The sequence below is a fragment of the Apostichopus japonicus genome, chromosome 1 (genome assembly GCF_037975245.1).
Source record: "Apostichopus japonicus isolate 1M-3 chromosome 1, ASM3797524v1, whole genome shotgun sequence".
NCBI classification, from domain to species: Eukaryota; Metazoa; Echinodermata; class Holothuroidea; order Aspidochirotida; family Stichopodidae; genus Apostichopus; species Apostichopus japonicus.
The window spans coordinates 10884324-10940279 of NC_092561.1; the positions used below are offsets into that span (position 1 = coordinate 10884324).

At 37.3% G+C, this 55956-nt stretch overlaps 2 protein-coding genes and 1 long non-coding RNA gene across 3 annotated transcripts; 2 read left to right on the forward strand and 1 right to left on the reverse strand.

Moving 5' to 3' along the window:
* Positions 1–6360: 6360 nt before the first annotated feature.
* LOC139967257 (uncharacterized) lies at positions 6361–40310 on the forward strand. The gene is made up of 3 exons (XR_011792931.1): positions 6361–6434; positions 36268–38482; positions 38680–40310. It is a non-coding gene; the product is annotated as an uncharacterized lncRNA (long non-coding RNA).
* LOC139967216 (uncharacterized) lies at positions 7854–16666 on the forward strand. Its single transcript, XM_071970847.1, has 2 exons — positions 7854–9243; positions 9438–16666. Exons 1-2 carry the CDS (start codon positions 7906–7908, stop codon positions 9447–9449), a joined length of 1350 nt encoding a protein of 449 aa, XP_071826948.1. The 5' UTR covers positions 7854–7905; the 3' UTR covers positions 9450–16666.
* On the reverse strand, positions 23123–33582 carry LOC139967248 (echinoidin-like). Its single transcript, XM_071970852.1, has 4 exons — positions 33367–33582; positions 28429–28657; positions 26726–26897; positions 23123–23985 (listed from the first exon to the last, which is right to left on the reverse strand). The coding sequence occupies exons 2-4, from the start codon at positions 28548–28550 to the stop codon at positions 23764–23766; spliced, it is 516 nt and encodes a 171-aa protein (XP_071826953.1). The 5' UTR covers positions 28551–28657; positions 33367–33582; the 3' UTR covers positions 23123–23763.
* Positions 40311–55956: the final 15646 nt, after the last annotated feature.

Genomic DNA, 55956 nt, shown 5'->3' on the forward strand with positions numbered 1-55956 from the left:
TCCAGTAATTCTGATATTTCAACTATAACTACAAAGAGGCCTTAATACTTCATCGATTAAAAGCAAAAAGCACAAGGTTAGTAACTGCTTCTGTTCCGCGATAGGTCTCTGTGTTCAATGTCTGAAGGAAGGTGCACGGCCATTTTAACCCGGAAGTATTGAATGGTGCATGGTTGGTTATAAAATTGAAGTACAGTAGATAATTACCAGGGGCGGATCCAGGGGGGGGGGGCCCGGGGGGCCCGGGCCCCCCCTTTTTGAAAATCCTGATTTTTTTTTTTTTTTTTTTTTTACCGCGTTCGAGGGAAAGAGCCCCATGCGTGATCAGTGGCGTAGCTACGGGGGACCTGGGGGACCGAGGCCCCCCATGAAATAGGCTGGCCCCCACTGGCCCCCCACTGGGAATGGGGTAAAAAAAATGTTGTAAACAAATAAAAAAATAAAAATAAGTGCGATTCACTTATATTTTTTGTTCAATAATTTGGGAAATAGAGTTACACAATTATCGTCTGCATCTGGCAGAATAAGAAAATACAATATCTGTAGTAATCATGAGAATGGTCACACAGCATGGCATGGCAATGGTCGATGCGACGATTGCGACCATATACCACGAACCTTGTTGTGCTGCGCGATATCGATATCTGCTGAAAATATGTTCAGTGCTTCCACCTAGCGCAACAATCTATCAAAAGATTGGCTCCGTTTGTACAGAGCCGAGGTATCAGGTTTTCATATATTGCCTCGAGTCAAATGAATATATGCAGGCGCGGATCCAGGGGGTCCAGGGGGTCCAGACCCCCTGCTCTTGGCCAAAAAAAAGAGGAAAAAAAAGAGAGAGAAAAAATAATTAATTTAAACGCCAATTTAAAACATGTAGGACGTCAGAAAAGCGGTTATCCTCACAAGTCATCCAGGTGTGTCTTTCTGTCAAATGAACTATAGTGTGCACGCGTGCTACACGTGCCAAAAATGCCTAACGATCTCAATTTTCAGACCGAACAGTTTCAAAACAGAGCGGTAGGCTGCTAGGATGCGCTAACGATTTTTTCATGAGCAAACCCGTCACCCTTCCAGAATCCTGGATCCGGCCCTGCATCAAACAATGGCGACGGAACGGGAGGGGATTGGGGGCTAAAGGCATTATGATTTTTGTATCATCTCAACTCATCTGATATGTAATACCATATTTCATAGATTGTTTTTTCTCATCAATTGAGAAATTGCAGACATGAGATCCATATTTTCAGGCTAGGTACATGCTGCTTAGAATACTCGGGAAGTGCCGTTTCCGGCCATCTGGGGGGTTTGTAAAGCCAAAAATTTTCTTGTACGCTCCGCGCCAACCGATGATGGCGCTCCGATTAGATAGTCTTACGTTCAGGCGCGGCTGGACCAGTCAGACCCCCCCCCCCCTGTCACAAATCTTGCATCCGCCCCTGAATATGTCATTGAATATTCCACAAAACAACTTTTTTATGCCCACGAAACTGTCGAAACATGATTTTCACTACTGGTAGAGATATAAAATATCGGGAATTCTGAAATTCCTGCAAACATGCGGCTGTGCCTGTTCAATACTCACTACTGTATCGCCTTAAAAAATGATGAGTGGAAATAGTTTCTCCAGGACCGTATCGTAACGTGGGTATCGAGTGCGTCTGATATACGAACGTACGTAGTACGTACGTCTATGATGATATGCACTGTACTGTACTGATAAAAACATAGGTGAATTTCATTCCATGGGAGTGATCACTGAGCACATTCCGGTATAAGAGTGAATTTCCACTCCATTGGAGTAAATCTTGACTCGTAATAGAGTTATATTCACTCATATTAGGAGTGAGGGTTAACTCCAATAGAGTTAAATTTCACTCTTAATTTGAAGTGCGCCGAGTGATCACTCCAATGGAATGAAATCCACTCATTTGTTTTTAGAGTGTTGCTAGATATATGAAGAAGAAATTTACATACCAATACATGTTATCGGTCATCGATTGGCACAAAAACCCAGATTCTGATGACAGCTGCCTCAAGAAACCCAATAAATGGCCTAATTAGCACCGAGCCACCAATGTGGACCATTACCGAAACATCGATGCGTGTTAGTCTTCCATCCCCTTCCTCTAATGCTATTTAAGTCCACATGTGGGCATATCCTGCAAACCTACCGGTAGCCCACAGGGGGTTTGAGTTGGGAGAAAGGCCTTGACAGCTTGAAACGACAAATGATGTCAACTTCCCTCAAATTAAAAGTCTGGCTGAGTTGGCAAGGCCAGTCAGCATGAAAGAGAAAAAACTTTTTTTGCATTTTCTGTCACCAAAGTTGAACATCTTTTTGGTTGCTATTTTGCCTCACAGGTGCCATCTCCTGCGATCTGGAGGGTGCTGAAATCTCAAATTTTCTCTGTACGCTCCGCGCCAACCAAGGTGGCGCTCCGCTTAGATAGTAACCTCCGCTCCCCCCCCCCCCCCACAAGAAAGAACAGCCCCCAATGGCCCCCACAAAAAATCCTAGCTACGCCACTGTGCGTGTAATTTTTTGTAAAATAAATTTGCAAAAAGAGTACACCATCATTCTGATAAAGTGAAGGTGAGAGGGGCACTCTGACTGCGTCAATAGTCTCCATCTGGAAGAGGGCATCCAAGATGAAATGGCCTGGAGTAGCCTGGTAAAAAAGTAGTTTGCATCACCACCTACTCCCCAAAGACGTAAATCCCAGCTCATTGCTCGAAATTGCAAATATATGCCCGGCAAACCATGAATACATGATTTATTGGAAATACATTTTACTCCAAACTTTCACGAAAAGTAGCACCAGATTGCACCGAGGACCTCCATATTTTGTGAAATTTTCCAAAGGGGAGGGGGCACCCACTCCCCTTACACCCCTCCCCCAGGACGACGATTAGGCATTTCCCATCTGGGCCCCCCCCCCCCTTCGGCGAAATCCTGGATCCGCCACTGATTACGGTGTTAAACAGCGAGCTTTGAATCGAGTACAGTAATAATGTTCTATGGTGGGTATTTAACAAATTAATGGAATAGTTTAGAAGTACAGTCAACACTATGTCCATGATAATAAACACCATATTACAGTAGGGAATTACACTATCATATAAAATGTGTGTATCGTTCCTGTCATTGATAGTACTATGCATAAGACCTTCCTAATAAAAGTCAGATCAAATGACATATGAGACCATAACGTTTAAGAGCCGCCACATGAAGGTAGTGATGGAATGACTATAACTATCTGCCCTGTTTTAGGTAGGGGCATCAAGCGTCATGGAATAGCTACAGGCATGGGCGGCGATCATGTGGGGGGGGGGGGACGGGGGGACGTGCCCTCTCAATATTTTAGGTGGGGGATATAGTATCTAATATCCCCCCAATATTTGATGGCATAGTTTTTTTGTGGCTATAAATAGAAAGTAATGCATGAGATAATTTATCCATCATACTTGGCGGTGGCTAAAACTTCATCCAACACATGCTGCATGCGGTAAATGACACTTCGTGGTCGTTTCTGTGACCTGTGACCGTATAGCAAGTTGTCACTCATGATGATTATCATAATGTATGTACTCTTGTTTATGAGTGTAAGTACGTACAAACATATATATATGATCCACATCGATATGTGTTCACTGGGTGTCCATTTTGTCTGTTTCCTACCAGATTTCTAACCACAGGCGCGTAGCCAAGAGGGGGGGGCGAAGGGGGAGACCACCCCCCTGAGCATACGGTTTGTATTTTTTTTATGATATCGCTAGTAATTTCAAAATAGAAAATGCTTAGATGCAACTTAAAAGGCCTGGGAAGTGCCTTTTCCAGCGATCTGGGAGGAATTTTCGGCCAAAATTTTCTTTTACGCTTCGCGCCAACACATAGTGGCGCTACGCTTAGTTAGTTTGCCTACAAGCTTAGCCCCTCGCTCGGCAAATGTCTTTTTACGCGCCTGTCTAACCGTGTCATAATTGGTTACATATTATCACCACAGCGGGACACGTCCCCACCAACTATTTCAGCGGTGGGGACATGAGATACTGTGTTCCCACCAATTTGTCTTGACCAAACGCTGCATTTCAAATTCCCCTGTATTGAACTTTGGCTCAGTTTGATCCAGCATTGTGCAAATGACATGCAGCAGTTCTCATTTTATTATATTTATCCACAGTTGTTAATTTCCCTTTGGGATCAATACAGTTTTACTTACTTACTTACTTAAATATAGGACAGAAATCGCATTTGCGGCAGTCTATATTTGTTTTCTGGGCGGCGACATCGTAAACAAAAGTCTGCTAGTATTATTTGTGCCCTGATTTTTTTTTCTGCAGACGCCTATGTATATTCCCCTAACTAAATTTCTAAGCCATGAGAACTTAAGGAGGTTTGGGAGCATCATTGGGTCTGGGAAAGTGTTATTTCCGGCGATCTGGGAGGTATATTTGCCCAAAAACCGCGAACCCATGGTCGCGCTCCGCTTAGATATTATCAGAGAACACACACGCGTCCCCACCATTATCCAAGACTGATCTGCGCCCATGCCTGCACCAAAGCAAATGTCCCCCCCCCCCCAATGTTTGAAACAAATCCCCCATCCCTGGCTAAAGGTAAATTTAAAGAACTTGTAAAAGAGTGAATATGGTCCTGAGGTCATTGTAGCTGACTCCCGTGTAGGGAATCTGTGAGTTTTTTTTTCCCAGCAAAAAAATAGACGTTTGGACGTCACTTGGTGAGTTCTAGAAATATATATAGAAATATAAAAATCTGCGACTGAACCATTTCAATTTCTCATCAAGGTTCAGCCATTTATCTTCAACAGTGCACGGAATGTTGATTTGATTTTTGTTTATTAGCACAACCTTCCGTCTAGAGATACTTATAATATAATAAATTATACCCAACATGCCTGAGAATGCACCATATGACCTCTTGAGTTTACTTACTATAGGACCGCCAGCTCACCCCTCCCATACAGGGCGGGAGCGGGGGAGGAGTTAGCTTCGTTGACCTAACGACAGCACACCCTCTTTTATATAGTCCTTCATTCACATCTGGCCCTGCCAAAAAGATTCACGACCCAAATCAGTTGGGGTAAGTTTGGAGTTATGTTATTAGCACAAAATTGTGTTCAGAGCTACTTTTACACAGGGGCATCAATCCCAATTAAAAAGTTGTGGTGGGGTGGGGGAGGACACAAATGACTGAACATGGATAAAACTGAAGGAGTGAGCGTCTTGGCGCAAAGACTGTATCGGGTGGGGTGCAGGGGCCCGCCTTGGGCCCCCAACGGGTTCAAGGACCGGAGTCACACCTATAAATCTTCAAATGTGATTCTGTTTGGTCCCTGAATTGATATGCCAGTCATAAATCTATTGTAACTAACGTCACATCTGACAAGTGACTAGACATAAATTAAGAAAGACTTATCTATTCAACATCCAGGTGTCACGCAAGAATAAAATCACCTTGTTATATAGATGTCTACAACATGCTCACATTTGGTATCATAAGTGCTTCATTCTTTACGTGCGAATACTTGAATTTTGTTCAAGTAAAACGAATTACTTGTCACTTATAAGTTCCCCTATTGGGAGCGATTAAATATTCATATTATATATGTAGAGACTCAACGTTGCGTTCTCTCATATATATATATATATATATATATATATATATATATATATATATATATATATATATATATATATATATATATATATATATATATATATATATATATATATATATATAACTATATATATATATATATATATATACTAATATACTACTATAATACTACTATATATAACTATATATATATAACTATATATATATATATATTTATATATATATATATATATAAATATATATATATATAATATATATATATATATATATATATATATATATATATATATATATATATGATCCAGAGTAATATATATACGTACTATATGTACCTTAGGTCGACAATTTATGATAAAAGTGTACCTATAAACGTTAACGTAAACGTTTATATATATATATATATATATGTGTGTGTGTGTGTGTGTGTGGGTGTGTGTGTGTGTGTGTATATATATATATATATATATATATATTTATAAATGAAAACGTAAACGTAATATATATATATATATATATATACATATATATATATATATATGTATATATATATATATTAATAGTTAACGCAATGTTTAAATTTGATATAAAATACTCACCATATCAGTTTAGCTTGGGTGTTCTCGTGATATCAAATTCCAAACTCAGTTGTATAAAAGTTCCGTGCGTTATATCCATTGTACTTATATATTCAATGCACTGCGTATCTTCTCATGTATTTCCGTAACAACGTAAGAAAGATAAAATCCAGCTAGGTTGATACAAAACTAAGGGAATAGGTCAACATTAAAGTAAGGTAAGGGTTGAAATGTAAAACGGTGGTAATTCCAAACATGTTTCCTTAGTTCATCTGTTTTTTGGTATACCATTAACTTGGGAAATAATATAACCAAATTACAATGGTGATTAGTATTATCGTTAAATTTTGTAAATCTATTGGCCATCGGTAGTACTAGGACTAAAAAAGTCCCAACAGAACTTATATCGAGATCATTACCATGATACCAAATTCACTAAACCCTGGAGTTACTGACTGTTTGAGTGAACTTCAAATCATCATGTATTGTCATTACAAGTCAACTGGTTTTTGTATCAAGGTAAAGGGCATTAATGCATAGTGCGCTGTTGGTGGTATCGTTCCAGCACCATAAACGTCTATGGGGTCGTATTTGTCATCAGCTACGCCCGAACAGTTCCATTATGCCAGTGATCGAGTTGCACCAATATCTCGACTTCTGTGTCTATATGCGGCAAGAAATACCCGTCATACCGTAGGTTATACATGCATTCAGTTCATTAAAAGTTTTCTACTTAATTTTCTTACTCTCAATTTGTTAATCCAAAGTATGATATTCATAAACAGTGATCTTAATAACTTTCTCTTACAGCTTAAATTTTGAGACAGATATGGCCTGCCCATCGCCTTGGAAAGACATCGCAGATATATTCTTCGAATGTTCAATTTGTTTGGATCCTTTTAAAGAACCGAAACTATTACCATGTCTGCATAGATTTTGTAAGCAATGTCTGGAACCTTTACTAGAAGGACAGGTTGGGACATTTGAATGTCCTCTTTGTAAAGATGTCTGTAAAATACCAAACAATAGAAGCGATGGATTCAAGACTGACTTCCATATGAAAAGTATGCTGCAGTTTATTCAGCTACAGAAAACATTTGAAAACAAAGAAGAGAGAGAATGTATTGGCTGTGAAGAGAAGTTAAAGGTTACAGCGTACTGTTTTATGTGTAACGGATTTCTTTGTGTTCAGTGTTATCAATTTCATTTGACCAAGAAGATGTTTGTCAAACATCAGAATCACTTATTAGCTCTGAATGATCTTGAGGGGAAAAGTCTCACACAAGAAAAACTTGCATCATTGATGGAAGCTCCTAGGTGCCATATTCACCCGGAACACAAGGCTCAGTTGTGTTGTTGTACATGCGGAAACCTCCCCGTTTGTGTGACATGTACTTATGATGAACACAAAGGTCATGAACTTTGTGACGTCAGGAAAGTGGCGAACGACGAAAGGGAACATTTGAAGGAGATATTGGAAGAACTTGTTAAACGTAAAGATACTGTATTCAACTTTACTGATAAAATCAACAGAGTGATAATGACGTTCTGTCCATTGTCGCTGAAACTAAAGCAAAATGGAAAAAGCAGTACGAAGATCAGACCAGGGAGTTACAGAATCAGAAAGAGAAAGAAATGAGAGAATTCACCATATTCAAAACAGTTCTTGAAGAGAGTACTCGAAACAAAATGAAAGAATTAAAAACAGAAATGGAAGAGAAAATTAGAGCAATAAAAGACGAGTACGACAGAATGATTAAAATCAAAATTAGGGAATCAAAAGAGAAAGAGGACACCGAACGAAATGAAACAGAAAACAGAGAATTAAAGATTGTCGAAAAAATGAACCGACTTGATGCGGTAATGAATGAGAGAAATAAATCAATAGACGAACAACAGCAACGCAAGCTTAGAGAAACACAAAACTTATCAGATCTTTGTAATCGATGGGTCAATAAGTTTGAAAATTTGTCGACGATATCTTCGAGTGTCCTTGACTTACATAACCACTGGACAGACGCACAGTGTATTCCTGATATAAGAGCAGCGAGTGAACCTCTGGTTGAAGATATAATGAAAGATTTTCCAGAAATTGAATCTATATCTGATATAACAATGGATGATTTACCAATATTGTGTATTGATAGAGTAAATATATCGCATAATGTAGAATCTGTTGTTGATATTGATGTGATCAAAGGTAATGAGTTCGCATTAACTAGTATAGCAAGTACCGGCTCTGGTAACATCGTCGTCTCTGGGAGGTTATCACAAGACCATTCATTTATCACAGTCATAAAGAGAGAGGGACGTCAGATTCGTCAAAACAATATAGAAAAAGTCAAAGGGAGCTCCCTTCGACCCTTTTGTTACTGTGCTGCTTTATCACGTGATAAGATAGCTTCGGTTTGTGGATTCAATCAGGTTGGTGTTTATAATATTCAAGATGGGTCCTTTACTCAAAATAGCATCACGTCCCTCTTTGATGACATCAAAACGGTGGGTACGAAATATGCGAGTTGTATAACTACTGATTCTATACGTGGCCACATTATTGTAGGTACACTAAATACTGGATTGCTATTCATATTTGATGAAGAATTGAATTTCATTCGAGCTCTGAAGCTGCCGGAGGTTATGAAATGGTCAAGAGATATCCTTTATAATGAAGGCGTTCTGCTGATATGCGATCGAGAGAGTGGATGTGCCTGCGCTACAACCATAGATACATCTAAAACAGAAGCAGAGGTACTATACGAGTTTCCGAAACCAGATATTGACGGACCGACTTGGTATCCTTTGAGTATATCTAAAGACAGGGCAGGTTTAGTATACATCTTATGGTCAGATAACAAGTATCGTACTGGAAAATGTATCATCACACAGTACAGTCAAGATGGTCAGCAGTTGTTGACAACCAAACGGACAGAAGATGGAGCACGGTGTATGACAACATTGATGACAGAGGAGGGAGAGAAGCTACTTGTAGCAACATATCGGTCAGGAAAGATGCTTTGTTATGGTCTGGTGAGTATATCTCAGTGTTTCTTACTTTAATATTACTAGTCATTACAGGATACTCTGAAAAGGAAAGGAGAAAAGAACAGAAAAAAGGGATTTGTTTTGCTGTAAAAACAGTTTGTTTGAGCACTCTAAATGTGCTTCAAAACTATAGAGAACTGGATCAACGTTTGTAACTTTATCAATATTATTTCCAACAGATGCAAGAATGAAGTCAACCACGAAAATTTACATCAAAGAAACGAATATCCAGAGCATACACCACACTGAATCAAATATTAATGGGCAGCTGACGAAGAGAGAATAATCAATATTTGCAGAAACAACTAGAAACTTTAAGATGGAAGGATCCTTTATCTGTATCTAATGAGATGAAGATACAGTTACTGATGATAATCAACAGCCCCGACGAACAATAGTAAGAAGAAATAAGTCTGGAAATTTATTCAAGATGGTAAGATGAATTTATTGAAAGTATCATAATTATTTGTTTTATTGCAAGACCATGTTTATTTTGTGTGTTTGCATGTGACGCCTTGCTTGAGGCTTGGACAAGCTCATATTTCGTGTGTAGGAGAACCAAATTTAGGAGTAAGAGCCAATTAGTTTTGGTGGAGGTCATAAGTCATTTGGGGTCAAAATGGGTCAAATAGGGAAACCCTGTAAACATGGTATCTCAAGAAGAAAAGCTTGTACCAATCTCATTTATAGTGTGAAGGAGGAGTAACACAATTGATTAGAAGCAGCCTATTGTTTAGAGTGGCAGTCAAAGTTCGTTTCGGATCACTAGGGGTAAAATTGTGAAAAGCCTGTAAACACGATATCTCAAGAAGGAGAGCTTGGACCAATCTCATATTTCGTGTGTAGTACAACATTGAGTAGTAGAAGAAGCCAATTGTTTTTTTGTGGCGGTCAAAGGTAATTTGGAGTCACAAGAGGTCAAATTTTGGAAAACCGTGTTTCATAATCTACCGTATCACCAACCGACCAGCCTATTACATAGCATGTGCGTTACGCCTCATAATAATAGAGGTCGTTTGCAATTGGAAATAAGCTAATGGGCATCCGTAGATAGTACCAGAGAAAGTCGAATCAATCGCCATTTACTTGACCGTGTCGCTAACTGCATACGTCATTCCATTAAAAAGGTGTGATGTTTGTACATACAACGTTCATTGGAAAGAACTATACAGTTGTGAATTAGAAACCTGTATTAAATATTTGTTTTCCCGTCGTATTTTGCAATTGTCGAGATTCAGTGCCAAATAAAAACTTCAGGTTTGGATGTAGTTACGTTGAGGAAACGATCATGCGCCATTTACGAAACTGAACTGTCGCCTAGTTAGATTTTTATCAATGACCAATCTCAATTCGAATTAACTGTGTTAAATCGTTCGCTAGCTGCTAGTGCATTATGTACGAGAAGTTTTCATGTGCGGAGATTGATCACAAACTTCACGGAGCATTCATAAATATGTTGGGTTCATATGTTAAATTCTCAACCACTTAAAAAAAGTTATTAAATATCATTACGGCTTGGTTATGCACAGGCAACCCCTATACAGTAGAGTGTAGTACTAGCCGCCCCGGTATAGACTAACAATAAACATTGGTCATCCCCATCTGAGTAAGGTAAAATTGGGTTCGTTAACATAAACACGTGAAGGACAAAAGGCTTCATGTCAGAATGCTAATACACTTAAGGTGGCCAAACGTCTCCTACATGATTTCTTAAGGCATTTCTTACATGCCATCAGTCATAATTCGAAAAATATACAACAAGTAAAGGAGTTTTGAGACAAGTTTACTGTCACCGCTGCCATGTTTTTTGCAAAGATTTTTAGTTGCGTGTGAAAGATAGATGCTCTTTCAACCTTAGATTTTCATTGCATCGCTTTGATTAAGGCAGTGTAATGGTGTAATAGCAATATTTTTCGCACACCAATCTGTAGCTATAAGACAAGATAAATAATTGGGAATATTCGAGTAGCGGCTCAAAGTAGCAGTGAGGTACTGTATAGGCTTAGGACTCGCGGACACCTATAGCTACTGGATAGTATATGCCTAGTACTAAAGGAGCCCTTCTGTAACAGAAGCCAAGCTATCTTCGTAGGTAGTTTTGCAGATGTTTGACTTTTAATTGTTTGAGACACTTCCGTAGGCTCAGGTGCTTATTTATGATTCTGCGACATGTTTAACTTTGTTCAACACCTAATTTTGGTGGAATTGAATTGTTTAAAGTTCACACTGCACAGAAACATAATTTTCCAATGTGCAATTACGAAACACCATGTATCTGCATAAGTGCCTAATCTGTAGTTCATAGAAAGCATTAATGTTGTAGATCTGTACTATGGAGACTTGAACAGCAGTCATAGTGGCGAGTGAATTTTGCACTTTTGCGAGTAGTGTTTTAGTTACGGTCGCCAAATAGCGAGTACTTTAAAAAAATCAGTGTCGAGGCCTCAAAACCTTTAAAAGATGATACATACTGCAAAGAAACATGACTTTCCAATGCGCAATTACGTAGCACCTTGTATCTGCCTAACTGCCTTACCTTTGTTCATAGAAAGTATTGATGTTGCAGATCTGTACTTTGGAGACTTGAACAACAATATTAGGCCTAAAGTGGCGTGTGAAATTTGGCGAGTAGATGTTTAGCCACAGTCGCCAAATAGCGAGTACTTTTAAAACTATATGTCGAGGCCTGAAAACCTTCAAAACATGATTTCTCATGGTAGAAATCATGGATACTTTTCATACATGGTAAATGGATTTGCCATATTGAGTACAATACTGTTGCTTGCGAGGTCCAGTCTCACTTGAGGTCACTAGAGGTCAAACTCTGAAAATCCTTTTGCATGATATCTAACGATGGAATCGTGGATACTTCTCATACTTGGTGTGTTGATGCGTCACATTGAGTACAAGACCATCCTATTGTTTTTGTTGGAGGCGTGTATTGCCACGCACAGTAGACTGACCTGCGTTTACCATGCCATAGTGTAATTGTAACATCAAAGTAGTAGATCTGGCAATTTATATTGCAACAGCTATTTCTGGTTAACAAGCAAAGTCTAGTGCAATGAAGTCATCGAAACCTCGATGCGTCTTTTGCATTATGGTTTTATATACTGAGTCAGATCAAACAGTTGTTATAGGGAGGAGATGAAGCGCTCATAAACCTTGTGAAGCAGCATCCGATAATCATGGCTTGTACAGTAACTATTGTTCAAGTCCTGTAACACATGTTACACATGTTACGAACACAAAGTACTGATGATGGTTGTGGAACATGGACAGACTACAGTAGTTGCTGTACCAACCATTTAGTGCGAGTTCTTTAATACGCGATTCTAAATGATGTCGTATCTGGTCGTTTTAATGTATACCGTTCATTTCCCCACAACCGTGCATTAGTAATTACTACTTTGTGTTCGTAACATGGTAACATGTGTTACAGTTGGCACCAGTAGTTACTGTACTAGCCATGAGTATCGGCTGGAAGCAGGGCCCTATCAACTCCCCGGCCTGGTCAGTTGCCCCTTTCCCAGATACTGGTAACTACTTTTCAAATGAATGTATTAAATACTCTGAAATTGTGTTATGCTTCCTTCACTACACCGTACTCCTTGTTTTATACTAAACTAGACAATTCATCCGTTTTATTCAATGAGTTCAGATAACTTGTCAAATATGGGACAAGTTCAAATTTGACCGGCACTGATAAAAACATAGAATTACGATCATCCGTACAATTAAAGATTTTACTTTTTATGTTTAAAGGAACGGTTTTGTTTAGAGCTTATAGACTTATAATGATTAACGTCACATATGTTCATTTCAATAACTGGGAAGTATGCCTATCCAATATTCGTTTATCTTTGATCAAATATATGAATTAGGGTTGAAAACGAAAACGAATTGTAAATTGTTTCATTTCCTTTATATAATTTTTTTTTTTTGTAACATGTTTTGTAATTTTGTAATCCAATTTTGTATGAAGTTTACATAATCTCTCGGAATCTGCAACAATGGACGGGTGTTAACATTTTTAATGTAGATAATCATAATAGCATAACTAACATTCTCTGACCTTCGTTTGCATACTTATTCAACACGGAAGTCAACAATTCTTTAAAAAGCTTGAAATCTCATCGATTTACGTACAACATGTGTCATAATCTCACGAAGGTAAATAAAACTGCTTTAGCCGTGGAGAGATTTCAGTTAGCAATAACCTAGATATTTTATAGTCATACTTTGATGGTTGTTTTAGTGCCGATTGGGATATATTTGTTCTTTGAAAGAGGACGTACTGCAGGCGCGTATCCAGGATTTTCTAACCCGGGGGCGCGAATTACTATCTAAGCGGAGCGCCACCATCGGTTGGCGCGCAGCGTACAAGAAAATTTCTGGTTTTGATACCCCCCAGATCACCAGAAATAGCACTTCTCGGGCTTGAAATGACCAACCAGATGTACACTTTTGCCTGAGAACCAAGTATTGCCCAAAAGTTTTTTCCATCCATAACCTTTTTGAAGATCGTCACCAGTCACACATCATGTTCGACCTCATTGCATGTCCTATGGATCATTGCTTTTGTAGGTGATTCTACGTCACGGCCCACAATATCCGAAAGCCCCACTTTTCAAGGTTTTAAGCCCATTATTTGTTGAGAATTTGAAAATTCACATTTCTCGTGAATAAAATCACTTCAAAACATACCCATAATGTTGCACAAAATTCAATCTATGGACAAGCAATATAGAAAAACCTCCTTGAACCCCTAACAGATAGGTCAAAGTTGCACGAGTAGAGGAAAGTATGATGAAGAATGTTGGTCAGGAAATTTTCGAAAATTCAGACACAGTTAATTTATTGGTGTATAAATATTAAAACCTCTTATAATGGCTATTATAAAACTTCGTTGAAGGAAATGAAAAATAGCAGATATTTCCAATATCAGGTATATCGAAACCGAACACTACACACATAGGCGTAGGTCCCGTAGGAGGCGGTGGCTGCAGCCCCCCCCCCCCCCCCCGCAACCAAAGTTTTCCCCATCTTTTTCGGGCACCTACTGAAAGAAAAATAAATAGCAATGAATAGCTTAAAAATTATCTCCTTGGTAATTAAAATAAAGTTCTGAGCTTGCCCGACATTACTACTGTAAAAGAGAGTTTTGACATAAATGGATCTGTATGGTTTTTCTCCATCCACATAAGACATTTCGTTGTTTACATAGCATCCAGCGGTATACTGTGCAACTTTCACGGACCGTAAGGTACACGATGCCATGCACTGTAATGACCGATGCTTGCTTATACGATATTGGCATTGATATGTTGAACGCGCGCTAAGCGCGCGAAAAATGTTGGCTTTTTTTCGGGCAAGTCATTACTGCCCCCAAATCCAATTGGGCTCCTTCCCCCATTAATTACACACAGACAGTTTTTGAGGCTGTTCATCCTGGAACATGCATTTCAATGCTCACTGATATGATGTTATATCTGCTCTTTGCTTTACAAATTCGAACAGGCGTGTAGCGAGTAATTGCCAAGGGAGGGGCGAAGCCTGTAGGCAAACTATCTAGGCGAAGCGCCACCATGAGTTGGCGCGAAGCGTACAAGAAAAAGATCGCTGGAAATGACTCTTCCCAGGCCTTGTAAGTTGCATCTAAGCATTGTCTATTTTGAAATTACTAGCGATGTCATAAAGAAAATTTGCTCGGGGGGGGGGGCGGTCGCCCCCTTCCCGAAATGCGTCATGTACCCCGACGAATCGGTCGAGTTCAAGACCATCCACAGTTGGTTCCATATAGCACAATTGTTTAAGACGTCCATACACACACACGCGTTGTGATAGACCATATATAGTATTTATATAGATACATTAGTGAGAGAGGAAAAATGGAAACGTCAAAAATGGAGTTGTCGGTGTAAGGGGTAGGGTGAGGCGCACACCCCCTCCGTAATCCTTGATCTGTCACTGGCTACCCTGTGTATATTATAGGGATCAGCGCTTTAACTATGACTGTTCCTCTTTCTCTTCCCGAGTTCTTGGCTATCTTCCACTCCCTCTTTTTTTTCCTTTTTCTCTCTTTTTTCTTTTTCTTTTCCCTTCCTTCCTTCCTCTCCTCCTTTTCTTTTCCCCCCCCCCTCCTTTTTTCCTTTTTTCTTCTCTTTTTTTCTCTCCTCTTTTCCTTACCCGGGGGGCGCGCGCCCCAACGCCCCCCCCCCTGGATACGCACCTGTACTGGATGAACATTATGATAAAACGTGACGAAAGTGAAGCTAGGTGAAATGCAGATAATTCAAGTACACAGCGATTATGAATATAAATCAGTTTTTCTGTTATGAATAAGCTTCCTTTTCTCTGTCTCTCTCTTTCTTGTTGTTGTTGTTGTTGTTGTTCAGAAAGTTTAGGTCTATACTTCACGATAACCATGCAGTTTGTACAAGGAAGAATGAAACTCATAATGTTACTGACAATAAGAAGAACGGGTATAGATAGTTAACACAACTAATCTATACTGTATTTAACACGATGCAGATCTGACGACTTAACAATTTTTATAGAATTTATATAGAACGACAAAACTGTTGGTTGTGTTGATTAAATACTAATTAATCCATTTGTTAAACGCTGGATGTTTTCTTTTTACTTACGCGTATGACACACGAGAAGGTGACGGTGAGGTAGTTCAAGAGAATATACAAACCCGGGACCAGTGGGCGAGGGGGGTTGTCCGTTAGGAGGACCGGGAACTATATAATAAAGAATAGTTTATTCTCGTAAGGTGACTGGACAATTTAATCTAACATATACGGACCAGGTCAATTACTCTGATGCAAGGTGAAAAGCTTAGTGGGAAAACAAAAGACTTTTAAAACCACAAATGACATATATGCAATTCGTTTACAGATTTGTCACGGACAAATTCTGTTGAACGTCATTCCAGACTGCCTCGCTGATTACATGAAGTTTAAAATAATACGTTTGCTTTGAGTTCTTAGAATTTGTAATACTATGAATGAAAATTAAATATCATTAGAGCCTGTACTGAGGAGGTGACGTCATCACATAATTTAGCCTTAAAGGAGCATTCCAGAGATTAGCATATTTTATATCTGAATATCTTTAAAAACCGGAATAGCAGTAGAAATGTTACAAACGAGCAGTCTTTTTTCTTGGACTATAACATATCAAGATTCAATTTCTGTCTAGATTCATCCTTTAGAACTGATCAGTTCATTACAAAGCAAACTCTGAAATTTTGTCCATGATTTCTCACTTTGTTGTATGATTTATGTGATAACTCTGTAAGTGTATATAGCCTACTATAATTTGGTTCTCTGCATAGGCTACTTCGTAAGTGGTTTACTCCCACCACACACCTCCCACTCGCTCACTTCCCCCCCCCCCCCCCAAATGATGAAGCTTTCCCATTCATTACTTAGCCTTACCCACTCCTTTCCTTTCATATTTTTAGCCCTTTTACTTCTTTACGTTAATGCTTACGTGCCTTTCCCTAAGTACTCTATTTAGACAAATTGAAATATCCTTTACTCTCAGAAGATCTCAATGAAATGCTGTATTTCATTTCACCCAATTTTATAAAATAGTGCTGATGATTTGTGTTGATGACACATTGTGATGACACATTGTGATAACACATAGTTTTGATGACATATTTCTCTGATTTGTTTGTATTATTATACATTAAAATTACAATATGTTTTGCGCTATCGTTTATTGTCTTCCTTTCTCAGTGGTATCGAAATGAAAGTTTTAATAACAATCAAAATTATTCAACACTTGTCGTTAAATGGATACTTGGACAGACAAAGGTGTTTTTGTGTTTTTGTTTTGTTTGTATTGCCACTTTAATATAAGAGCAATTTGAGATTTTTCTTTTTACCTTTTAGATTGTAATTGAATAGAGTTAGGCAAACCCGAATGGCCCCAACAATCGATCTACCCCCTTAACCCGAATCACTCGTGACGTCATGATTGAATCAGTCTTCCAAAAGTACACATTGTGATGACACATTGTGATGACACATTGTGATAACACATAGTTTTGATGACATATTTCTCTGATTTGTTTGTATTATTATACATTTAAATTACCGATATGTTTTGCGCTATCGTTTATTGTCTTCCTTTCTCAGTGGTATCGAAATGAAAGTTTTAATAACAATCAAAATTATTCAACACTTGTCGTTAAATGGATACTTGGACAGACAAAGGTGTTTTTGTGTTTTTGTTTTGTTTGTATTGCCACTTCAATATACGAGCAATTTGACATTTTTCTTTTTACCTTTTTGATTGTAATTGAATAGAGTTAGACAAACCCGAATGGCCCCAACAATCGATCTACCCCCCTTAACCCGAATCACTCGTGACGTCATGATTGAATCAGTCTTCCAAAAGTACTGCGTCTCTTCCAAATTTGTCGATACATCTATCAATTTCTGATAGAGTTTGGGACAATCTTTGATCTAAGGCTGGAAAGAAATCGTCGCTTAAGACCGGATTGATTGGATCCTGTTCAAAGGACGCCCTCATTTGATCACCAAGCATCTGACCAGGTTTGGTAAACCCTTTAAATTTCCATTATGTTGAATTTCTAAAACTGTAGAAAAAAAGAAAGAAAACAAAACAATTATAATTAAACAAACAAACCAAGAAGTACAAATAAAAACAAAATTTGGTATTTAAAAAGCCAAACGACCTTTGTACAACCCTAGAAACATCAAGGAAAAGTACTAAACTTGCTTCGGATTCATTAATCCAACTTATCGGTACGAATTTCACAAGTATTTGTGCAGACAAGTATATCCAATTTGTTTAATATAGCTTACTTTGGTACGGGGTGAAAAAAAGGTGAAAATCCGGACTTGTGGGAGGAAAATGTAAGTCACACTTAGCTATAACGTGTGCTTCATATGGCAAACTTATAGGCCCTAGTGTGGACAGTTTTGTTAGCACCTACCCCTGTGGCTTCAGGAATTCTATGGACTTTGAGACGCATCTCAAGAAAAGAAGTCTATAGCTACGCCCCTGCAGACAAAGACTCGGTCGAGTTAGGTGAAATCTTCCTACATTGCGATCTTCTCGCTATATATTATTTTCGGTTGTTGCGCACCATCCTCTTTTGGTGGACGTTGTGAGATGAGAGGGAGCAGCCACGCAGCAGGGAGGAATGTACACAAACTATCGGGGCCTAAAGGGACTTTGCAGTGTCAATAGGATGTCTTTTGATCGTCACCCATCATCTGTCCGTTAAACTTACATCATTTTATCGCCAAATTCGTGCTTTAAACTAACCAGAAAGTATCAAAGTGTGAACTTTGTTACAATCTATTAATACCCCTATAGACAATGTGTTATTTAGCCACCGTTTATCGTAAAGCCACAATTATTATGGGAATCCATTGCCGAAAATTTTTATGCAAACTTAAAGTATTTTGTAAAAAAAAATTGAAAACATTGCTTATAATCAAGCAGCTATACAACTAAAACAAACTTTTAATTTGAAAATCAAAATCGTACTTATCAATCTTAAAATTTGAAACATTGTTAAATCAAAAACAAATGAAAAGATAAGCAAAAAGTACACAATTATGAAGTGCGCTTGGAAAATTCTTAGTAAGTAAAGAAAAATAAACCATTCTCCCTCTGGAAAAATCAAAACAATCAAATTCCAGGGAGACAAAGAAGGAACACGGATTGAAAAGTACTTTCAAACGGGAAGAATAGATAAAAAAGAGGGCGCTATTTAAAAAATAAGTCAAATTACAAGATTATCGACAATTAATTGTCAGGGCTTGCTTTTCAATCTGTTGCACTGCATTGGAATCGTCATCGGATAAGCTCCTCATTCAGACAAAATTCAAAATTTTCCCCTATCCCTATTGGATTAACAAAGCAAGAGTCTAGTAGATTTATTTAGTCTATGATGAAGCCAGGAAAGGTATAATTTTTTAATCAATTCTCCGACTAAAGCGAAACATCAAATTTCCTAAAATTTCAGTGCAGATGTGAAATAATTTACAAACGAAAATATGTGAATTAAAATGTTTATGGGTGCAATCAAATATTGTCACCTCAAAAAGAGAGCAAGCCAGTCTCGCGGAACCGAGACCAATGCAATACAGTGCAACAGTTTGAAAAGCAGGCCCTGACAATTAATTGAGGATGATCTTTTAATTTGATTTACTTTTTAAATAGCGTCCTCTTTCTTTATCTATTGTACCTGTTTGGAAGTACTTTTCGATTTGTGTTGCAGTTTATCTTATCGCTCCCATAGGAAGAATGAGGTATTGTAGTTCCTCTGCCAGTTGGTCAATTTTCTTCAAACTTGGTGGGAAGGTACCCCATGGTGAACCCTTTGCAGACCCCCGGAACCACAGGTCAAAGATTAAATTGAGTTAATATCGAATTGTTGATATAACGCCAAGGGGAAGAGTGAATTAAACCCTTCACATGTATTATGGAAATGTCAAGTACTATCAAAATATGTGGTTGCCATGGAAACCAAGGTCAAATGTCGCGTGCTTAAAATTCAAATGTATTTTTGAGCGCAATTTTGTGTCACAAATTTCCTTCGGCTTGGCCGATTTTCTTTAAAATTGATGGGAAGGTACTCCAAGTTAAACCCTTGTGCCACGCAGGCCCCTGAACCAAAGGTCAAATTTAGTGCAAATCAAGTTTTGCTCTAACTCAGAGGGAAAATATTTAATTGACATGGAACCTTCACATGTATCATGACAATATCAAATACTACCAAAATATGTGGTTGCCATGGGAACCGAGGTCAAAGGTCACGTGGTTGAATGTCAAATGTGTATTTTATACCGGTACCTAGTCCTTAGTTACAGGCCTAGTGAAATGGGGAGCATTAATCTAGTATATAATAAACCTAGATCTAGGTTAAGCCGCACTAGCCTGAACCTAACTGTTATGTCAGGCCTGGGCAAATGATAAATTCAACTAGGCTACAAAGTACATATTGTGCCTGGGCTGGTCCAGTTATATGTGAAAACTTGACGGCTTTGGAATTTCAAAAAATGTCTACGTGCCACACAGGATTATATTGGCGGTAACGCGCAACGCGTTAATAGCGCGTTTAACATGGGAATGGGAAAAGTCGCTGTTTTGTGAAGCGGTTCACCTTTGTTAAGGCGTATCGGCCATTTTTTCTTTGCCAAATGCGCTGGGTCGATCCTTACTATTCATCACGCTATGAGCGATTCGTTACTGTTACTGCACCGGCCTCTACTATAAGCGTATGTTAGAAAGGGGAGGAAAATATACCAGTCGCAGCATTTTCCTTCTTTTTATGTAGGGAGACTCATTCGCGTCGCTGAGCAGACTCAGCAGAGTCTACGTTCACCTTCGCTTCTGTATCCAGCCTATAACTTATAAACGCGTGCGTGCGTGCGTGTGTACCCTAGATATATCTACCTTATTGTGCCTAGGCACAATTTTATTGTAATGATTTCCCAGAGAGAGATTGGTTTATTTTTCTCTAATTAATAACAATTTTCTAAGCGTACTTCTTAAGTGTTTACTTTTCACTGTCATATATCACCATTTACAAAGTTAACTTTATCCTTTTTTGAAGGAAGGTGTGGTGAGGTGGTGTCGAAAAGTTTATCTTTCTTTTTTGTTCTTTTCTTTTTTTCTTGAGTAACACTAGATTTCAATTCTGTCAATAGATATTAAACTGATTACACATTTTGAATGCTTACTCATCCTTTCCTCTGTCCTGCTCAAAGAATTACACTGGCCAGAACATGTAGGCATATTTGAGAATGTATTTTGAGAGATAACACTCTCCAAGCACTGGGTCGACCGAGCATAGACTTCCCTGCTTTATGCGTCCTGCACTGCCAGCCTAGCCTGTTGCAATTGGCTGCACAAAATCTTACCTGACATAAAAAAACAGAAAGGGCTAGGGGCCTAGGCCTATTACTAGTGTTATGCCCTACGCCTACTAGTAGCATGGACACTGCGAAGTTCTGACACCTAAGCCTTAAAACACCCAAAACTATAACTTCCTTTTATTGACAAATATGTAAGTACATACTGTACTGCACACGGGTCATTTTGGAAAGAAAATAACTGTAGCTTCGTAGTTTTTCGTGAAATTGGCTCTTGCTTGTAGGTTGTCATGGTGAAATTGTGTATTTCTTAGGGGTAGAATATACAGTTTTTTCTTATCTTTTCATTTGTTATTGATTTAACAATGTGCCTTATTATAAGTTTGACTTTGAATTTCATATTTTCAAGGCAAATGAAAAGTTTTGTTATAGTTGGAGAGTTGGTTGATTAGGCAATATATTCAAATATTTTTGATAAGATACTTTGATTTCGCATATTTTAATTGCGGTAATGGCTTCCCATTGTACTTGTGGCTTTGATGACAAATGGTTGCTAATACGTCACGATATTCGTAGTCTAGCCAATTAACGCCATGCAGCTGGTTATATGTAATATCTGTTGTCTAGGGGTATTTATAGATTGTGAGGAAGTTCACACTGTGGTATGTTTTCTGATTAGTTTAAAGTATTCACGGGTAAGGGGTGGGTGGAGGTTGAAGAATTTGATGGTAAAATGATGTAAATTTAACAGACAGATCATGGGTGACGATCAAAAGACATCCTGTTGACACTGTAAATTCCCTTTAGGCCCCGATACTTTATGTATATTCCTCCCTGCTGCATGGCTGCTCCCTCTCATCTCTAAACGTCCACTAAAAGAGAATGGTGCGCAACAACCGAAAAGAATGTATAAACTCGATCGAGTCTGCGGGGAAGGGGGTAGCTTGTTCGTTTCTTGTCCATTGTATTCCTGAAGCCACAGGGGTAGGTAGTAACAAAAATTGTTTCCCGCTCAGTCGCTCTGTTTGCCATGTGGAACATACGTTAAGGCTCCACAAGTCCGGATTTCACATTTCCCATTGTCCCGAAAACAACTTTATTAACCACATTGGGACCAAATGTGAAATTCATGAATCCGAGGCAAGCTTAGCACTTGTTCATGATGTTTCTTGGCTTGTGCAAAGGTCGTTTTACCCGGTGTTTTCTCAAGGCAAATGGAAATTTGCCATCTGTCCTATATACATGAACCTTCCGATTTATTGAGGAAATCTCACGAGTTTATTTGCTACTCTTCCGGAAAACTTTGATTTTGCACTATTTTTCTGTATCGTAATTGTGATCGAAAATGAATCCTGTGTATGTTTTTACTTGCTTCAGGAAAACGGGTAGATGTTCCACTTGGTTTTGGGGAAATATATGTATAAGATGCTGATGTCATTGTACAGCGCTAAACGTCATTACGACAATTAGTGTTTATGTAACCTATAACATTGCATAGTTTGACGTGTAAACAATGAAAATGTTTCTCTGATACTTGTTAGATCGCTTTCTTGTTTAAGTTGGATTATGTCGAGTTCTCCCTAATTTCTCCCTCAGACTTGGGGAGGGGGGGTGGGTTATAAATTTCCATATTTTGTGAGAGACAGGGTTGTCAGGTCTCCAAATCAATATAGACCAAGATATACACTTAAAATCAAGTGTAACATTGTTTGGAAATTCTCGTATATCCAAAGAGGTGCACTTTTATTCAAAATGGAGAAATATTTTCCATAGGTTGACAGTTATACATAGATGATAATATTTCATTACTTCTTTAGATTGAGTCTTACGAAATCGTTCAGGTTTATATAATCAATGTATTTAAAATAAAAAGCATAAGCAACAATTAACTGTATAGCAGGAAGCTACCAAGCTGCAGTGAGATTCCTCTATCTATCTCATAGTAATATACTGTAGACTCGCTTCCCGCTTCTAAAATGTTAAAACGTTAGATACATCGTGGTCGTCATTTATAAATCGAGAGAAACTTTCAGATGATAACGCAACTTTTAACCAATGATACTTAGTCTTCAAACGTACAATTTCAAGTTTCAAACGTATGGAACACCGTTTTAACATTTATTACTGAGTATAACTGAAATCAATATCAGTTATCTCAAAATACCACAGAATTTCATTTATGTGAAAATTTCAAGATATCTGAAATTCTATATTATACATCTGAATTAGAATTTCAGATACCTTAAATTCAATTTCAGATATCTTAATTAGAATTTCAGATATATGAAATAACGCACAATTTTAGAAATAAAATGTTAAAACGGCTTCCATGCGGGCCGTGAAAGGAGGAGGTGATGAAATAATCAATTTCGGAATGAAATATTGGTTAAATATAATTGTTTTCTTATATAGTTAATTGACAACCTAAAACGCTACGCAATGAATGTAATGTTGTAAATTATACTATAAGATATTACAGGGCACGGTTTTCAACATTTGGGGTCAGTGTTTTAGAGACTGTTGGATATTTTCCATCATTTATTATAACACGAACAATAACAACAAGACAAGGAAGAAGAATAGAGGCTGTCGTGAGAAGTATATCGTTTAAGTCCAGGCTAATTCGGTGTTTCTACAAGGCGATCTTACAAATAAAACCGTACTTAAAGTGACATTGGAAATCATCCCACTTGCCAATGTCACCTCTACTGTTCTTCCAGATGGCTACACAATCCTGTTTACCTCCTGCATTGTTTGGCTCATTTTCCCACCAGTTTGTGAATCTCAGAATAAATCCATTTACGTCACGAAATGTTCCTTCTCGAGTCTGATCACTGTAACCGATCCACACGCGCTGAAAAAGAAAAATTGCATAAATATGCAACGAATGCCAAGATTTCAGTCCATAGGTTATTCAGTTTTTTCTAACCTATACATAGGTCTTCCGGAGGGATTTACAGGCCCGTTCTTAGAGCATTTAGGCATAACGTATAGGGTATGCATTTTACATGTATTGACACCTCAGCAAGTAGGTAAGTATGACATCATCAGGCCTATTATGCTTGAAGTTTTAACGTTTCTCTGTTGTACGTTTGTAAGCAAGTTGCAGGTCGTTATATTATTGTATGGGTGACATTTTCGTGAGTAAGTTTGAATCAGCACAATTCAATCGTGAAAATGTTTCCACTTTGAAGGAAGTTTCTAGGAATACGACAATATCTGGATTTTTACGGAGACTAACAAGGATCGGTTCGTATACACCCTACAGTAGTTAGAGCTAATAACCGTTGAAATCAGCCAATTTCGGGAAATAGTAACCGGGTTTCAGGATATGTTAGCGACGCAATGAGCGGAAATTCATTTCTGACAGTCATTTGACGTCAACTTGCTCATATGTGAAAACGCTGTGACCACCATAGCTGAGGAAATGTAACCTTGACAAGTTTTCTGCTAACATTAGAAGGTGTCATTTTGATTATAAATGTATCAATTTTTGTGAAGGAAAAGGTCAAAGGTTTCTGCAGAACTCATCTAAACAAAAGTTATTATAAAGTCATCCATTCAAACCTCAATACAGTTCTGCATTATGATTTAAAAATATTACAAAGGCAGCTGTGGATTTTAAGTATTCAAGAACACAACTTAGCGGTAATCATAGGTTTTGACCTTTCAAATTCATTTGAAACTTTTTATCATTGTTTATCTCAATAAAAATTACGTTGATCTTTATTTTTGTTTCTTTTTCGAAACAAATGTTTAGAACTTTATAACATTGTAACAAACGATGTCTGCTAAGAAGGAGCATAGACAAGGAAAAAAGGAGACGAGAAGGTTCAAAAGTAAATGACGCCGTTATCCCACCTATGTCTTATATTTTCGCATAAACAAATGGATAAAAGGCTCAGAAATATTGTCAATCCAAACCTTTTTTTTTTCAAAATTTCTCAAATAGAAGCTTAGCTGAGCTATTGAAGTGTTGCTGCTCTTGGTCTTTTATTATCAACACTGTTTATGTTCACGTTGAAAATATGAAAGGAAAAACAAAGACCAAGTGACAGGTTTCACCCCCTAGTGGCACTATGATATCACAAGTTGACAAAATGGCGGCTCATGACACGACTTGAAAACCCTGATAGGCATATCTCCTAAACAAAGTAAGATATCTCAGCTTTTTGATGAGATGTAAGTTCGCATGTATCTCAGTAAAAGTTGAACAGTGTGGTTTCTTCGTCTTCAGTAAATAGTGCATAGTTGATCAGATATATGTATAATCAAATTGCATGAAAATTCAATTAGCTAGGCTATTTACAACACAATACTAGTTTTTTTTTTTTACACAAGGAAAGGTTACTGAGACTTCACCAAGTCTAACTATGACACCAACGAATCACATGTGCTTCAACCTGTTTTGTTTTTAATGATTTTTGCTATTTATTATGTTCGTACCTGTAATAGAGGCGAGTTTAACAAATTGCTGAATCTAAGACAAAGAAGGTCTTACTCTTAGCATGAACTAATGATGGCATTGGTGTAATTGTCAATACTATGAATATTTTACCTTAAAAATATGAGAAGAAAACAATAATATATTGGACGATTTTAGATCATATCCTTACTGGGACTGTGACATCATAGACTTACAAGATAAAAGCCTTCCCATTTGTTAACGAACATATCGGTATCAGAGGACTCTGTTGACAAACCCATCTGATTGAACTAAAAACAAAATATGACGGTACCCGACTTACAAAAAGGGGATTATGTTCACTAGGATGACTGTCCACAAACTATGGGGACGCGACGCAAAAGTGGGTCACGAAAAGTTTCGGTGGTTCGCGATATTTTTCTAGACGTCGGGAAAATTAAGCTAAGGTTTTTTAAGCTCAATCAAATTATATAAGGGTAATTCTCTTACATCAAAGCCATACTCCAAACTAGTTTTCGTGCATTCTGAGCATTAATACTGAGTGGTGAAGGTCTTCATTGGCCGTGGGTCTAAACGTAAATCCACTTCTTTAGAATTTTTAGAAAGAAAAGCTTGCATGGACAGGCGAGAAGTAGCTGTACCCATGGGAGATAAGTTGAGATGAAAAATTGAAACAGATCTAGCAACAAAATTTAGAAATAGAGATAAATTTTAGTAGAGTATTGCTTTGTATCACGTGAGGGTATACGAGAACATTTCGTCGTAACTTTTGATACGAGCTATTTGCAGTCCCAGAGTATCATCTAAACGATAAAGTGGGCTTTAGTTGGGTCGAGGGGACTACATGACTTGGACTGAAGGGGTTGGGGAGAGGAGTAAATCACATGTGCATTTAAAAAGTAAATTCCGTCAAAAACCTCTGTGCATTCTATATCACAATTTTCAGTATTTGAATGTTTTCGGTAATTTTTCCCCTATTTTTCAACAAAAGGCACTTTGGAAATAACAAAATGGCAAGATTTCATTACAAAACTGATAACGGGGTAATTTTCATTATCAAAAGGGGTACTTCTAATTTACGATACTTTTTGATAATTTCAAGTTTTTCACAAAACTGAGAGAGACGTGTCCCTGTCCCGGTTTCGTCTCCCTTGTAAATGTTACTCACCTGTGGTTCTGAGGCAGGTTTATCAGGTCTCATGGTCTTCCAAAAGTTATTCACGAAATCATTTTCATCGCTCGACTCAATCGTTGTCAGGTGTCCTTTTACTCCGCAGGTACTAAACGTTTGGCAAAAATTCTCCGCGTGCTTCCATGTCCGTAACGGGTCATTGAAAAACCTTTTACAAATAATTAAGATAGGATACTTTATAACCACTACGGTGATAGAGTTATTAAACAGGGCGGGGTTTTAATTTTAAGTTTTAATTGAGCTAATAATGCAAACATGACTTAAATTAACGTGATAACGTCGTAGTTTCAAGTTACATAGCGGCATGGCTTGGACTGATATTAAATTGGCAGAATTTGGCAATAAAGTACTTTAACAAAACACTTCGTTAGCATGACTATCAATTTTCATTTAAAATAAGAAAGAGAAACTAGAATTGTCGAAATTTCTAATTTGCATTTGAATGTGATTAATCAAAACCTGTCGAGTATTCCTTAATTAATCGTTTATTAATTATCATGTGATTGTCTTTTTTCTTCTTCCTCCTCCATATGTATTTACGATCACTTAACATGGTAAACAATAAAATTATACATTGCAAAAACAAAAATGGTATGGTCTGTTACATATTCAAGCAACTGCAGTTAATATCGCATGATGTAAGTAGACAGCAAAAGAAACCATTTGCACTACACACAGCTAAATAAGAAACTTCTACGTAAACAGGTTTGGGTTTGGACAATATGAAAAGGCATTTCTAAGCGCCGGGAAATTCACTTTATTATTCCGTGGCTGCTTTCGTTAAAATAATTTAAACTTTCAACGCTCAAAGCAAATTTAAATTTGTAAAAGAAATCATCGATATTTGGCTCGGTGTTACTTGTCTTGCATACGAAAATATAATACTTCAAGTGGATAATTAAGAAGTTGTAAGGGTGACAGTAAACGTTGCCAAAACCAAAAAAGATATCTTGTTTGGAGAAAAAGAATTGCTCGTTTAAGAAACGCGTTTCGGCATTAAGGATAAAATTTGCCGTCACGTAGCAGTCCCAGAAAAGGTGCTCGATTGATTCCTCGTCAATTTTGCAAAAAGAGCACAGTGGAGATTCTGACTTCCCCATCAAAAACAAAAGTTGTTTATTAGTACCTAAAATCCTGTGCAGAAATCTAAACTGAAAGAATTGAAGCTTGGCCTCAGAAAGAGTGCTCCAAGGAATACTAAAAATGCGACGCCAGTCGTGCTCGGTAATGTCGACAAAAGTATTTTGCCACTTGTGAATGGCGGTAGGCGGCATAGAGATTTTTTGAGAGAGAGTGGGTAACAGAATTGAGAGGCTAAATAAGAATGAATACACCTTTCAAACAATGTAGAAGATGGATTAGAAAAATTAACTTTACAACAGCCAGACCTCCATTCAATTGGAATGGCATTAATTAAGCCCCAATATCATGTGATTAATCAAAACCTGTCGAGTATTCCTTAATTTATCGTTTATTGATTATCATGTGATTGTCTTACTAGATGGATTAATTCCAATCCGGTTGTGTATGATAGTGCAACATGACCAAACAATGCTGTTTGTAATGTAAACTGATGTGCTGTTAGGTGTTAATTGGGCACATATTTTGTTTAATTAACAATAGAATATACAAACGAGTATAACATTAACGTACTTTACAATTATTGTTATTCACTATACCTGTAACAGTTGGTACCAAATGATGTCCATCCGGAAGGACACTTTAGCGATGAGCAAGAAGCTTTTGCCAAGTAGATGCTTGATGACAGCAAAACTAAAGCTGTGATGCCGAAAGCCTTCATGATGTCAAACACAGTTCTGCTGGAAGCACGATCTCAAAACGGTATTCAATTCTGTCGAATTCTTGTTGTGCTCAGGTGTACTCGTAAACACGGCTTTTTATTCGTTTCTTGTTGTTACAAAAGGAGCAAAAAAAAATTAAAAATTCAAATATAAATCATGCAAATATTGTTTACCTAGAAATACTTAATTATACAATGACGGCTTCTGATTGGTGAAATCAAAGATTGCTCTTTGATTACTTTATGTCTGGACGATTTGATTGGCAGAAAGTGTGCGGCTGGGTGGGACTGATACTAATGGATCCGTACTTTCAACACATGTTTTCCCAGAATCACAGGCATGTTTTAAAATTGCTCTCTCCACACATCGCTCTCTCTGTCTCTCTCTCTCTCTCTCATTTGCTGTTTACAATATTTTGAGCGATAACTTAAGAACAGATGTTCAATTTAAAACAAATATTGTAAAACATAATGCTAAAATTATGTGACATTCTAAGTTAACGAATTGGTTTTAATTATACTAAATTGTGGGTAATTAAAATCGGAACATATATAAGTAATAATTGAAAAGGTTTATTTTATTATTCTATTCAGTGGCGGAGAAACAGGGGGGTTGGGGGGGTTTTAACCCACCACTTTTTGAAGAGGGGGGTTGGCCCACACAATCAACCCCGCTAGTTTTTGCCAGTAATGTTCTGTTATAGCCTATGTTATGTGCTCCAAATGGCGTAATAAATCAAATTATTCAATTTGAAATTGTTAAAGTCATTTCAACCTTTTACCTGGTAGGCTACATCAACAATTAACGACCGAAAACCGAGTTAGAATTGACCCACACATTATTTCTAGCCCCTTTACCCCACCTTGCGCATTGGAACTTGTAGCTCATAGCGCTAACTTCACCCCACAACAGACATACACAAAATAACGTTTTGTTGCTGTTGAATAGCTTTGGAACTGTATACACTTGCCAACTTCAACGAGGTGAAGGAAGGAAAAGAAAAAGAAGAAAGAGAGAAAAGGATGGAGTAGAAAATACGGCAAGAAAACGGGAAGAGAAAGAGGAACAGTGACAAAATTATTCGAATTTGTAAAGCAAACAGCAGATATCACATCATATCATTGAGCATGAAAATGGCGTTCCACGATAAACAGCCTCCAAACCATGGGCGCAGATCCTGGTGAGGACAGCGGGACGCGTCCCCACCAACTTTTTCAGTAGTGGGGACATGATATACCGTGGCCCCACCAATTTATCTTGACCAATAGCTGCATTTCAAGTTCCCCTGTATTGAACTTTGGCGCAGTTTGATCCAGCATTGTGCAAATGACATGCAGCAGTTCTCATTTTATTGTATTTTATCCACAGTTGTTAAATATAGGACGGAAATCGCATTTGCGGCAGTCTATATTTGTTTTCTGGGAGAGGACCCCAGACCCATCGTATATACATAAGTCTACTTGGATTATTTGTCCCTGATTTTCTTTCTGCAGACGCCCATGTATTTCTCCAAACTAAATTTCTAAGCCATGAGATCTAAAACTTAAGGAGGTTTAGGAGCATCATTAGGTCTGGGAAGTGTTATTTCCGGCGAACTGGGAGGTATATTTGCCCAAAAAAATCGTACGCTACGCGCGAACCCATGGTCGCGCTCCGCTTAGATAGTGTCATAGAACAGACACGCGTCCCCACCATTATCCAAGACTGATCTGCGCCCATGCTCAAAACTGTAGTGTTCGGTTTCGTAAATATCTGGTATATTTTTATATCCTTCAACGAAATTTTTTAGTAGCCGTCTGAATTTTCAAAAATTCCCTAACCAACATTCTTCATCATACTTCATCATACTGGTGCAATTTTGACCCGTCTGTTAGGGTTTGAAGGAGGTTTTTCTATATCGGTTGTCCATAGATGATACTTTGTGCAACATTATGGGTATGTTTTGAAGTGAATTTATTAACTAGAATTGTGAATTTTCAAATTCTGAACAGTGGGGCTGACGGATATTGTGGGCCGCGATGAAGAATCACCTACAAAAGCAATGATCCACAGGATATGTGATGAAGTCGAACATGATGTGTGACTGGTGACGAAGTTATAGATGAGAAAAAAAAGTATTTGGAAAAAACTTGGTTCTCAGGCAAAAGGGTACATATGGTTGGTCAGTTTCAAGCCCGAGAAGTGCCATTTCCGGTGATCTGGGGGTACCAAAACCACAAATTTGCTTGTACGCTGCGCGCCAACCAATGGTGGCGCTCCGCTTAGATACGCGCCCCCCCCCCCGGGTTAGAAAATCCTGCATACGCCCCTGGTTAAATGCAGCTTTTCAAGGCCTGGGCAGTGCCATTTACTGCAATCTGGGAGGCAATATTTGCCAAAAAATTCTTGTGCACTTCGCGCCAACTTATGGTGGCGCTCCACTTAGATAGTGAGCCAGCAGTTATGACTTTTTATTTCATCAATGGCCTGCAACCCCCCTCCCCCCCCCCCCACTTCTGACAAGAAATCTCCGCCACTGATTCTATTTGAATAATAAATCAATTTACTGAATAATATATGCTGCACAGGTTTCGACGATTAAGTGAAAGCACACGCAAGTGTATAACTTAAAATACTACATCATTATAACATTAAAGCTTGAGAAGTTCTGGCAAATACTTAATATTACGAAGGTTAATACAATGTACTTTATATGTTGCGCAGGTTGCACCGAAGCACTGATGCAGAGGATATCGGTGTATACCCACCCCTTCCCTTTTAACTTCACAAAAACAGTTAGTTATTAGTGCAACTTTGCATTTAGATATAATTGTGCTTATACTATATCACTATTGTTGTGTCACCCTTACTGATTATCGTTGTGTACTTGTACATGTATTAGGTAAGAGGGTCTACCCATGTCAAGTTGAGCTTTGTGTATATTATTTCATATTTTCATACTTATTTTAATTGCTTAGTAATTGTTTGAATACTGTGGGTGATCGTTAACCCCTTGCCCCTTGTTTAATTCATTTAACTTGAACAAACCTGGCTAGGCCTGTGAGCAATTTTATGTTGTCTATGCCAGCAACGGTTTGGTAGAATAGGGTTCGTTAACACAACAACGTGAAGAATACCAGTCAGAATACCAATATACTTAATATGGCAAAACATCTCCTTCATTATTTCCTTTAAGACATTTTCCTACTGGCTATCAGTCATAATTCGCAAAGTATAGAACAATTTAAGGAGTTTGAGACAAGTTTGCTGTTGTTGCTGCAAGGATTTTTGGAAGACATGCTCTTATAACCTCATATTTTCATTGCGTAAAAGCTTGCTTTAGATTAAGGCAGTGTAATAGAGTAATAGCGATACTTTTCGCGCATCAATCTGCAGCTGAGAGACAAGATAAATAAAGGGGAAAATGTACGAAGTCACGCTAATCGAGTAGCGGTTCAAAGTAGCAGTAAGATACTGTATAGGCTCTCACGTACACCTAGCTAGTAGCTACTGTATACAGTATTTACCTAGTAATATAGGAGACACAGGCGTAGGAGGCGGGGGGCTGTGGGTCTGCAGCCCCCCCCCCAACCAAAAATGTTTTTGAAAATTCGGGCAATATGCTGAGAATTTTTCGGGCACCTACTGAATGAAAAATAATTTTCAATGTGTTTTTCAATGTTTAAACTGATATTATTATTATCATCATAATTGTAACGACTTCCCCAATTATTATAACCAATAGGAAGGGTAATAACACGGCAAATGATTGTATGTTATTGGCAAGCGATGTTAATGACCAATGCATGCCTATATGATATGCACATTAACATGGTGTACTCGCGCAAAATTTCGGTTATATTTTTCGGGCAAGTCGTTACAGCCCCCAGCCCCCCAACAAATTGGGCTCCTACGCCTATGATTGGAGACATAATGTAACAGAAGCCAAGCTATCTTAGTAAGTGTTTTTACAAACGTTTTACTTTTAATTGTTTAAGACATTACAGTAGGCCTAGCTGCTTATTTATGATTGTGCGACATGGTTTATTTTGTTCAACACTTACTTTTGGTGGAAAAAGTTTAAATTTCAGTACTGCAAAGAAACATGACTTTCCAATGCGCAATTACGTAGCACCATGCATCTGCCTAACTGCCTAACCTTCGTTCATAGAAAGTATTGATGTTGCAGATCTGTACTTTAGAGACTTTAACAACAATCATAGGCCTTGTGGCGAGTGGAATTTGGCGAGTAGATATTTAGTCACGGTCGCCAAATAGTGAGTACATTAAAAAAAAAAATTGTCGAGGCCTGAAAACATTCAAAACATAATTTCTCATGGTAGAAATCATGGATACTTTTTATACATGGTATATGGATTTGCCATATTGTGTACAAGAATCCTGTTGCTTCTGAGGTCAAATCTCCTATAGGTCACCAGAGGTCAAACTCTGAAAAACCCTTTACATGATATCTAACGATGGAAATCGTGGATATCTCTAATATTTGGTGTGTGGATTCATAACATTGAGTACAATACCCCCATTGTTTTTGGTGGAGATGTGTATAGCGCCGTACAGTAGACTGACCTGTGTTTATCATGCCATAGTGTTATTGTAATAGCCAGAGCCGGTTATACTAATACGCATAAAACGCTAAAAGAAATCACCGGTGAAAAGAATTGCGCAACTTTCAGCTGCAATCATAGCGTTCCTACGTATTCTAAAGATTTTAAAGTTATGGTCGGTTCAAATATGTTGGTGTTAGAAGTAAAACAAATGTTAGTTCCTCACCATCATTTTCCCGTGAGGGTTAATTTACTACGTACATTAACTCACCCATAATGTTGACTGGTATAAGCTGTTGAAATTACTCATGTCTGATATATAAGTGCACCATTCATAAGTAGAAGGGAAACGGCTGGGATATCTAAAATAGGATGTAGTTAGGTAGGTATCGGGCCGTCGATTAAGTAGCCATAGTGATGGACAACAGCGGACGACTCCCGGGCAGTTGTTCAAAAACACAGAATACTTTGTACCTCAAACAGGTAATAATACGACGCAGATACAAGGACTACAACATTTAACTACTTTTCTAAGCCATAGAAATAACAGGAAGCTACAACAACGCATCCGTTTGAAATTTATTTGATCTCATTATTAATAAATTAGAATATCCTGCTTCTTACGCAATGGTATTGTTGTTGTTTTTCTCAACAACGTTTTGATTCTGAACTTGTGCTGTTGAAACCCTAAGCGGCTGTAATGTTCCATCAATGAGTACAATAGTTAGAATGCTATGTCATTATCCTAATGAAGTAATAGTTATGAAATTTCATAGTTTTGTTCTAAATTTCCAACTAAGGTGGATTTTAACATCATTGAAAGATAAAAAATTAGTGAAAATATACGTCATTGTAATATCGCTTATTTTTAAGAAGAAACCTATGTTCTGTTTTTAAATCAACGCTGTATCGAAACGTTAGATACTAAAAGGCTAAGATGGAGTCTAAAATCCTTCCAAGTGAGAGAAACAGTAAGGACTTTTGTTTATGATAATAATAATCAACATTATAAAAATAATATAACTTTTTCATAAGGAACCTTTGTGTTTAAAATATTATTATTAATTTAAAACATCACTATTTCCTAGAAGTATTGTAGTAATAGAAACAACATTTATTCGAAGCAAAAAATAACGTTTCATGATTTTGTTCCGTATATAAAATAAGTAATACAGACGTTTATCACTTCATCTAAACGGCTACGGTCAAGTCTAACATTCTAACATGGATGTATTTGCAACATCACTTTACCCTAGATTTGTTATTTTTATTGCTATTTTTTAATTTGTTAATTTACATCGAAATCAATAAACCAAAAGGCTATATATAGCCTATCAAATCTGTTAATTTGAGGCAAAATATTCAGTTTTACCAAATTGTTCCGTTTTCAAATAGAGCTTCCCGACGTTCATTATCTCTAACTTCTAAACATCTACGGGAGAGAATAAAATACTTCAAAACTGAGAGAAAAAGTCAGATCTGATCGTTGTATTAATGGAACCTTGTTTTAAGGAAGACCAAATGTCATGAAAATAACTTACTCGTGGATGTATTAAAAACATCACTTTACCCTAGATTTTTTTTTTTAAACTAATTTGAAAATGTTAATATTTTTTATCAAAAATGAATAAAATCACAAAAAGAGTTCATTTGAAACATAAAGTTTCACGAAATTGTTCCGGATTACAAATAAGGCTTCGAGACGTTTATCTCTGACTTCTAAACGACTACAACGGAGTCTACAAACATTGAAACTGAGAGATAAAGGTATGGTCTGATCTTTCTAATAAAAATAGCTTGTTGTAAGGAGTAACCTATGTTATGACAATACGTTATCCATGGAAGTATTTACAACATCACTTGATACCTACATTTGTAGTTTTCTCGAATTGGATTATTTTGTTAATTTACATCGAAAATGAATAGAACCGAAGGCTATATCTTTAGAAAAATGAATAGTACCACAATGCTATAGCCTATATTCGAAATATTCACAACATCACTTCAAACTAGATTTGAAATTTTAAGCAAATTTGAATATTTTGTTAATTTACATCAAAAGTGAATTATACAACATTGCTATAGCCTTTCAAAGGATTTTTTGTCATGGATGAAACTGAAGGGATGAGCGTGTTGGCGCAAATACTGTATCGGGTTGGGTGCAGGGGCCCACCTTGGGCCCCTCATGGGGTCCAAGGGCGAAGCCCCGACGGGGTCAATGGCCGGAGTCACACCTATAAATCTCTTAGTGTGATTCTGTTTGGTCCCTGACTTGATATGCCAGTAAAAAATTTATTGTAACTAGCGTCACATCTGACAAGTGACTAGACATAAACTAAGAAAGACTTATCTATTCAACATCCAGGTGTCACGCAAAAATAAAATCACCTTGTTATATAGATGTCTACAACATGCACACATTTGGTATCATAAGTACATGCTTTATTCTTTACGTGTGAATACTTGAATTTTGTTCAAGTAAAACGAATTACTTGTCACTTATAAGTTCCCCTGTTGGGAACGATTAAATAGTCATGTAGAGACTCAACGTTTGCGTTCTCTCATAAATATATATATATATATATATATATATATATATATATGTATTTATATTTATATATATATATATATATAATATATATATATACATATATATATATATATATATATATATATATATATATATTAATAGTTTACTAGGATAGATATTAATAGTTTACTAGGACTAAAAAAGTCCCAACAGAACAGATACCGAGATCATTGCCATGATACCGAATTCACTAAACTCTGGAGTTATTTGCTGTTTGAGTGAACTTCAAATCATCATGTATTGTCATAACAGACAACTGGTTCTTGTATCATGGTAAAGTGCACTAAAGGCATGCTGCGCTGTTAGTGGTATCGTTCCAGCACTATAAACGTCTATGAGGTCGTATTTGTCATCACCTACGCACGAACAGTTCTATCATGCCAATGATCGAGTTGCACCAATATCTCGACTTCTGTGTTTATATGGGGCAAGAAATACCGGTCATACCGTAGGTTACAAAGAACAAGGTTTGAATTCAGTTCGTAAAAGGTCTTTGTATACTTAATTTTCTTTACTCTTAATTTGTTACTCCAGATATTAATATATTCATAAACACTGATCTTAATCAATTTCTTTTTACAGCTTAAATTTCGAGACAAAAATGGCCTGCCCATCGCCTTGGAAAGACATCGCAGATACATTCTTCGAATGTTCAATTTGTTTGGATCTGTTGAAAGAACGGAAACTATTACCATGTCTGCATAGGTTATGTAAACAATGTCTGGAACCTTTACTAGAAGGACAGGCTGGGACATTTGACTGTCCTCTTTGTAAAGATGTCTGTAAAATACCAAACAATAGAATCGATGGATTCAAGACTGACTTCCATATGAAAAGTATGCTGCAGTTTATTCAGCTACAGAAAACATTTGAAAACAAAGAAGAGAGAGAATGTATTGGCTGTGAAGAGAAGTTAAAAGGTTACAGCGTACTGTTTTATATGTAAAGGATATCTTTGTGTTCAGTGTTATCAATTTCATTTGACCAAGAAGATATTTGTCAAACATCAGAAACACTTATTAGCTCTGAATGATCTTGAGGGGAATAGTCTCACACAAGAAAAACTTGCATCATTGATGGAAGCTCCTAGGTGCCATATTCACCCGGAACACAAGGCTAAGTTGTGTTGTTGTACATGCGGAAACCTCCCCGTTTGTGAGACATGTACGTATGATGAACACAAAGGTCATGAACTTCGTGATGTCAGGAAAGTGGCGAACGACGAAAGGGAACACTTGAAGGAGATATTGGAAGAACTTGTTAAACGTAAAGATACTGTATTCAACTATGCTGATAAAATCAACAGAATGAATAACAACGTTCTGTCCATTGTCGCTGAAACTAAAGCAAAATGGAAAAAGCAGTACAAAGATCAGACCAGGAAGTTACAGAATGAGAAAGAGAAAGAAAAGAGAGAATTCACCAGATTCAAAACAGTTCTTGAAGAGAGTACTCGAAACAAAATAAAAGAATTAGAAACAGAAATGGAAGAGAAAATTAGAGAAATAAAAGACGAGTACGACAGAATGATTAAAACCAAAATTAGGGAATCAAAAGAGAAAGAGGACACCAAACAAAATGAAATAGAAAACAGAGAATTAAAGATTGACGAAACAATGAACCGACTTGATGCGGTAATGAATGGGAGAAATAAAACAATAGACGAACAACAGCAACGCAAGCTTAGAGAAACATAAAACTTATCAGATCGTTGTAATCAATGGGTCAATAAGTTTGAAAATTTGTCGACGATATCTTCGAGTGTCCTTGAAACACATAACCATTGGAGAGACGCACAGTTTATTCCTGATATAAGAGCAGCGAGTGAACCTCTGGTTGAGGATATAATGAAAGATTTTACAGAAATTTAATCTTTATCTGATATAACAATGGATGAATTACCAATATTGTGTATTGATAAGGTACATATATCGGATAATGTAGAATCTGTTGTTAATGTTGATGTGATCAAAGGTAATTGGTTTTGTTTAACTGGTATAACAAGTACCGGATCTGGTTACATCATCGTCTCTGGGAGGTTATCACAAGACCATTCATTTATTACAGTCATAAACAGACAAGGACGTCAGATTCGTCAAAACAATATAGATACAGTCAAAGGAGCTCTCTTCAACCCTTTCGATACTGTGCTGCTTTATCACGTGATAAGATAGCTTCGGTTTGTGGATACAATCAGGTTGGTGTTTATAATATTCACGATGGGTCCTTTACTCAAAATAGCATCACGTCCCTCTTTGATGACATCAAAACGGTGGTTTTGAAGTATGCAAGTTCTATAACTACTGATACTATTCGTGGCCATATCATTGTACGTACATCTATTGGATCGCTATTCATATTTGATGAAGAATTGAATTTCATTCGAGCTCTGAAGCTGCCAGAGGTTATAAAACGGTCAAGAGATATCTTTTATCATGAAGGCGTTTTGCTGATATGCGATTCAGAGAGTGGATGTGCATGCGCTACAACCATAGATACATCTAAAACAGAAGCAGAGTTACTATACGAGTTTCCGAAACCAGATATTGACGGACCGACTTGGTATCCTTTAAGTATATGTTAAGACAGGGCAGGCTTTGTATACATCTTATGGTCACAAACAACGCATTTTACTGGAAAATGTATCATCACACAGTACAGTCAAGATGGTCAGCAGTTGTTGACAACTAAACGGACAGAAGATACAGCACGGTGTACGACAACATTGATGACAGCGGAGGGAGAGAAGCTACTTGTAGCTACATATCGGTCAGGAAAGATGCTTTGTTATGGTCTGGTGAGTATATCTCAGTGTTTCTTACTTTAATATTACTAGACATTACAGGGAACTCTGAAAAGGAAAGAAGAAAGGAAAAGATCAGAAAAAAGGGATTTGTTTGCTGTAGAACAGTTTGTTTGAGCACTCTAAATGTGCTTCAAAACTAAATAGAACTGGATCAACGTTTGTGACTTTATCAATGTTATTTCCAACAGATGCCAGAATGAAGTCAACCGCGAAAACTTACATCAAAGAAACGAATATCCAGAGCCTACACCACACTGAATCGAATATTAAGGGCAACTGACGAGGAGAGAATAATCAATATTCACAGAAACAACTAGAAACTTTAAGATGAAACGGATCCTTTATCTGTATCTAATGATATGGAGATACAGTTCCTGATGATTATCAACAGCCCCGACGAACAATAGTAAGAAGAAATAAGTCTGGAAAGTTATCAAAGATGGTAAAATGAATTTATTGAAAGTATCACAGTTATTTGTTTTATTGCAAGACCATGTTTATGTTGTGTGTTTGCGTGCGACGCCTTGCTTGAAGCTTGGACAATCTCATATTTCGTGTGTAGGAGAACCACATTTAGGAGTAAAAGCCAATTAGTTTTGGTGGAGGTCATATGTCATTTGGGGTCACAATGTGTCAAATAGTGAAGCCCTGTAAACATGATATCTCAAGAAGAAAAGCTTGTACCAATCTCATATATAGTGTGAAGGAGCAACACATTGATTAGAAGCAGCCGATTGTTTAGAGTGGCGGTCAAAGTCCGTTTCGGATCACTAGGGGTACAAAAGTTTAGGAAGAGTTGTACATTTACAGAACCAAATAAATGAGCAACATAAAACAATAATATTTAAAAGCGTCATGTTTGTTCGAACGTTTTCGAAGATATCTCATCTTCCTCCTCAGGTAGAGTAAGGCTTTAAAAATATATAGTTCCATAAGTCTTTAGCCATTTCGTGATAACATGTTGATAAATGTAGCAAAGTTTAAAATACATTGAGTAGGTAGGAGGATCCATGTTGTAATAGCTGACTATTTAAAACTGGTTTCAGTTTTTGATGTAGAGAGCTTCCTTGATTGTAATCTCAAAGTCTGAGTTGCCAGAGTTGCCAGTTGATATAACATGAAAATTAAAGTTTAGGAAGAGTTTTACATTTGTAGAACCATATAAACGAGCAAAATAAAACGAATCAGTTGATGAAAGTCATAGTAGTGTATATTCAAACGTTTTCGAAGATTTCCCATCTTCCTCGTCAGGAAATAGATAACAATATAGTCACTTATGTATAGTGCATACGAAAGTTGTAGTATTAATGTTGACTATCCATGTTCAAAGATATAGGAGGTTCTAAAATAAGTTGAGTATATATGACGATCCATGTTGAAATAGTTGATTGTTTAAAACGGGTTTGAGTTTCTTGATGTACAGTGCCTCCTTAATTTTAATTTCAAAGTCTGTATAGCCGCTGTCTATGACACTAAATTTGGTGATGTTAGCTGTTCGGCATTCTATACAGTGAGTGATATGCTCATAGATTGCAGATTTGTCAGATAAGTTCTCCTTGACCCTTGTAGCCAGATGTCTTTTAGTCTTACCGATGTAAGTTTGGTTCTTATCACAGGAACCTTCAAATGAATAGATGACATTGGCTTTAAGGGTCATGGGGGTCTTATCTTTCAAAGAAAAGTAATTAACGACTTTAAACGTTTTGAAAACTATGATACACTTCTTGTTAATGCCTCTAAAATGTTTAGTTAAGGATCTCTTGAAATTTAGTGAAGGGTGACCTATGAATGGAATGGTAATCATGTACTTACTGTCATCATCCTTATCCTGATTATCCACTTCAGAACTAAGTTTCTTATTGAGGAATTTGTTTACACACTCTCCCAAATTCCTGCTGGGATAACCGTTATGGTATAAAATCTCTTTTAATTTGGAGACCTCTGTATGGAATAAGGACCAATTGCTGCACACAACAAATGCCCTATTAAGGAAACAATTAATTAAGCCGATCTTCCAAACCCATGGACACGTGGCATGGAAATTCAGAATTACATTTGTACTAGTTGGCTTACGATAGACCATTGAACTGTATGATGAGTTAGTTTCAGAGGTTAAACAAACCTCTGTGTCAAGAAAAGCAAGCTGATTCGGTCCAATTTCATGGGTAAATTTCAAATTTGGATGTAATTGGTTAAGAAAACCAAGGAAACTGTGAACATGATCCAAAGAATTAAACACACAGAAAATGTCATCCACATGAAAATTGTTTATGCTGCTTTCGGTCTTTCAATCTCTGCACTGGTTTATATGTTCAAAGATGGCAGATTTCCCAGAAAGATGCTTCTTGACTCTCACAGCTAAATGCCTCTTGGTCTTACCAATGTAAGCCTGATTCCTGTCACAGGAACCTTCGAATGAATAAATGATATTAGCTCTGAGTGCCATAGGAGTCATATCCTTCAGGGAAAAATAATTGCCAACTCTGAAAGTTTTGAATACAACAAATCACGTCTTATTGATGCGCTTAAGATGATTACTTGGAGACTTTTTGAAAATCAGTGATGGGTGTCCATTGAGTGGAATACATATAATGTATCTTGTATCATCATCCTCTTTATCCTGATTAGCCTCTTTTGGACCAAGCTTGTTAAAAAGGAATTTGTTGACACAATCATCGAAAATCTTATTAGAATAGCCATTATCAGAGAAAATCTTCTTTAATTTGGATAATTCTTCATGGAATAGAGACCAATTGCTACAAACAACGAAAGCACGATTAAGAAAGCAATATATTAGTCCTGTCTTCCATGCCCAAGGGCAAATGGCATTGAAGTTTAGAATGACATTTGTATTAGTGGGCTTACGGTAGACTGTAGAAATATGTGTTGCATCACTTTCAGTCGGTAGACAGATATTGGTGTCCAAAAATGATAACTGGCTTGGTCCAATTTCACAAGTAAATTTTAGATTTGGATGTAGTTGGTTGAGAAAGGCAAGAAATCTATGCACAAGCTCCATTGAATCACAAACACAGAAAATGTCATCCACATATCTTAGATAAAGAGCTGGCAAAAACTCATGGCATTCGACCATAAACTGGTTTTCTAAATGTGCTAAGAAAAAATTGGCTAAAGTTGGCCCCAAGGGGCTTCCCATCATCACACCATCAATTTGGCAATTGATGGTGTGACGATGGGAAGCCCCTTGGGGCCAACTTTAGCCAATTTTTTTCTTAGCACATTTGGAAACCAGTTTATGGTCGAATATCCTAAAGTTTCTTTAGGATATTCTGGCTTTGTTTTCTCTGATAACCATATGTTATATTCTCAACCAATTAAAAAAAGTTATTAAACATCACTACTGGTTATGCACAGGCAACCCCTACACAGTAGAGTATAGTACTAGCCGCCCCGGTATAGACATAAACATTGGTCATCCCCATCTGAGTAAGGTAAAATTGGGTTCGATAACACAAAAACGTGAAGGATAAAATACTTCATGTCGAATGCCATTACATTTAACGTGGTCAAACATCTCCTACATTATTTCTTAAGGCATTTCCACATGCCATCAGTCATAATTCGCCAAAAATACAACAATTAAAGGAGTTTTGAGACAAGTTTGCTGTTACCGCTGCCATGATTTTTTCATACTGCACAGAAATATAATTTTTCAATGTGCAATTACGAAACACCATGTATCTGCCTAAGTGCCTAATCTGTAATTCATAGAAAGCATTAATGTTGTAGATCTGTACTATGGAGACTTGAACGGCAGTGAAACCATGTTTTACACAATATTTCAACAAGGACTGATGTCATATTTAGTATGTTGATATATATATATATATATATCACATTAAGTACAAGAAGCTTGTTGTTGAGGTCAATGGTCATTTCAGGACAGCCTGTGTCATTGTGATATTATTGTTTGTCACATCGCACTGCTTTTCACTGTATTACTAATATCAAGTATGTTGTACTCCATCAGTAAATATTACGTCAGATTCATGCAGAAAATAGGTGAATGTTAGATCATCGAAACCACTATGCATTTTGGCATTCTGGTTTTACTTGGACGCTAGCAAGGTCTTGCACAGTGCCAGATTAGCTTTTTACAATGGTGTATCACATTTATTTTTAAGGAGGCCTGCCAATTCACCCGGTTAAGGCGTAGACTCCGAATTCCAAGATCTCCAGCCCTCTTTGTTGCCCTGTTCAATCTCCCGTCTTTTAAGACCTACTTCCTTCCCTGATGTCGCTTGAAAAGATTGCGCTACGGCGAAGATAGTCAATTTCAAAGCGGCAAGTGTTGCCGTTTATAGGTAGACTTCATTACTGCAATATCAACGTTTGCTTACCTGAGACAAATCGCCAATCTTTGATGAGCAGAAATTAGTTTTCTGAGCTGCGGCACTTGTCTTATGAGGTCATCTTGTACTCGGTCAACAATGTGGTTAAACTGGTCCTCGTTCATTTTAAAGTAATTGTAGAACTTATCTTCGTAACTAGAAAGTTCTCTTACCAGAGTGTGGTACCCGCCGAGCTCCTCATGCTTTTCATCTATTTCATGTACCCACAATCGGGGACATCTCTCACGGTTCCTCTTCCATAATTGATAGAAGAGCATATCTTCGTCCATTTCGTGGTCTGCCATGTTTCTCACTTAATTAACTGAGTTGCATTGAAGTTCAGACATACGGGCGCATACATGTTGCTAACTAGAATATGCACTCCGTTTAAATATCGTTGTAGTGTGACCTGTTCCCCGATTCGATTTATAGGAGCGATTTTATATCGGATCAGTTTCCGATCCGATATCGCTGTAGTGTGACCGGCCCTTTACTGCACCGGCCTCTACTGTAAGAGTATGTAGAAAAGGGAGGAAAATATACCAGCCGTAGCATTTTCCTTCTTTTTATGTAGGGAGACTCATTCGCAACGCTGAGCAGACTCAGCAGAGTCGAGGTTCATCTTCGCTTCTGGATCCAGCCTATAACTTATCAACGCGTGCGTGCGTGTGTACGCTGGATATATCTACTTCATTGTGCCTAGGTACAATTTTATTGTACTGATTTTCCAGAGAGAGATTGGTTTATTTTTCTCTAATTAATAAGAATTTTCTAAGCGTACTTCTTAATTGCTTACTTGTTTCTTATCTTTTCATTTGTTATTGATTTAACAATGTGCCTAATTATAAGTTTGACTTTGAATTTCATATTTTCGAGGCAAATGAAAAGTTTTGTTATAGTTGGACAGTTGGTTGATTATGCAATATATTCAAATATTTTTGACGAGATACTTTGACTGCGCATATTTTATTTGCGGTAAATGGTTTCCCATTGTTCTTGTGGCTTTGATGACAAATGGTTGCTAATACGTCACGGTGTTCGTAGTCTAACCAATTAACGCCATGCAGCTGGTAATATGTAATATCTGTTATCTAGGGGCATTTATAGATTGTGAGGAAGATCACACTGTGGTATGTTTTCTGATTAGTTTAAAGTATTCACGGGTATATAATGGGTGGGTGGGGGCTGAAGAATTTGACGATCGAATGATGTAAATTCAACAGACAGATGATGGGCGACGATCAAAAGACATCTTATTGATACTGCAAAGTGTCGTTAGGCCCGAAAATAGTAATATTTGGCGTACATTCCTCCCTGCTGCATGACTGTTCCCTCTCATCTCCCAACGTCCACTAAAAGAGAATGGTGCGCAACAACCGAAAAGAATGTATGAACTCGATCGAGTCTGTGGGGATGGGGGGGTAGCTTGTACGTCTCTTGTACATGGTATTCCTGAAGCCACAGGGGTAGGGTAGTAACAAAACTGTTTCCCTTTCTGTTTGCCATGTGGAACATACCTTATAGCGCCACAAGTCCGGGATTCACATTTCACCTCGTCCCGAAAACAACTTTATTAACCACAGTGGAACCAAATGTGAAATTCATGAATCCGAGGTAAGCTTGGCTTGTGCAAAGGTTGTTTTACCCGGTGTTTTCTCAAGGCAAATGGAAATTTGCCATCTGTCCTGATTTACATGAACCGTCCGATTTATTTAGGAAATCACACGATTTTATTTGCTACTCTTCCGGCAAAATTTGAGTTGCACCATTTTTCTTTACCGTAATTGTGATCATAAATGAATCCTTTGTATGCTTTTACTTGCTGCAAGAACGGGTAGATGTTCCACTTGGTTTTATGGGAACTATATGTATAAGATGCTAATGTCATTGTGCAGCGCTAACGTCATTACGACAATTAGTGTTTATGTAACCTATTACATTGCAGAGTTTTACGTGTAAACAATGTTTCTCTGATACTTGTTAGATCGCTTTCTTGTTTAAGTTGGATTATATCGAGTCCTCCCTAATTTCTCCCTCAGACTTGGGGAGGGGGGGGGGGAGATTTTAAATTTCCATATTTTAGTGAGAGACAGGGTTGTCAGGTCTCCAAATCAATATAGACCAAGATATACACTTACAATCAAGTGTAACATTGTTTGGAAATTCTCGTATATCCAAAGAGGTGCACTTCTATTCAAAATGGAGAAATATTTTCCATAGGTTGACAGATATACATAGATGATAATATTTCATTACTTGTTTAGGTTGAGTCTAACGAAATGTTTCAGTTTCATATAAGCAATGTATTTAAAATAAAAAGCATAAGCATACAATTAACTGTATAGCAGGAAGCTACCAAGCTGCAGTGAGATTCCTCTATCTATCTCATAGTAATATACTGTACACTCGCTTCCCGCTTCTAAAATGTTACGGGATTACGCCCATGACGCCAATGACGCCATGACGCCCTTACGCCATGACGCCCTTATGCCATGACGCCCATGACGCCCACGACGCCCATGGGCGTTAGATACATCGTGGTCGTCATTTATAAATCGAGAGAAACTTTCAGATGATAACGCAACTTTTAACCAATGATACTTAGTCTTCAAACGTACAATTTCAAGTTTCGGACGTATGGAACACCGTTTTAACATTTATTACGGAGTATAACTGAAATCAATTCACTTATTTCAAAGCACCACAGAATTTCATTTATGTGAAAATTTCAAGAAATCTGAAATTCTATATTATACATCTGAATTGGAGTTTCAGATACCTTCCATTCAATTTCAGATATCTTAATTAGAATTTCAGATAGATGAAATAACGTACAAATTAAATGTTAAAACGGCTTTCAATGCGGGCGTTGAGAGGAGGAGGTGCTGAAACAAACAATTTTGGAATGAAATATTGTTTTAATATAATTGTTTTCTTATATAGTTAATTGACAACTTAAAATGCTACTCAATGAATGTAATGTTGTAAATTATTATATGAGATATTACAGGGCACGGTTTTCAACATTTGGGGTCAGTGCTGTAGAGACTCTTTGATATTTTCCATAATTTATTATAACACGAACAATAACAGCAAGACAAGGAAGAAGAAGAGAGGCTGTGGTGAGAAGTATATCGTTAATTTCCAAATTAATTCGGTGTTTCTACAAGGTGATCTTACAAATAAAGCCGAATGTATGTCCGCATTTCGAATCATTCCACTTGCTTTGGTAATCATTTGCTGGCTTCCAGATGCACCCGCAGTCCTGACCATCTTTATAATTGTTTGGCTGATTTGGCCACCAGTCTGTAAATGCCGGGACAGAGCCATCTACTCCGACAAATATACCTTCCTCGTCTCGATCACTGTAACCGATCCACACGGTCTGAAAGAGAAAACGTAAACATGTAACGAATGCCATGATTTCAGTCCACGGTTATCCAGTATTTCCTGGCCTATACATAGGTCTTACGTATGGATTTTACAGGCCCATTCTTAGACCATTAAGGCATACCGTGTAAGGTATGCATTTTACATGTATTGAAACCTGAGCAAGTCTAGGTAAGTATGATATTGTGATAACGTGGAATTTTGCCCTTTTGGCACTCCAAGGTTTCAGTCATCTGCACAGGTACAGGATATTCTCTGCCCTTCCCTTGTTCCCTTTGCATATTCATTAGGAGAGCACTGCTACCCATCATGTTACACAGGTCTTTGTTCTCTGCTCCATAGTACTTAACCACATACTCTTCCATAAAGAAATAGGGCTTATAGTTTTAGTGATTGTGGAAAGGTTATTCCCAATGGAGTCTTTATTTCTGTTGTATGTTGTTAAACTGAGTTGTCATGTTCATGCGTATAAGTTAACCAACATGTTAGTTGCTTGTGTAATAATTTTAAGTTGGTATCCTTTCACTTTGTGAAGGGGTTGGCTACTGAACTACTTTTACTCCCAGAGGCATGTGCTTCATTCCTTCAGTTATCCTTTGTTAGAGAAGACATTGTATTGATTGTTTTGTGAGAGGATATATTCAACCATTCATGTGAAGAAAAAGAGCTTATTTCAGTGTATCTTGGCAGTTGGGAGTCTGACCCCGTGACCTCGAAGAATGATCAACGATCACGCATATCATTAAATTTGAATTTGCCCGCATTTTACGTAAAGTCGGTCCTACGTTTCACTCACAGAATTTACAGACATTGATAGTTTACAACTTACCGGAACCTCACAGAATGGATTAAAAGTAATTCCAATGTATGGTAGGGCAAAGATACCCTAGAAAAAATCAACGAAAACCTATGAAACAACGATTGCAATCCAACTTCGTCCTCACACATGTATTCCTAACTGACACAAAATAGGTCAAAACGAACCAACGAAAGAGAGTTACAGCAAAAAAGTTCTCCCATTTGTGGATCTTCTACTCTCCTACGTGATGCTGTAAAGATTAGGTGAAATGGTTGTCTAAGACGGCCAGTCACAAAACGATTACCTCGACTCGGCGATTTTGTTGCTGTCGCCGCCATTTTGAAATTAGGTAGACTTTCGCCAAGCTGTTTGCATGCTATGGGCTACTACCGACAAGACTTCACTCAAATCGTTTTCAATGTAGTGGAACCCATTCCTTTAGTGTACGGTCTATTAGGAATGTTAGGTTTTGTGGCGTAATTTAAATTGTGCTAAGGTTTGGAAGAAATTTTGTCCCAAATTCTAATATATGATTAGGTAAAATGTGAAATTACTGAGAGCTGCGTATGGGAGGGGTAAGAGAGACAAAATGGGGAGGAGGCAAGGGAGATGGTGTTTCCTTTCTAGCTAAATTAATGGTGGTAACTATTAAGGTAACACAAATTTTCCTGAGTCTGTTGTCAAAACTGAAGGGGTCATACCACATGTCGAATATACAAAGGTAACATGGCCTAGGCCAAACCTTATTTCTAGTTGTTTTCTAAGGAACTTCCAACAATTCCGAATGATTTATACCTACAATACCAAATGATTTATACTTACCCACTTACCATAATTCCACAGTAGCCCTTACTCAGTGAGATTCTGCAAAGCTGGGTACTCATCTGTTGCTTATATTCATCAATAAATATCAGTTAACAGTTTTCCAGTCAATACCAATCCTTGTTTGGTTCATGTATCACACTACATAACCACTTGTCAATATTGGAGTTAAGTACTGTGGCTTGGGTAGGGGTGTGTTGTTTAGGGGAGGGGTGTGGTGTTTTTAGGGGTTTTGGGGGAGGGAATGTGGTGCTTAGCGGATTTGGGGAAGGGTTTTGAGTTTCCCAGCTTTGGGATGGGTGTGGTGTTCACCAGCTTTGGGGAGAGTTAGGGTATTTTGGAGGGATGAGGTGGTTTTGCCACATATGGGGACTTTAATTAAAAGCGGACTTTCAGTACACAGGACGTGTTTGGATACATTACGTTCTATGGATACTCTGACCAAATATTTTGAGTAGGGCTGTTTTCTTTTTCTTTTGCACATGCATAGTAGAACATTAGTCAACAGTGGAAATAGAGTTGCCTGGTCTTTTATTGATTTTATAACTGTAACAATAAGGCACTTTAAGCAACAGAAAAAAGAAAACAAAAACATTTGGTGTGACACTCTCCATGAAAGAACATGTTTTAATGTCCTGTGAAAATATGGGCATGAAATATAAATTACTTTGATCACTTCAAAGTGAAATACTTTGTTCAAATGGAAAGAATAGCTTAACAAAATTTGAATACTTCTTGAAATGAAACACACTTCATACTGTGAAGACTTCATACAATAATATTGTCTGAAAAAAAAATCACACACAATGTCAAGTGCATTATGACTGGAAGGGGTATTTCAAGGTGGCATAGTGAAGGCATGACATAGCAACAACAGTTCAGGTGGCAGGATGGATAGTTTTGTAACTTTGAAATGGTGAGATATAACTGTGACATATAGAATAAGATATAGCATAAGATTAAAATTAAAAGACAAATATATAAAAGTAAAAGGTAAGAGTAGAAACTAGAAAGTAAATAAATAAGTCCAAACTTGACATATAACTTTAACAACCTGGTCTTCTTCAGAAATAGGAGCACCAATAGCAGCCCAACGATCCATAATTCCTTTCATATAATTCAAATTATTTCCAACTGACTTGCCCTCTGCCATTTCAGTTCTGAGGTACTTTTTCTTGAGCTGAATTTTGTTGGTTAGAGAATCCTTTTCGAACAGAGTACGCAAGGCATCCTAAGCATCACTTGGTTTGTCACTTGTTGTAATTAATTCCAGCTGACTAGATGCTATTGCAAGCACAATGGTGAAAAATGCCAGTTGTGTCTTTTTCAAGTTTGCACTCTTCTACTTCTCACATACAGTAACCCCCAACTTTCCTGAGCCATCCTCATAGCCCACAGGCCTTTTGCAAGAAACAAATGTCTCATCTGGAAATTCCATGTCAGCCAGTTCGAGCCATCCATTTTGTTAATTTTCCACGTCATATCTTCTGTTGTTCCAGCCATATTGGTCAGTTGTCACGACTAAATTAACCAATTTTAGTACCTACATTTCCCAAGAAATGGTTCCAAAATCAGCACATAAATTCCAAACAACAATCTATTCTACACAGTTAACTTCCAGTGTATGTGTCTGGGCCAATAACCTGTTCGAGTTAGCTAGAGAATAGGCATGAGACTGCTGAGTATATTACAGCCTGTTGCTGCACACAACTTGTTCTTTCTATAAGAGTATAACAGAAACTGAGGAAAAATGTAAATTACATATATATAGAAAAACAAAATTGCTTAAAGGTAGCACACTAATAATACAACCTGATTAAACAAACAATAGTTTGGAGCAGAGTTGTAACAACAGGCACTTAACTGATCCACAGGCTGCATTCCTTCTTACTACGGGTACATATAACAGAGCTAGGAACTTAAAGATATATAGTATTAAATAGAATGTGAGACTACATTTATTAACAGATTTCTATAAATAAACTCTTATATGAAGACTTCAGATATGAGGATAATAAACATGGGGATGTAATAAACTCTGGAAGCTCCCTGGGCTAATACTTAATACCAGTGGAACTGCATTTTGCAATGTTAGTCATTATACATAACAAAACAAATTTAATAGTGAATGAAACTTTTCTTCTTTTTTGGGAATAACTTTTTTTTGGTCATATATACATGGGAAAGCACCTTAGAGAAATCTGTGTGTGACACACACACACACATAGGGAAGACTGTACGTGAATGGCTAACTAAGTACTTCTACTACTGAACCTATCATAGAAAACAACTTAACAATAAAAAGATCGTAAACTCTCGTTGACAGCAAAACATGTTGTCACAAAATGATCCCTGATATTGTTTCAGTCACCTGGAATTATAAGTAGCTATGTACAACTACATGGCTCTATGAGGTGCAATTGTTCTCAAGTACCAGCAGTAGGTCTAACTGTAATAGCAATAAGTATAAAGTGTAAGCAGTATAAAGCAAGCTAGTTTTATTTCTGTGTTACGTATCTTGCTCTACCTAACTACATATTAAGCATAGGGAATTGGGCCTAGACTTAAGTCATGGATCTAATAACGGTCTTGAACACTTGTAACAAAGTGACATTGAAATGGATCCCGATCCCAGGATGGAGGCAATTTTCACCCAGTCCAGCTTTAATAAAACTCATAAGCCATGATCTTAACTTATACATAGTACAAAGGCAGTCTACTAGTACTACTAATAATTTTTGTATAATAATAATAATACTAAATTTTATCTTATGCAGTCCAAATCTTTTCAAGAACAGACCCCTTAGAATTATTACACAAAGACAAGAAGGCGTAGGCTAAGAACTAAAGGTTATAAGCCTTAGTCCGTTATTAAAATTGGACTAAACTATGCAGGTATTCTAGTATTACTAAAACTAGGCTAGGGCCTACCTGTAGTAAAAACTTGTCGTAGTATATTACTTTAGTAAATACAAAAGTACTAGGCCTATAGGCTAGCCTAGGCCACAGGCACTCGTAACGTTATGTAGGTGTATAGTAGAGAGCTCCGTGTTTATATACTATACACCTACATAACGTTACGAGTGCCTGTGGCCTAGGCTTGTACTAGTAATATTACTGTCCGCTATGCCCTCGAATTTTTAAATTTTAACTATTTAGTAGCCATAAGTAGTACCGTGACTTATCAACTCCCTGATTTTTCCATATTAACGCAAAAAAATGAAGGGAATCTATGCCGAATAGAAAGATTACGAAAATTACGAGACGTTGCAAATCTAGCACTGCCACTAGCTACATCATAGTCGACATACAGCGCTAGGCTGCACGTTATAGGATACGGTGCTTTCGTGTATATGTGTATTATGTACGTTAGGATACATGTATTAGGGGCAACCAAAACCACATAGGAGCAATATTTTCGTTGCCCAAAAAATCACACTTTTCGGGGGAGTTACAGCTTTTCTGAAAAATATGAGTAAGATTCAAGCTTACATATTACAAAAATGCTATTTTTACGGTTGAAAGTTGTCTAAGACGCGAAAGTCACATAACGATAGACGTCGACTCGATTTGACTTACCTTTATGTTTTTGCGTTGGTCGTCGATAAGAAAATGCACTGTTCTATTGGTAAAATCTTCGTTTCTTTCCGGAAATGATCGTATTTGAGTCTGTAAAGTATCCTTTATCGAGCTACGATACTCGTAAACCCGAATGACATTGGGATGTTTGCGAATTTTACCGATTACATCCATACATTGAAGTAGCGAATCGAAATCCGTAGAACCGGATTTGCGCGAAACAATTACTTCCTGGTCAAGTAGCTGTGCTCGAAAATTTGCTAGTAACGGTCATATATTGAGGTCAGACTTCCAACTGTTGGTGAGTTATTTCATATTGATTATTAGTTAAATTTTACTTAATGGCATATGTTGTAAGAATTATTATTGTTAGAGAGAGTGGGGATATTAATGAGTTTCTCTCAAAGAGGAATTGAGTTTTGCCATGTGGTGGAGCATCCATACATATTGTTAGGTAACAGTTAGTAGGGGTATTTAAGTCAGTGTTATACTTAAGAAAGTTTAGTTTCAAGGAAGGTTGCATTTCAAACTGTTTTAATTTGATATTTGTTTATTACCTTATTTACCTGCCAATTTTATATGTTAGTAGCTTCTCAGTTGTGACATTGTGAGAATAATTCTTAGTCACATGGTGGTTAAAGGGGTAGTACTGACTGAGTTGATGTTTTCAGCTATGATCATTTAATGTCCTTGATATTAGTTCAGGCAGAGTTAAGTTAATTATGATTCATTTACAATGTGCTTTATAGTAATTGATGTTAAAATGATTTATGGGTTGTAGGTGTTTCGGTGTATCATAGGAATTCTTTTGGGACTGTGTGTACAACTCAAATGTGACAATATTAGTTATTATATTTCTAGCAAATTACTTCAGTTTCAGTTTTGTGTTAATCAAGTGTAATTAAGGGATTAAATGTTCATCAACTCTGACATTTTGAAAGTTTCAGTTGTACATCAAATTAAAGGGGCTGTCTATGAGCACTATGTAGTAAATCCAAGCATGTATGAAATACCCCTGTAGTGTATTGTTCTCAAAAAGGCAAATGTTGTATCATACTTTTTTGTAATACTTTGGGCGGCTTGTGTAATGGTGCTCCTAAAAAGCATATCTGACTTTACCAAGTTGTACTTAGTACTTTAAGTGCTTATATGTCATATTTCAATTAAATTAACCTTTGTTAGGCTGTTCCAGATTTTATATGGTTATTGTCACAGGTGACACATAGTGACCCTTTCTAGAAAGTAACGCTCAATTGATAATCAAGAAACCACGCAAACACTCTGCTTTTAATTCTCATGGATTTATTGGCACGAGATATTTCAATGATTATTGGTAAAAGAAAATATAAAAGAAATGCATATATGAAAATAACTAAACCCCCTTGGATACTTATCCAGTGAATCCTACCCCCTTTTATGCTAACTGACACTGCTATAGTACGCTTTATGACAGACTTCAGAAGATCACCGCCCACAAGGTAGTCGCTATAGGCGGAGTCAAACCATTCAGCTTTTGGCACGTGTCAAAGGTAGGATACCTGTATCCGGCGTCTTAAAAGTGTGGACCAGACCACATCTATTGGCACGGAAGAATACCCCCGTGACCACAGGCAGTTAGTTTTGGAGTCACCAAAAATAAAACCAGATTATTGGGGGTCGCCTGCCCGTAATCTGGTTTACTATACAGCAAACTCCGTTTGTCACACTAAACGAATAAAGCACGTGCGTCGAGAATATACGGTATTGTAGCGGCTTGTTCTCAATAACAAGTATACGCAAAATTGTCCTCATTGACAATATTATACTAACTCAATTTAAGACCTCATTGCCTTTTTATGAATATGCTAACTCCCGTTCTCAATAACGGAGAAACTACCTCTCTGCCCGACGTGATATCGTTACCAGATGGAATGCAACTGACTAACTTTCCTGTACCCCACCCTAACATCAACTTTGCAACAACAAAACCACGAATCTAATATGACGTTACGGCTCTTACAATTTGTAAGCACAGGTATTCCGATATATCTCGGTGAAACATACCAACAATAAGGAGCCGAGAAACCCGGAATTTAGTTACTCGTTATATGCGATACAGGTGCTCCAATGCACACAGTGAAGCATATCAACACCAGGAATTTTGCATCCACTTACGTGACAGTTATATATTAATTTTCTGGTTTAGGTTCTTTGAGCTGAGTCGTGATCCGGTGATGTGAGGATTACTGATCACTGTTGTTAGATGACTGGCTGGTAAGTGATGAATGATATTTTGCAGGGTATTTCCTTTGTGGTCATAATTGTTCATGCGAGGACCTGAGGTTACATTTTAGCTATTTTGTTACTTTTATTTTATTATTTTATCTGGCCAGGAGCGAAAGGATATATATACGCCATGGCATTGATTCGCATTCATCGTCATGTTACAGAAGGTGTTAATTAAATTTCATACTAGTTATGTGCTAGATTGGTACGTCTGTTTACAAATATTATCATATTCTGCTATAATCATTTTTATGGTTGACGTACGCAAGAGATTCACTTTTACACTCTTCGGGTTACCGTAATAAGGATGATCCGATAACTTCATTCTTTCTTCAATTCATACTCGATTCATTCAAGTCTTACTAAATTATTATCTTGTTATCATCAGTAGAGATGAGCTTTTGCAGGTTTGCTATAGTCGCTTGTTTATTTTTAGATTGTCTTTATCAATTAACTGCTGTTTAAATATTTTCATTTAAATGAGGAGTTTCACACCAATGGAAGGTTGTTAGGTAATGTATACATGGCTTATCTGGACAATTGTTTAGTTCTTAATTTTCTCTACTCATTGCAGGGGCTGTTTGCTTGTTTGTTTGCTCTTTTGTTTTAATAAATTGGAAAAACCAAGTACTACTCTTCATCATTGTCATTTGCGTGGCATGACTCACCGCCAGCTCCCCATTCAACTAGATTCCCGAATCGCTTCAATATCATCATGCCAATTGTGCTTGAATTGTTAACTTGTTCTTCTTTATTTACATTACTTTTCATTTCCTTGATAAACATCAGTCTTGTCAATGCCGATGCTCGATTTTAGCAGTGATGATATGAGCTATAATGATGGCAATATCAGCGCAGCTGAGCTATAGCGATCGTGCGATTCTGCCGAAATTCTGTCACTTTGGCCACCGTGTTTGAATGACTGCCATTTCGTCAGTTTTCATTCGATTTGGCTGAAATTTCGTAAGTAGCTTGTGTGAGTTAAGTTTTCATACATGCGTTCACATTTTTTCCAACATAGTTTGTCAATTTGAAGGTCATTTGTGGTCACGAGAGGTCTTTTCTGCAAACGTAAAATATGCTACTCCACCTAGAGCTGACATGTTGTTGATATAAAGTTTGAATGCTGGTGAACCAAAGTTGTTCAGGAAAAGAATTTTTGTCGTCATGGGTCCAATACAAGGCCTTCTGTAGATTTTTCAGTTATGATGAAATGTAGGTCACAGATCATATTTTTTCAACTTTTTTTCGGGCACTAACAAGGAGCGGTTCGTATACACAGTACAGTAGTTAGTGGGGATGCACCGGATCCAATTTTTGGATCCGGCCGGAACCGGATTTTGCCGGATAGTACATGAAATCCGGCCGGAACCGGATTTTTTCATTACACAAAAGAAAATCATTAATAAGAAGTAGAAGTATGAAACAAGGAGCAAATCTTAGGTGAGGTATAAGCATATTATAAAGAAGGTGAAATTAAGACCCCACTTATGAGATTAAATATGACTTGAAGTGGTGTAATCTACATTCTTCAATAAAATAACTACAATGTAATTGTTGACAAGCTTGATACAGTATGTAAATTTGTTTGCTGGAAAAATACTGCATACTACCTTTATTAAAACGGGAAGCTACATTTCACAAATCTAATACTTTATACTGAATAAAAAGATTTTAAATGGTAATAACACTACTATCTGGATTGAGAATTGTCTTTTATTATTCATTATTTGGTAACAAATTTTTACACTGCAATATTATCTGTAAATGAAAAATAAAAGCATTGTATCTTTCCAGAAGTGGAAGAAACTTCTTATCCATCTTTTATCTATCCTTTAAAATGGAATTGAATGTTCATTAGAACACTGAATGATTTAGAGTTTCATGAATTTTTAGGAACTTTCATGGTGACAAGAGATATCTCTTTCTGTGAGAAAATTAGATACTGTTTTGTCTGTGACTGGCACCCCATTCGGTGGAAACTCTTCTAGTCCATTGCTTCATCTATTTATAAAAGTGCCAAGATTACAATTTGCATATTGCCATGACCTCAAACAATGAGTAACAATTGACAGCTTTCTAGACAGGAAATGGGCTGTAGTGGTCCACATAAAGATCCATTGTTTTGACTTCTTAAGGTCCTAATGCAAAAGTTTAGATAATTATTTAAGGAATGATAGCTGGAAACCTAAAAAAGATATAAATATGGAAATAATTTTGTTAGATCAGTCAAATGTTGTTAAATTATTTACTAAGAT

Excerpts from the sequence above, each read along its gene's own strand:
- LOC139967216 (XM_071970847.1), top strand. The coding sequence starts at position 7,906 with ATGAAAGAATTAAAAACAGAAATGGAAGAGAAAATTAGAGCAATAAAA.
- LOC139967248 (XM_071970852.1), bottom strand. The coding sequence starts at position 28,550 with ATGAAGGCTTTCGGCATCACAGCTTTAGTTTTGCTGTCATCAAGCATC. Across the intron at positions 26,898-28,428 it reads TTTGGTACCAACTGTTACAG|GTTTTTCAATGACCCGTTAC; the intron begins GTATAGTGAATA and ends TATTTGTAAAAG. Across the intron at positions 23,986-26,725 it reads AACCTGCCTCAGAACCACAG|CGCGTGTGGATCGGTTACAG; the intron begins GTGAGTAACATT and ends TTTCTTTTTCAG.